Source organism: Phodopus roborovskii, unplaced genomic scaffold (genome assembly GCF_943737965.1).
Source record: "Phodopus roborovskii unplaced genomic scaffold, PHOROB, whole genome shotgun sequence".
Lineage (NCBI taxonomy): Eukaryota > Metazoa > Chordata > Mammalia > Rodentia > Cricetidae > Phodopus > Phodopus roborovskii.
The window spans coordinates 12,514,163-12,575,110 of NW_026126567.1; the positions used below are offsets into that span (position 1 = coordinate 12,514,163).

Sequence of the window (60,948 nt, forward strand, 5' to 3'; positions counted from 1 at the left end):
TTGTGTTGCCCTGCCAGCTGCATAGTGTTCCGGTCTCAGAGCCATGCTCTCTGGAGATGAAGCAGGGACAGCTCTGTGGAAGGCTTTGAGGAGGTTGCCTTAGTCATGTGAACTGGTAGTGTTCATCCGTCCCTTGGGACATAGTGTCTCGGGTGGGAGCCGGCTCCATGTGTGCTAGCCCCGTTCTGCACTGTGCCTTCGGTGGCGATGACAAGCGATGGTGCCTTGGTAGATATTTACGAAGCTGCACACGTAAGCTATGGGACCTTTCCTACGTATGTTGTGCCTCAGTAAGACCTTTAAGATAAGGGGACATGCCATCCTCCTACAAAGGGCTGCATGCAAATATTAAGAGGAGTGATATCACGTAACCAGGACAACCCACGTGATAGTGACAGTTGAGTGCTTACCAGGTAAACTAACTCCCCTTTAATTTCCAGAACAGCCTTATAGGGTAATACTATCGGGCTTCTGAAGACAAAGATACAAAAACAAAGGAATACACTGGATCGGGCTTTGAACCCAGGCTCTCAGAACCTGTGCTTTTAACACTACAGACATGGGAGACGGGCAATTTCACTTCTTGTCCCCAGGTCACTGTACGCCTACACAACACAAACTCCCCTACTTGAATTCCTCTTTGTGCCACGCCCCCACCCACTGTGTCCCCTGAGCAGCTGACACTATTTATCCTTGAGTGGGCCTGAACCACATATCACCGGTATTTAGCATTCCTGGCCCCTGGCCATTCATGCCAGTAAGTGACCCAGTGATTGTTACAGCTTAATACAATACCCCAGACTGGGAAAATAACTCAGTGATGGAGCATTCGCCTAGCCTGACAGGCCTGAGTTTGATCTTCATAGTCACGAAAAGGAATTTATTTTTCAGGTCGTCTATTATCAGTACCGCACTGCTCCAAATGTATGGATGGTCCTTATCCCGGGCATTGGAATAATCTCTGTCACCATCACAGAGACACATACTAATCAGCTGTTTGGGGAACACTTCCTCTTCTTCCTGATGTATTCTATGCTACATTCCCCGGCCTCTCTCAGCTCTCACCCTGCAACTGAACTGTGACCAAGTATATGAGGGAAGTGATGCTCCTTCGCTGCCTGGTCTGCCCTGGTTGGTTTCTCACAGAAGGGAGCATGTGGCAGGTGGCTGTGGGCTGCACAGTAGCATTAATGAATTAGCAGGACCCGCTCAGAGTGAAGCTGTGTGTTTCCCTTCTGTGCCAGGATGTGCTTCAGTGCCGGACTCAGTTCTTACACCACTGGGTGGGTTACATCTTCCTGTTCCGGTTTCCCTGACAAAGAACGCCCAGTTCACATGACTAAGGCAACCTCCTCAAAGCCTTCCACGGAGCTGTCCCTGCTTCATCTCCAGAGAGCATGGCTCTGAGACCGGAACACTATGCGGCTGGCAGGGCAACTCTCCTGGTGTGGTTGCCACACACAATGTGAAGACTCAAGATGGATGACTTGGGTTGAACTCAATGATCTGTAGTAAGCCGAGAAGAACTCTGCTTCTGGGATATGAGTGTGATGGAATCCGACAGTATGAACAGCTCATTGGCTTGACCTGAGCTGTGCTATGTCAGATGAACAATACAGCACTTGAGGGTAGAAGAAACATCCGAGCAGAAGTTCTACATTCATGAAGTTGTGGTGGTGCAGCCATTTCAGGCCATGACCATCTTGAGAGTTGTGACCTACAGAATGTCCTGATTCATAGTTTTGGCGGAAGAATAAGCAGACAATAGGGGCAGCTCCATCTGTAGTAGCCAGGCTGTATGGAGTGGGGAGGTTATCAGAACCTCACCTGGGATATGCAATCTCTCATCACCCGGAAACTGCATGTTACCCTGTCCTAGCTGACTTGCAAGGAGGACACAGAAGATTGACTAGGATTCGGACTTTTCAAGGACTCTGCTGCCCATAGGTCACTGGTGCCTCTCTTAGTAAGCCCTCCCACCTGTCACCATAGGCAACCCCAGTACACTCACTGGCTCACCAACCTAGACTTGGACAGAATCCTTTTTTTGACCTGTAGGTACTCTGTGGAATGAATGAAGATTTCTTTACTCATCCCCAGGTAAAATCATATGACAAAAATCCTTATATGCTGGGCTTTCATAAGATGGGAGGACTATTCATTGCCTCCCACAGTCAGGAGGAAGTAAATATTCCTAAGAAGAAAAACACAAAGAGGGTTAGAAACTTGGGGTCTCTTCAGGTTCCCTTAGATCCTTAGCACATCCTGGTGATAGGCAGATATGGAAGTCAAAGCTCAGAGAGGTGACAGAACCGATCCAAGCCGCACTGCATGGAAACACCTGCGTGAATATACTGGAGAGATATTGAGGTTGCTTAATTCCTTTTTTGGTGACACTGGAGAATTTATTTTGCCTATTTGAGCTTCAGTTTTCCAATCTAATACATGTTTTATCACTTAGGGTGATTTTAGATGCATGTGCTGAAGGGTGCAGTAAAAATTGCTTAAGCAATAAGCAGACATTATTATCTCATAAAGTAAGTCTGTTGAGTCACGAGTCTTCAGGCTTATTGAGCTGAATGGGTCAAGGGCATTGCCAGCGATGGGGCCATTCCGAGTTTTCTGCTGTACCGTTCTCAGAACTCCAACTTTGTCTAGGAGGGAGGGCTTAGCCCCTACTCCAAATGACTTGACAGATTTTGTTGACCTCTCCTGGAAGGTATCACCCTCCCTGTGGAGTGGGGGGGGGGGATGGAAAGGGAGGGGGTTGAGGGACGTAGGAGGGAGGGAGAGGGAACTGGGATCGATATGTAAAATAAGAAAAAAATTAAAAAAAATCCATCTGCCCTAATAGTCCCAAGATAACAGCGACAGCAACAGGAAGAAACTATGGAGTGGAAAAGGAAGGGAAGAAGGTGTCAAGTGCAAAGCAAACTCCGCTGCCCTACATTCCGGCGTTAGACATTCCTCAGGGACCTATGAGGCTGGCTCTCCTCTACCAAAGGCGCTACTTCCCTTATCACTGACAGAACGGGACAAATCTGTGGTGCCTATTAGACATGCTGGCCCCCAGGGACCCTCAGTTTCACATTTCAGAATCCATGCTGGCCTCCTGAGCCTCTCAGCTCTTCTCTCTCACCCAAGCCCCCTACCCTAACCTCTCTAGCTCAGGGGCTCCCTGCTGCCGGCTACTCACCTGTCCTTACAATCCTGCATTCCCCCCTCTCTCATATCTATAATAATAAAAAAATCCTCCACTAAATCACACCTTAGAGTGGTTATGTCATTGGTTTATACATCTGGTGGCAAACCCTCAGTTTATACAGAGGGAATTATGGAGTAAAGGAGGGATGGATGGAGAAAGAATAGAAAGAAGGAAGGAAGAAAGAAGCAGGGAAGGGAAGGAGAGGGAGGTAGGAAGGAAGGAAGAAAAGAAAGAGCGTAGGATTGTTCATGCCTGTAACCCCACCACTCACAGAGTCAAGAGCATCACCACTCATGTCCAGCATGGCCTACATGATCAACCCTGGGTGTGAGCCCAAAGAAACCCAAGTTATCGTAAAGTGCATGGAGCTGCATGCTGTGTCAAGCCAGGAACAGACAGACAACTATTAGACATTTCCCTCACATGCAGAGGCTAGACCTCCGTTCCCAAGGGAAGAATGCTTCTGTGATGGGAAGGTCATTAGTGAGAGACCAGAAAGTAAAGTCACCCAAACTGTGAACAGCAGGATGCTGGAACCTGATCCTACAGAACTGCAGTGACACTGGGTGACCAAAGAGTCACGGCATTTCTCCAAAGGTTCTTAAAGGTAGTTCATTGGGGATTTTATACGAAGTAATTATAAAAAAAAAATCTCTTTAATGCATAATCATTAAAGTGCTTCTGTTTGGGATAAAGTGAGCAAGCAACACAGTAAGTAGAGATCAGATGTGCTCGTGAGTCAACGTCTTACTCAACTGAACACTGCTAACTGCCATATGGTTTTGATCATAATACTTTTAATTTGTTTTTCTTCTTAGTCATAGATTGTGTCATTTATGCTCTTGTGGACTGATGATTACAAGCACAAAGAATGAGGAACGCTCATTTTAGCACACTCGAGGGTTAATGAGGAGCATAAAATAATCAGAGTTTTGAGCATTGGCTGTGAAAATGATCCGTGTGCATCTTGTAACACACAATCTGCTCATTAGAATGCTTGTTTTCTAAATGGAACAGTCTCTAGGACCACAAGAGGCAGCTATTTAAAAAACAAACTCTTTTGTAGAGTGCTCAACATACAGAAGACCCTGGGTTCCATTCCTAGCTAGGATAAAGGCAGATGAACAGATGGATAAAGATAGATAGGTATATGGATAGATAGAAAGATGATAGATAGATAGATAGATAGATAGATAGATAGATACATAGATACATAGATACATAGATACATAGATACATAGATACATAGATAGATAGATCTACACTTCACATATACCATGCAGAGAATTGTAATCATTTTAAAATTCATAAAAGGTAGCTCTTGACTTTACATATAACTGTGAAAACAGTTTAAGCCAGAAAAGGTAAGGAAATACCATACTGAACAGAAAATGCCACTGTGTTAACTCCGTGTTATAAAGACAACTCCAAACTTTAGATAGTCTTAACCAAAAACCCCAGTTTTCAACCCCCATCGCTGAAAGACCCCCCCTACGCCCCAGGAGCCTTGGAAAAGCACCTGACCTGAGTCCAGAGAGCCTCGATTTGGTTCCTCTGGTGTGGGGCCTGGGAAGAATATTATTGTCTCATCCAAGGTGATACCAAGGTGATAGCTAAGCAACCGTTCCTTCCTTTTGACAATAGAAGTACATAACAGTAAACAACAACAAATACATTTGAATCCAAGCTTATCCTAGGAGTGTTTAGGAGAAAAAAAATGTGGGCTCAAAGAGCTGAAGCCCCAGATGTGCTTTCTGGATGCTGGTGTTCCAACATCAGCAACTCCCTGTCTTTAACACCAGTGCTGAGCTGTCTCCTGTGACACCTCTCACGTCCACTCAGTTCATTAGTAGATATTACCACCGGCCTTTTGCCCAGAGCTTCCGATAGTGCAGCTGTCAGAAAAACAGCATAAGACAGTAATAAAAGCAAATAAGCAAGGAAGGGTGCATGGAGAGCAGAATTGAGCCTAATTATTTTTTAAATATGTTTATGTGTACATGGGTAGGCAGGCCAGAGTAGACATCAGGTGTCTCTCTCTATTGCTCCCACCTTATTTTTGGGTTCTCTCTGTGAACCTAGAGATCACTTAATCGACATGACTAGCTCAATTCAGACCAGGCCTATGGCAAGTGCCCAATAAATAACACCCATGCTTTTTATTAGCACAGCTGCTTCCTGGAGACTCTTTAGAGTCTGTGAATTAGATAATTTCAGACAGTTTGCATCTTCTCTCATTTCTGCCTCCTCAGCACCTACTATGGTCCTGGGCTGGCATCCAGTGCCATTCAACCTAGATAATTATGTGTTCATCGTGTGCCAAATGCCAGCATGAGTCCTGGGATGAATGAACCCTTAATTCTTGGTGAAGATCTTAGAGTGCAGTAGAGGCTCCCTGAAGAGCAGTGGAAAGGAAAGTGGATGGGAGGAATAGAAGGGGGGAAGGGCAGACTTGAAGTTTAATCCTAACTGCGGAGGCTCTCACAGGCATCGCCTTAGTTACGGTTTCTATTTCTGTGATAAAACACCATTGATGAAAATCAACTTGGGTAGGAAAAGATTTACTTCGGCTTACAAGTCTCGGGTCAAACTCCCATCACTGAAGGAAGCCAGGGCAGAAACTAAATAAAACAAGGCAGGAAACTGTAGGCAGGAGGTGATGCAGAGGCCATGGAGGGGCGCTGCTTACTGGCTTGCTCATCCTAGCTTCCCCAGTTTATTTTCTTATACATGCCAAGATGACCTACACACAGTGGGGTGGGCTCGCCCACACCAATCATCAATCTAGAAAAGGGCCTGGATGACTCAGTCATCATCAGAAGAGATTCCTCCTGTAACAGATGGGAGCAAATTCACAGACCCACAGCCAGACAATATGCAGAGGGTGAGGAGCCTTGCAACACTCATCCTTAAAAGAGAGGTCTCCTTCAGATCTCCTCAGGACTCAGAGAACTCTGCAGGAAGAGGAGGCAGGAAAGCGTAAGAGCCAGAGGGGATGGAAGACACCAAGGAACCGAGGCCTTCTAGACTCAACAGGATTGGTCCACATGAATTTGCAGAGACTGTGGCAGCATGCAGGGACCTGAATGTGTTTGCACCAGATGGGGTCCTAGGGCTGGAAGGAGAAGCCCCATCCCTAACCTAGGAGCTTTCTCCAATTGAGAGTCCCACTGGGGAACAAAGCTCTCTTAAGGACAGGCCCCATGCCCAGCAGTAGACGGCCGACAGGAAGCGAACGCAATGGCATCTTTGGATGTTCTTTGTCTCATAATGCATCTTTTTCTTTTCCACCTTACAAGTCATCTTTTGTGTATATATACTATGGCTTCTGGCTTGGGGTTTTTATGGGATTCCTGAGTGTGTGACCATGTTGTCCTGCATTTCTTGTGCATTTAATTTGTCTCTTTTTCTTGTTTGGTTGCTTTCTCATATTTTGATATGTTTGTTTTTTATTTACCTTATTTATTTACCTTATCTTATTCCTTGGACATGTGTTTGTTTTCTCCTGAGAGACAGAAGGAGTATGGACCAGGATGGAAGGGCAGGTGGGAAGGAACTAGGAGGAATGGGGAGGAAAACAATCAATCGGTATATATGGTATGGGAAAATATCTATTATCCATAAGAGAAAAAATATTCTTTCTTCACAGATGATCCTACTTTGTGTCAAACTGACATAAAAAACTAGCCTGCACAGGACTTGAGTAAAAGGAAGGACTCTGTAAATGGAAAAATAAAGGTGTATGATTGTTCCAGGTAATATTAGATGCAACTCTCAGAGATGCCGGCTTGGGCTCGCCGTTCAGTCCTGCAATCTTGGCTGCAATCTGCTGAACACTTTCCCCTGGGAGCTCAGGTGGTGTCAGCTGAAGCAGAAGCACCAGCATAAAGACTGGATGGACGCAAAGCAGCCAGCACCCTGCAGCGCGCCTTTGCCAAATGCTAGTGTATTGTTCTAAGAGCATGTCTACAGCCCTCTGGTGTCATCAAAATGAAGCCAAAGTCAAAAGAATATAAATATGCATAGTTCTATAGCAGTAGTGAAAAAAATCAAAGACCTAAAACTCAGTGAGAGCAACAGAAAGTAGGTTGTGTGGGGATGTATGCTGAATAGGATAGGCAACTACTGTGATAATTTTAAAATCAGGGTCATGGTCACAGCCCAAGGCAAGGATGCCCTTGGTTTTCAGTTATTTGAGTGCTCCATCTGTCTCTCTGGTCCCTCACATCTTTAAGCTCTTAACAGTTGGTAGTCAGGAAAGGGAAAAGGGTTTGGAGAAGTCTTTCTTGCCCTTAGCTTTTTAAGCTAGAGCTGAATACCTTTCCTATTCACATTTCATAGCAACAGGACAGTATCCGGATACAAGAGGCTTGGACAACTAGCTCATCAATTGTTTTGAAGCAGTGGGTTTGGGAAGCATTTAATGATCTCCTGCCAAAGAGGGTTTGAACTGTTTTTAGTGTAGCCAAAATAAAATGAGCTCAGGGACCTGTAAAAAAAAAAGGGGGGGGGGTAAGTAAAGGTGCTGTGAGTAGAAATAGCTTTGGGTTCCCTAGAACAGGAGCTGTATGAGAGAAAAACCCTAGTGAGTAGAGCTCGTTCATGCATAGAACCACACTGAGCACCTCCTATGTGCTATACTATCTTTGTGGAGACAATTCTATAGCTAAGACTACAGAGAAACACATGCGCAGTTGGAACCCACTGTGATAGGTTTTGGTGTTGTGGAGGGTCTTTTGTCTACCACGTCCCACTGCTGGTTCAGCCCCAAATAAACACACAAAAACTTGTACCAATTATAAAACTGTTGTCCGATGACTAAGGTTTCTTATTGGCTAGCTCTGTCTTCGTTATTAACTCATTTCTATAAGTCTATGTATTTCCACCTAGTCTTATCTTACCAGAGAAGGGTCTGCTACTCCTTTGTGGTCTACATGGGTTTGTCGTCTACATGGTCATCCTTTGCCTACCTTTCCCAGAATTCTCCTCATCTCCTCATCCGGTCTATCTTCCTGCCTCACTGAACAGACAGTGTTTTATTCATCAAGCATTAAGATAAACATATATCCAGAAGGACATTCCCCCATCACTTGGGTGTGAATACAGATCATTTAGGTCAAGAAGCAGAGCTGTCTGGCTCAGCCTGGTGATTAAGGGAGGTATATAAACACTTGTCCACCTGGTCCAGCCCCACAGTGCTCTTACCTGATATGTTTATGATGGGCATGGTAACATTAATGCAACACTGAGGTGATACAATACCCTTCCCTGAGAATACACAAAGTAGGATGGAGTCCAAGTTCCCCCAGGGTGGCTGAGCCTGCAATGTGTAAACACTGGAATGGTTGAAGGCCAGGTTTTCCACATTCCAGACCGGAGAAGTAAAAGAACCAAGCCTGAGAAGATGGAAGTACAATGCAGACTTGCTAAAAGTGGGGCTGGAGAGTCCCGATGTTCAGTGTTGCCTCTGAAGCTAATCCAATCTCTTCCTCTAACTCCATTAACATTATGGGACCCTTTATAGTCAATGACTCAAAAAAAAAAAACCTTGATTTACATATTGGTTATTTTACACAATGCTTCAGTAAAATATCTCATAAAAGCAGCTTGAGGAAGGAATGGTTTAGTTTTGGCTCACAGTTTTATGGTACAATTCAAAAGGTAGGAAAGCCATCAGGGCAGAGGCTCAAAACAATCAGGAAACAGATTTTCATTCATTCTGGACCCCCAGCCCATGGGATGGCTCCTCCCATGAGTAGGTCTGCCTCACCTCAACTAATCTAATCTAGAAACTCCATGACATTCCAAGAGGTTTGTTCCCATAGTGATTCTCGTGTTGACAATGGGGTTAACCTTCACAAATTAGCTGTTTCTCTTGCCTCCAAGCAACAAGACTCTTATAATAATGGATGTTGTCAGCCAGCATCTTCCCCCAGACAGAGTGGGAGGATAGGCAGGAAAGGAAAGGCAGTTACAGGGGACATGAGGCCAAAGCGTGTGGCTATATGGAAAGATATTTGAGATGTGCCTTTAAGAGGAAAAGAAGCTAGGTGCATACAGAGACAATATTTGTAAAATAAACACGCCCATTTTAAGTGTTCAGGAAATGTTTGAGGGGACCCACAGGACTGCCTACAATGTGCGTTTAGGGAATGCAGCTGAGAAATTTGTGATTTCCAGCTCATATTTTATAGTCTTCTGTTTTCTTCTTGCTAAGCATGCGTATTACTTTGAGGGACATGGAGGGAAGAAGATAATACCAGCAGAAGGAGTAGCGTAAAGTCCAGACTGAGTAGAGATGGGCCTTTAATCTCAGCACTCGGGAGGCAGAGGCAGGTGGATCTCTGTGAGTTCAAGGCCAGCCTGATCTACAGAGTGAGTTCTAGGACAGGTTCCAAAGCTACACAGAGAAGCCCTGTCTCAGAAAAATGAAACAACAAAGTAAAAAACAAACAAACAAACAAAAACAGTGGAGTGGATTTGAGCAAGTGGGAGCCTCCTTTTCAGTCAGGAGCCCCAGCACCTCCTCCGTAAACCCTACATTACCAGCAGCAGCCCAGAATGTGGCTGTAGCCTATCGCCTTTCCTTCCACCCATCCTCACGGGCAATGGAAGGCGACAATTCCTCTTAAATGCTGCGGGCTATTTTTGCTGTGAATTTTGCTTCAAGGCTCAAAGTCAAGTTCTGAGGTACAGAAGACACCAGAGAGCAGCAGAACGGGGCAGGAGAGAGGATGGAGTGTAAACTGTGGTTATATGTCTATGCAGGGGTGGTGGTGCACACACCGGAACGGAAGGAAACTGCTCAAGGTAACCAGGGTGGCAGGGTAGGATGCCATCTGGAGGTCCGAAGTCACCCACTGTCACCCAAGCAATCAATCAAGTCTGCCCACCAGCTCCTCCCCTCCTTTTGTCCCCATGGCCATCGCTGTGGTCCATAACTTCAACACCTCACATTACTCTGCTATGTCCTCCAGCTCTCTCTCTTCTGGCCTTCAAGTCCCCCCCCCCCCCACATACCCCGAAACCACTCAGCTGTTCTCCATCTCTATAGGCCAATCATTTCAAAACCCACTGGCATACGTGAGACTGTAGTAGTCCATTTCATGGATGAACCAGAGTTTGCTTAACCCTTGAGTCCCTGAAGGTCATTTGGGGTGTTTGTCATTTAGTGCTGTTACAAATAAAGCTTCTGTGTTAGTCAGGGACAGAATGAATATATACTAAAAAGGGATTCGTTAGATTGACTTATGTGATATGATTGGGGTCATATGACAATGACTGTCTTCTCACCGAGAGGTAGACAACCTGCAGTTGCTCAGCCCAAAAACCTGGTACCTTGGTAGTGCCAACACAGTACCAAAAGCCTAGAGGATTCCTGGAGTGCCTCAGTACTTCAGCATATGTTGGAAGCCTGAAGAAGTTGCTTCTAATGAGTGAAAAATAAGCAAAGCAACCTGACAGATAGATGAACCCACAGCCAAAGCAAAGGCCAAGTGCTGAGGGGGAACCTGTCTTCCTTCCATGTCCTATTACGTGGGCTACTGCCAGGAAGTGCCCTCCACCTTTAGAGAGGGTCTTCCCATATCAATGAAGAAAAACAAGACCTCTCTCTCACACACACACCTTATTCTAGCTTGCTTAGCTTGCTTTCTGTTGTTGTGATGAAATATAGATCAAAACCAAGTTTAGAAAGAAAAGGTTTACTGGACTAACAAGCTCCAGTCCATTGTTGAAGGAAGCCAGAGCAAGAACTCAAGGCAGGAACTGAAACAGAAGCCACAAAATGCCTCTGCTTACTGGCTTGCTTCCAGGCTGAAGACCGGCTACCTTCCTTACACCTTCCTGTCTAAGGATTGTACCACCCACAGTGCTGGGCCTCCCCCATCAATTACCAGTCAAGAAAATTCCCCATAGACATGCCCACCGACCAAGCCAATGAAAGCAATTCCTTAGTGAAGTTCCCTGTTCCCAGGTGTGTCAACTTGACAACGGAATCTAACTACGACTCCCATAGCCCAACATGACGTATACAATCCCTCACTAGAGCTCTCTTACCAGGTGATTCTAGGTCACGTCCAAATCACAATTAAAATAAGCCATCACGGCGGACAATTGTGTTGCAGTTTTGTGTGAGTGTAACCTCTCATTCCTCCAGAATAAATGTCCAGGAGTGCCAGTGCTCAGTCACATGTTAAATGTGCCTTTAGTTATGGAAAGCTCTCCTTTCCAAAGCGGCTGTCCCACATTTCCACAAGTAACATGGGGGTGGCTGTTTTTCATCCTTCCCAGCATTCCGTCCTGCCTCTAATTTTCGTGTGAGCGTTCTAAAAGGTATGCAGTGCCATTTCCTAGTGAGTTTAATCCGTGCTTCCTTAATGGCCAGTTACGTTGGATGTGTTCCCACGCAGGTGCTCTGTAAGGATTTGACAGAGAACTGCTGGTTTGGACCTGAGCTATGTGAGCATTCACCAAGCTCTGCCAGGCTTTCCGAGCTTCGAGACTGATGATGGGGGTTAGAGAACAGATGAATGCATAGAGGCTGCCACACACTGGAGGCCGAATTGTCGCTCTCCTGTCATCGTTAGTCCTCCCCACTTTGAAAACAATGTCTACTACTAAAGACTGCTCGGCAATCTGATGGGATGGGCCGATTGGTGCCCGAGGTTGTTAATTCTAGATAGAAAGTGGCTGTAATTTTAGCTTCAGAACATTCTGATTTACATATCTAAAAAGGAAGTCTCTCCCCCCCCTTTGTTTTCTTTCTAAGCTTCATTTATATAAGGAAGCAGCAGACGGGTGTTACATTATCAAGCAAACTACTGTTTACTAAAAAACCTGCAAGACATTGGGCAGGACAGTTTTCCAAGATGATTTCATGCATTCGACTGCTGTGAGAACTAAAGATGGAGTCATTTTTCGATGGCACCAAAGGGCGAGCTTCTTGTGGCTGAGAGCTCAGAGCAGCCACATTCCATGTCATTGCTGTCTTTTCTGGGAAAGTTCTTCGTATCCAGCTGATTAACGGCTTCTGCAAAGCTTTTGTTGAAGGGAGAAGACTGCAGGCCTTGTAGGACTGCTGTCGGGGCAAGAGGCCACAGTGAGGCTCAGGGGTCCTCTAGGGCCTGCTGCCAACAACAGACGCATGACTTCATTAACACGCAATGACGGGCTCTGGGTTCTGACTTAGAGGGGATTTCTCTTGGCAGCTTTATGCTTCTGTGTCTTTCATGTTATCTGCAAATGCTTTCATAGTCACAAAAGATATTTGGGGTTGTTTTTAAATCACGCTCACTTTGCCTAACTAACCAGGACGTGATGTGGGCTAATAAAACCTTCTGCTCTTCCTGATGTCTAGAGGTTGGGGCACAAGCATCCAAATACTCCTGGCATTTGGGAACGGGAAACACAGAACTCTGCTAAAAAGAAAGGAATCCACTTTTCTAATGGAATGCCTTTGCATTTCCTCTCAAAACGACAATCCCCAGGCATTTTCTGAGAAGTGAATTGTTTTAAGTTTTCTGGGTTGTTTGTTTGCTTGTTTTTAATGGTAAAACCTGAGAGTATCAGTTTCCTTTTTTTGTTTGTTTGGTTTTAGTTTTTTCCATACATAGTTTCTCTGTGTAGCTTTGGAGCCTGTCCCAGAACTATTTCTTGTAGACCAGGCTGGTCTTGAACTCACAGAGATCTGCCTGCCTCTGCCTCCCGAGTGCTGGGATTAAAGGTGAGTGCCACCACTGCCTGGTGAGTATCAGTTTCTTATCCCGTTGTTGTGATAAAACATCCAGACAAAAGTAACCAGAGAAAAGCATTTGGACTCTGTTGCTGCTGCTCTGCTGCTGCTGCTGCTTTAGCCCACAGTTCAAGGGTACAGACTGTCCTGGCAGGGAAGTCATGGCAGCAGGAACTTGGGGGAGCTGCTCACATGGCACCCACCGCAGCCAGGAAGCAGAGCGAGAGGAACGCCAGCGCTCACCTCACATTCTCATTTTTGTGCAGTCCAGGACCTGGCCCAGGACCTGGCACCACCCACGGTTAGGTTGGGCCTCCGCACCTCAATAAACCTAGTCAAGAGGCCCCCACACGCTCCTTTCCTACATAACTGTGGGTCCTGTCAAGCTGACACCCAGGGTAAACCATCACACCGAGCAGTTCAGGGTGCCTGAGGAATGTCCGCCTCCAGCAGGGCGGATGTTCACCCGGTGAGCAGGGGCAGGCCTACTCCCCACGAGCAATGGTGTCTTAAACAGAGCTCTACTCAAGCATCAAACAAAAGCCCCTCAACGGTGACGAGAAGGGTTAGATTTTGTCTTGCAAAGAGTTGACCCTGTTCACAACAGCCAAATGCTAGAAAAGCCAACAGATGATGAATGGAACAAATGGTGTATGTACATTTATAACAGAATGACCTGATATGCCATCACAGTGACATCATGGCTGAACCTACACTCAGGAAAAGCTAAAGAAGCCATACGTGCACATGCAGTCACATGCTGTATGACTCTATTGATTTGAGATGCCCAGAATAGATGAATTTACTGAGAGAGAAACAGACTCACTGTGGCAGGGGGGGAGGAAATATTTTAGAACTAGAGAGATGGTGCTTACACAACCTTGTGCGTGTCCTCAAGGCCACTGAGAAGGGTTATGTTGATGTTGACAAAAAGCACATTCATTTTGTCTTGCATTAAACAAAATATGGATTGCATGCAGCTATCCTGACATGAAAAAGCAACAGACAAGACGTTCCCCGTCGGTTGGGTCTTTTTTGTTTTTGTTTTTGTCTCTGTTTCTGAAAGAAAGAGCTGCATGGCAAAGCGCCCAGTAAAGGAAAAATCTCTTGGTTAGTGTCTGACTTTGATGCTACAGGCCCAGGTCCTTTGTCTTTTCCCACTGTGCAGAAATACGTAATAAAGGTGGCTATGGTCTGAATTGTATAGCACAGCTCTTACGGAGATAGTTGGTGTTAGACTAAAGTGATAAGGTTATATCCTTTAGGACTGGTATCCTTAGGAGAGGGAAAAGCAGATTCTCATCTGTCTGTCTGTCTGTCTGTCTATCTATGACCCATCTATAGATCATCTAGCTATAACCTATCTATCATCATCTATCACCTGTCATCTATCTATAGATCACCTATCTATCCATCATCTATCTAATCTATCTATCACTAATCATCTATCTATAATGTATCTATCATCTAGCTATCCATTATCTGTCATCTATATATGTCTATCTCAAAAGTCCTGTGCAGATTCAGTAGTAACGTAGGAGAACCTGTACCATCATCATGCGGGTTGAGCTATGAAATCGGGCTCTTTTGTGATGATGGTCCTAGCAGATTAACACAAATACTGCACTCACTACCCTCACCCCATCCCCACAGCTATTTAAAATCTTCTAGAATTCAAATCCTATTCATGCACTGTCTCATTTTGTCACTGGCTTTTCTTCTCTTGGTAATTGTCCTCACGCCACCAAGTCCTCATAGGTCAGCTGCTCTCTGTGGTCACAGGTTCAATAGCAGTCCTCATCTACTTCCTGAATCCATCCACTCAGTCACCTGTGTGGTAGGCAGCTACAATGTGCCAGGCAGGGTTTGCATTTACATTCCATAACAGCTTTTCGTTGAATCGGTGGTTTTGTGACATAAGCCAATGCTGCACCCCAACTCTGGCTCACTTCCTGCCAGCGCTTTCCATCTGTCTGCCCCCTCCTCCTCCAAACAGTCCCTTCTGCTCCCACCTGGGGCCTGCATCAGCTCTCTGCTTTGCACCCTCAAGCAGTGTCCATGTCCCTTCTTCATGGAGAAGTCTCTGGGAGTTTGGAAGTTAACACAGTTTTTTTTTTTAACTTTGTTATTATGTGACATACTCAATGTTTTGTCTCATTATGACGTTCCTAAAACAGGTGGACATAAAATCCTCGTGCTGACAATTTTTCAAGTTTTTCAGTCAACACATTAAGAAATTGATACCGGCAGGTCTGTAAAACTGTAAAATCCAATGCAGCAGCTTTCCAGTGACAGACAGCACTACCCTGTGCGAATGCACCGATGCTCATTCTAGGGGTGTTGGGTGGGGCTGCCAGCCTTTGGAGTCATTCAGCTTTGTAGACAGCTGCCTTCCCCACCATTTACCACAAGTAGATTCCACAGGATCTTTCTGCACAGCCTGGAGCCAGGACAACCTGCTGCTGCCCGGATGCATCCTTCTGAGTTCGCTTGGCTTCTGCCCTCTGCCCAGCTGCACTCTCATTAAAGGAGCTGTAGTTGGTATCAGTGGACTTACCACTGAAGTTAAGTTCCTATTGACAGTCATAAAAACAAAGGCAGCAGGATGTAGATTTTAGGTTGACACCGAAGCAAAAACAAAAGCAGCATCAATTCTCGTTTTTCATGAACCTCAACACTGTGCCTACATCCCCATGGAGACAGTAGCTCTCACACTGAAAGACTGTGTTCGCCATCCCAAGCCCCAAGTCTTCATCCTGCTTTCCCGACAAAGGCTTTCACAGGGTGGCATTGTGTGCTAGCTTGCTGCTTGGACAGGACAAGCAGGGACCCCTTGATCCAGCCGCATAAGGGGTGGTGAAGACACAGGTGGTACCAAACCCAGCAGGGAGCCGGGCAGGGGTCCCGCAGCAGAGCCCGTGGAGACGGCAAGCCAGCCGAAGTCTGAGAGGACTAGAGCTTACTTCAGAATGAGCCCTTGACCATGTGGCCTTCAAGCCTGGCTCTTATTTCCTCAGTGTCCTGTCTCGGTGACATTGGCAATGCTTTGGAGATTTTTGCTTTCCTCATTCCCCCCCCCCCACCCCTTGGGTTAGCCAGGTTCGGCATCTGCTCCTTGTAGATTTAAAAAGCCAGATAGATTAGCATCAACCCAAATAAGTCTCCATAGCAACAGGAGCAGGCAGCTTCTCGGTGTGTCAGCTGAACTGGATGACTTGACCATTGGCATGCACAGGTGGTCAGGGGCTCACCAACTGGGCCTTGGGTTCGTGAGGTTCGGTACCATCCTCTTGGCATATCCACCTCACCAACCAGCTGTCCAAGAAAGAGATGGACAGTGAGCAGACTCCCTTCCACATTCTGGTCGTTGTCAATCATGGCTCAGGCTGGGGATACACAATGTATAACACAAGCACCTTCCCTGCTGTATGGAAAGATGCTTTTGTACACAGAAATGGCCTCTTTCTACCTTTGCACACTGTGGTTTGAGTAGAAATGCCCCCATGGGCTCATGTTAGAAGGTTTGGCCTTGTTGGAGTGGGCGTGGCCTTGTTGGAGGAAGGGTGACACTGGGGGTGGCCTTCGGGGGTTTCAAAGGCTCAAGCCAGCCCTGTGTCTCACTTCCTTCCTGCTGCCTTTGGATGATCTGGGTGTAGAACTCTCGGCTCTTTCTCCAGCATCATGCCTGCCTGCATGCCACCATGACACTAATGGACTAAGCCTCTGAACTGTAGGCCGGCCCCAGTTAAATGGTTTCCTTTATAGGACCTGCAGTGGTCATGGTGTCTCTTCACAGCAATGAAACCCTAAGCCACACAATAAGCGGCAACAGTTAACATTTGTAGTGCGCTTGCTCCATGCCAGACATGCTACGCCATTCTGAAAGTTCATTGCCCAAGGTCACAGGATGAGTCAGTCGGGGTAGGCTATGGAATACACTGGAAGCAAATATCACCGAAGTCAGTAGCTAAGAGAACACAGGGTCCTCCCACATGCCACCTCCCATCAACCCACCACAGGCTGGCATGGGCTGCGCCCACAGAGGCTTCACCGGGGTCACAGGCCGACAGTTATGACGTCTGTGAGTGACGGAGGTGAGGCAGTGAGCAAACTGTGCCCCGGAATGAGCTCCTCGCCGTTACCTGTGTCCCATGGGACAAAGCAAATCATGTGGCCAGGACAGCGAAGCGAGCATCAGAAACAGGGACAGTATTGGGAAGCCTAGGGGCAGTGGCAGAGGGTTGGGGTGGGAATCTCAAGAAGCACTGTTTGCATGTATGGAACTTTCAATGATGGAACAAGAAAAGGTGCTCTGTTTGAAAACAAAGAAAAGGAGAAATGGGGTATTGATGATTGCTCTGATGGTGCTGCCGCCACCAGGATGTGCTTACTAAAGCATGCGCACTCCCTCCCTCCCCTTCCCTCCCCTCCCCTTTCCCCTCCCTCCCCTCCCCCTCCCTCCCCTCCCCCTTCCCCTCCCTCCCCTCCCCTTCTCTTCCTCCCCCCACCCCCCCAGCTCCCTCCTATCTCTACACCTATCTCAGGCTCCACCCCCTTTCTCTGTGTCAGTTAACCCTTTGGTAGCCAAAGAGACAGAAAAAGGAAGAAAGCTCCATTCCCTGGTCCTCCGCTCCACACTGACATGCAAATCTGCACAACTAAATGACTTTCAAACTTGTCCTTGGACTGATGTGAGGGTCACTATTACACTGCTCAGAGTGCCAGCACAATCCAGTTTTCAAAACCGGCTGTCCAAGAGTCGGGCCACAAAGACGCCAGCCTGCAGCCTAGTCCAGCACACATGTCCCTTGGAGCACCGGCAAGGCCAGGACCATGAAGGCCACAGCATGCCTGTCCTCTATCAGACGCCTGCACCCCCAACACCTCCACATTCCATGGCCCACCCAAGAGCCGCCTGCAGCTGTATGTACCTGGGGCTCTGCCACACTGTCAGTCTGGATCTGGAAGGATGCTCAACCTACCAGCAGGACAGTAAAAGTGCCAGCATTAACGCTGGCTGGGGCAGCTCAGACACAAGGACAGGACAAAAGCAAGGGAGACACCTATAGCTTCCTAGTGGGGAATTTGGGGACCCTTTTCCTCATCCACTCTTAATACAGCATCTCTCCCCTCCATTTCCCCACGCAACCGTGCATCTTACAGACACCTCCACAACGAACTATGCGTGCCCAGTCCTTGGCATCTGGGTCTTTTGTGCAATACCGCCCGCCCCCCCCCACCACCACATCAAAGTTTATCTTCATATTGTAACTAAAACGTAAGACATCAAATTGAGATGGCAGCAGCATCCACTTCACCTCAGAAAATGAAGGAGCAACTCCCGACACGTGACCTGAGCTGAGGTCAAGAGGATGGAATCCTAGAGCACCTGTGGGAGGAAGGGGAGGCAGGCTTGCTAGGAAATCCAACAGTGCTACCCACCTCCATCACCGCCACCCAAACACATGCAAGCAGTCTTCTGAAAGGGTGTGTTGCCTTCCAAACCTTGGTTCCTGGAAATGTATTCAGGCTAGCCTAGGGAATGAAGTCCTAATAGTCTCAGTGTGGTTTTCCAATTGAACACAACAAAAGTTAACAAGAGTATGGGTGGGTGAATGAAAGAGAAACATGACCCAATCCTGCTTACTCTTTTAAAAAGAGAACAGGCTATTTCCTTAGAAACAAAGATAGAAAAGCAGCGAAACACTGCCACCTACCGGCAGAGAAGAGACTGCCTCGGAAGACACAGCCCGGAGAACTCCCCAAGCCTCCCTAGCTCACAGTAGCTAAGGGTATGGACTGCAGCGCGGGAGAGGTGGGCAGCCTAGCTATCAAAACACTGAGAGATGAAGTAAAAGAGAAGCGTCCCTGGATTGCCATGTCCTTCTGGCATCTGGTTTTACTGCGGTGATATACAAAGGACACAGCAAAAATTGCAAGAACAGACGCTGCTGTTTGGTGATTCTGCCTGGGGCTAAGGAGAAGCCTGTTTGGAAAGTGAAAAGCACTCATGGTTTCTGATGGGCAAAACAAACAAAAGCAACAAGACATGTAAAGGGACACCTAAAAATGTTATGGAGCTCGATATCTTTTCTCACACACCAAGAGAAAACCCGCAGGTGTCACAGCTCTTGCTGGTGAGGAATCCAAGCAGGCTCAACGGGATGCCAAGGCTTGCACTCTGTGGATAAGCTTCTAAGACAGCGCTGGCTGGTTTTAACTGCCAACTAAAATCACTTGAGAATTTCAATGCAATGTTGTCTAGATGGGGTTGGTCTGTGGGAGTATGCATGGGTGACTGTCTTGACTGAATTAACCGATATAAAAAGACCCAGTCCACTGAGGGTGGCCCATCCCTGGCTTTGGATCCTGCATTGTGTCATTCTTACATTCTAAAGTCTGAGGCAGGGGACAGCCTGGACCACATAACAAGACCCTTTCTCAGAAATAAATATTCAAACTACAGCTGATCACAATTTCATCTGGCGGCTTGGTGAACTTTATTCACCTGTGAACTTAATTTCCAAACAAGTAACTTTCATTTTATTCTGTTGCTAGTGGAGCGTCACTAAAGATTTATATTCTCCCAGGACTCACCAACTACCCAGACACATGACTGAATTCCTCCCTACTGATGTATAAAGTGCATTTCAGAGCACACATTAAATACATGAAAACATTTCTTAAATTTCTCAACTGCATTCTTTGATTCTGTGAAATGAAAAGTAGCACGAGCCCAAGCTGACCCAAACTACAGTTCTGAGTGCTGAGGAGTATCCACGTTTAAAAAGCGAGCGTGTGGCTGGAGAACGAGTAGAAAACCTACAAGGAAACCCCTTTATTCTATCTCTGGGCACTGAAATTAAATTTGCTTGACAGTTTCTGCCTTTTTTTTTTTCCCCCCTCCAGTCGTTTCCAGTTGTCTACACTGAATGTCAGGGGGGGAAACTATAATTCAAAACCATCTCCTAAAACAGAAACATTTTAAATGGCTATACAGGCCACAGCTGGTGGCACTTTTTAACCATGTGTCTCCTGGATCACAGAGACCCTTAGGAGGGCTGACTGTCAGTTCTCAAGCTCTGGGAGCTTTAAATACGCCCTGCTGGCAAGCAGCTGGGTGGAAAAAGTGCTTGCCGAGAGCACAAGCCTGACAACCTAGGCCCAGTCCCCAGGACCCACATCACATGGTGGAGAGAGCTGAACCTTCAAAGTTGTCCTCTGACCTCCACACATGCACACGCACATACACCATACACACACCACACACTCACACATACCACACATGCACATACACAACACACACAAATATCACACTCACACACACCACACATTCCACGCATGCACATGCACATACATACACAACACACACAAACATCACATCCACAACACACATAACACACACACACACCACACATACAACACACACAGAGAGACACACACACTGCACACACTGCCAAAAGAAAGTAAATGTCAACAGAGTGCTTATCCATAAATAGAACACCTGTCTGTCTCTGTCTCACACAACACACAGAGGCTCACAGGATGCTATGGAAGAAGGTGGTGGAAAGATTCTAAGAGCCAGAGGGAGAACAGGACCAAAACTGCTTTCAGGACATGATAGGACACTGCACTCCGAAACTCACAATGGCTGTAGCTGCCTGCTAAGATCGACACAGGATCAAGCCAGCTAACCCTCCAGCATGGGGAGAGGTGTTCACAGCCTCCACCTCACCCCTAGCTGAGTTAATGCCAGTTCAGGTTTGGCTGCTAAGGGAAGGGCAGTCCATTTCCTTTAGGGGTTCAGTCCCCTGAAGGCTGTCAGTCACGAGCCAGTGGATGGGCTCACACCCACTGAGTCTATGAGGGACACAAACTGACCCCAATGGGGTATTAAAAGGGGGGGATGTTAGGGGGTGGAACTTGGAGGAGTAGCGAGTAAATATGAACGAAATACATAGTATACATGTGTGTATACATGTATAAAATACTCAAAGAATTTTAAAAATGCCTTTAAAAACACCTCTGCACAGCCTCTCCCGCCAGCCAAATTTTTACAATGCTTAAGACTGATGTCATAGCAGTGAGTAATGTCCACAACTATCAAAACACTAGCTGCCAATCCATTAATATGCATGTCTTACATTTTTACGTGTCAAAAGCCTAGAATATAATTTAGAATTCTTTTCTCATTAGATTGATCATAAGACAAGCTGTAGGTTAGTCATCCCCAGTCTTATTTCTAATCTTGTTGCATTCGTCTTCGCATTTTCCTAGTACATAAACATCTGATAATTTAAATTTCTCCCATCGCTTTTAATGTGACGATCCCTTATTTGACGCCAGACCAATTTTTGCCAGCTTTTAATTCTGTTGTCAGCAGCGGTGGTTCGGTGGGTACATGTGTCATTCCTAGCTGTAGGAACTATGCTTCCAGTAATTCAGTAAATTACGGAATGGACTGCATGGCATCCAGGCTTTACCTTATCTGTTGGGAGGGGATCTAGGCGTGTGTGCTCATGCATATATAAATAATATATACGCTTTATCTACATGAACCAAGAGGGCTAAACACTGACCATGGTCAAAGTGGAATGAGCTTTCCACTTTGTGTGTGCACCTTAATAAAATACAAGACTGGAAGCCTTCTGATTGGAAAACAATGAATTTCTGTTCATGGCAAGGAGTCACTAAAACCACAGAGATAAGCAACAAATAATCCATGATAAAACTAAGAGGCGTGTAACCCAAACCACAGGACATGAAGATGAAACAGATTATCTGCAACTGGCAGATGGTTTCGCATAGCCAGGGCAGGGAGATGTCCAGCAGTGCAAAGGAGCTAATTTTAAGAAGTACTACCCCAAACCCAATCACTCCATCATTTAGCTGGGATACTGGGAGGAAACTGAACCAGAGGCTGGAGTAAGACAGGGAGCCTATGTTCTCTGTGAACTTTTTAATTTTAAACATTTGTATTAGTTGAGGACTTCGTGTGTGTTAATCATGCTCACTCCCCCCCCCCCCCTTCTCAGGTCCTTGGTATAGAAAGCAGGTTGAGCAAGCTTCAAGGACCAAGCCAGTAGGCAGCACTACCCTGTAACTCTGGATCCGTTCCCGCCTTGTAAGACTTCCTTCCCTGGCTTCCCCTATGTTGTCATAGCAGCCAGGGCCTCCAGGCCAGGGTGGCACCGCCCACGGCGAGCTGGGTCTACCTGCATCAGTCACCAATTAGGAAAATGCTCCCACACACTTGCCCACAGGCCAGTCTGGTAGGGGCACTTTCTCAGCTGAGGTTCCCCTTGCCCAAGTGACAGAGACACGAACATCCATGGCCTAGCCTAGCAATTTCTCTGCAAATCTGATATTGGGACAAAATTTAAGAGTTAGTTGAATAGGTACAGGAAAGTCAGGCTGATAAGCACAAGTGATTTTTAATATTAACAACAGAAGTCTCAGGAAATTAGACACTCTCCATGGCAACTTGATCAACACCACAGTTTATTTGTAAACATGTTATTTGTGTCAATAATCACATTGACAACACTTTATACAATTTCATTGTATAGTATTAACATCATGACAGAAAACAATGCACTGTACTGAGTTACAGTTTTGGTACTTTAACATCCTTGAATACCAAGTGTATTGAAACCCTGAACATAACAATGAATGTGAATGGCAGCGGAAACAGAACACGCTGTAAGAGAAATCACTTCCCTCAAACAAATACAAAACCATCTGGCTACACACTTTAAACAAAAGCTCTAGTGCAGTGTCCTCAGCCTCCCTAGCGGTGCGGTCCGATAACACAGTTCCTCATGCTGTGCTGACCCCCAACATAAAGTTATTTTTGTTGCTACTTCAGAACTGTAATTTTGCTGATATGAATTGTAAATATCTGATATGTGACCTCTGTGAAGGGGTCGTTTGGCCCCTCTGAGGGGTCATGACCCGCAGGTTGAGAACCACCGTTCTAAGAATCAACTGACCCTAACTTCTTGGTTGACAGAAGCTGCACTTCTGTAGCTATGAGGTGAGACTGGACCCCTGCTAACCTGTATGCCCTTTTTGATATTAATAGCTCTATTTTTATCTTGGTTTCTAAATATTTGCTTGCCATGGGTCAAGCTACAGTAAGGGCGAGGGAAAGAATGAAGATGCTGGAAAGCCAAATGGAATTAAACATTTGCAAAGTACCTAGATACAACATCTCTCAATTCTCTTTGGCAAAGAACAAAGTCTATGCTTATTTATTTTTAAGCAACTTAGCAGAAGCATTTCTGCATGAGCTAACATGAGTGGAACAGGCCGTATTCACAAAGCAAAGCACACTCACATCTCCTCTAAAGATGCAAAATGGTCCCTCCTAAGACGGGGCATCAGCTGAGAATCCGAAGGCCCCACCTTCCCCATTCAAACAAGAAACCAGATATGAAACGTGTCCTCTCAGTACTGTCCCTGAAGTTCATGATCGTGGTTAGGTTACATCTGTTCCTTCAGTGTTTTGCAAAGGAATTATAGCAGCAAATCACTCCCATATTTTAAGCTATAAACTCAGCAATAACCGGACTCACTATTGTAACTACAACTGTTCAATTCTTTATTAGTGTACATGTCATTAGAGTTGGCGATCAACTGCTAATACAAGGATAAATACCTACAGCTAACTCAAACAATGCAAAATAAAATGAGATTAAAGAGCCCTGATCAAATGAAATACAACTTTCAGTTGGAACTGTAAAAGTTACATACACACATAGCCAGTAGCACTAGGAATGTACAGTATCAGTTATTGGAAGAATTAATGAGTGCTTCACAGTTACAGAAATCATTTTAATATCACTATGTACTTTTCCTTTACAGACAAACGTGACATACACACAGTCCTCCTTACATGAGACAAAGTAGAAAACTAAACATTACTGCATTTGCCCAAACACAGCACTAACTGTGCTGCAGGGAACCTGGTCCAATACTCAACTCTACAGATAGGCCATGCTGGCCACTGGAACGGTTTCAAGAAAGGCATATACTTCCAGAAGTTTGTTAAATACATGAATATCAGTTGTATAAATAACAACAGCCATCAGCAAAACTGTTAGGCTCAACCACTATCAAACAGCCTAAAGCCTGACCTGTTAGCTAGGTCAGTTTCACACTAGCAAGCCATTGCCCTCTAAGGGGAGCTGAACTAACACCGCACACCCCCAAGGGAGGTGACCTGAAAAGTCAGCGTGGTTCCAAATACCCTGACATCTGAGATGCTGAGAGAACTAACTCCCCAAGAAGCCCATGACACCGCCAGTGCTTTCCCCGCTGTCCCCTCCCCCAGGGCTGTGTCTAGCCTTTGGGTCCGGGGGCTGTGCGTGCAGACTCTCCTTACCTTGGAGCTGAGTCCAAAGACAGCCCTAGCGCTGCTACTGTGCAGTTCCCAACCACTACCCTTGCTTTGAAATCAAAGTCAGTTGTCCTAACAGTTGACTGGTAAAGCTACAAGACAAAATGAGACATGCAACAGCCTCAACTACAAGTGGAAAATAAACTCTAGTTTTTCCATAAAGACTCTATGAAAATATAAAGCCCAAAGTTGAGTGGCAACAGAAGTCCACATACAAACATCATTTAAAAAATAGAATGTTTTCCAAAGCTTCTCATGAGATGTCAATGAGTAGTCAGTTAAGACCTTAATAAATCAAGGTTAAGTTTACATAACTATGGTGACTGACATTCCCCCAATCATGTTCACTTGGCATACATAATTTACAGACATCCACAGGAACCCTTAATGCCCTGGTAGAGACCTCTGACTGCTGGGTGCTGGCCATTTTCTAGCGTGACTACCTGTTGGAGGAAGAGTTCCATCACCTCCTATGATCCCCTTAGTGTAGATAACAAAATATAAAATTAAACCAGGTTTATGTCTGAGAAACTAACATATAAAAACTACCACTGCAATATTCATCGTGACTGCTTATAACCCTGACAGTCAGCTAAAGCCTATAAAGTGTACCCTTAGTTTTATAAAAGAAATGCAGATTGTCTCAAGGTAAAAACGCAGTGCTGGCTGCTGCGCTGCAGTGAGATGTGCAACACCACCACAGCTTTGGAAAACGGGGCACACTCTGAGCACTTCCTACAGTGACGCACAGACCGCGACGCAGCAGCAGGACGCTCTTGGTAGCTGGCACTGTAAAGCCAACGTCAAGAAAGAAAAAGGCAGAACGTGTGAGCAATAAACGGTGTAATCAAACTATTATTGCAAGTGGAGGTTAGCAACGAGAAGGGAGGAAGGCGAGCGTCCGCTCCACTCTGACAAGATGCCGTCTTTAAACAGTAGGTTTTTGGCAGGAAGTGGAACTCCCATATCCGTGCAGGACGACTGGGAAAGCACACTGGGAAAGCTGGGCTCTGCGTGAAGATCCAGGGTGGAAGCACCTTCCTAAAAGACCCAGGACAAGAGAACTCGTTCACACTTAGTTTCAGTGGAGACACAGCTGATGGAACTTACATGCACCCGATTACCAGAGAAAAGTTCATAGCATGTGAAGTCCTATGGGAGACATAGAGATATGTGCAAAAATGACAAGCAAAGTGCTTTGAAACCATCACAGATGGTCTACGGGATGATGGGACAAAAGACCAGCTCTCAGCAACTGGAGAAGCCAATAAAAACGCTGCCACCACTCCAAACCTAACGATGCCACACCCCCAGGCTTCTCAGATGAACCGGATCAGCCCTGCATCCCCACTCATCCTGGTTCCGGAGTGCCTTCCCAGCACTGCGCACTCACCACGCCCAACACCCCACCCCTTCTTCCCCAGCCTCCCACTCAACTCCTCGGGCTAAAGGAAGTGTGAGACTCTGTCTTGACTCCTTCCTACTACACCCTCATTGTTCCTATTGAGTCTATCCTCAGAGCATGCCTCGATGATTCCACACAGCCCAGGCGAGTGGATTCCACAGCGTGCACAGCACTGAGACTGCCAGGTCGATCCTTTACGCTACTTCTGGTACAGCTGTGATTTACGGACATGACGTGCACACGAGTCTCCACTAGAACGACATGCAAACTTCAGGTGTCTCTACTGGACAGAGCCCAGCCACAGCATGGCTTCCTCAGGCGGTTATAGGGCAGCTGACTGACCTGCCTCTAGTCTGTACCTCTCCAACGCTAACAAGTCTCTCCTTCACCAGCCTTCAGCCATGGCTCTTGGCATTTGCTACACACAAGCTCCTCCACAAGTGCAGGAAGGCCCTGCCCTCTTCACCCTCCTGCGGCCACACCCCCTTTAGGATGTTTCTACCACCCTGGTTGCCTTTTGTCCCCATGAGACCTCTGCACATTCTGCCTGTCGTAGCGTCTCTTCTGTCCTCCAGGCTCCAGTTTTGTACCAATCTTTAAGTCGGGACTTCCTTCAGATTGAGTCTGCACAACATCACACGCTCCACTAATGCCTTCCCCCATCAGCTTCCTTGACCCTTGATAAAGGGTCTGCCATAGGGCAGACTTAAGTACTGAATAAATGAATGAATGAATGAAAACTCCAAAACACTGACTTCATATGTTGAATCAGATATTCTAACTGAAATATTCTATTCTCCAAGTTTATTTATGAATCTATAAAGTCTAGACTACCCTTTTTTCTGCACACCATTGGCCTTTACCTCCACAACGCCCCTCCTGGCAGTGAGTCAGTACTGCAGGAGTAAGCACTCCAGCCTGGCCTCCACACTGGCATGCAGGACACACAACAAGGAACACAGTCAAGCCTATTTGGCTCAAGGAGCCCAGGCCTTCTCGAGGAAGGCCAGATCTGTGAAGTGCGCAGGTCAGTTAACACCTTGGGTCATGCTGATTACATATCTTGCTACTGGGAAAGAGTCAAAATAAAAAAAATAAACAAAAAAGAGCCTTTCACATATTATAAAGCCCTATGTATATAGAGCTTGTTTTTTGGGTTTGTTACCTGGAACGAGTGAACAAAGTTAAGGACCTGTAGAGACAGTTTTCTACTGGAATGTAAGAGGCTTTGAAGGCTGGAAAAAAAAAAAGGATAGAAAAGATATTTTAATTAAATATAATGGTGAAAAGTAATCTCTTACAAGTTAAATTTTATCATTTCAAATTATGTTTGAATATGCAACATAATAAAACAAAATTCTTTAATTAATTGCAATGCTTTTTACCTGTTTTAACAATAGGGGCTAATAGCATATAAAAAGGAGGCCACTCTGAAATAAAATATTATACTTTAAATCTATGTTAAAATGTAAGCTCATGTGGTGTTTTGAATAGGAATGGCTTCCACGGGCTCATATTGCTTAGTCACCAGGAGTGACATTATTTGAAAGGGTTGGAAGAATTAAGAGGCATGGCCTTGTGGAAGTGTATCAATGGGGGTGGGACAGCCTCTGTCTGTCTGTCTGTCTGTAGCTCTCTACTTTTCCAGCACTATGGCTTGCTACCATGTGATGATAATAAACTAAACCTCTGAAACTGTAAGCAAGCCCCCAATTAAATGCTTTCCTTTACAAGACATGCCATAGACATGGTGTCTCTTTATAGCAATAGAACGGTGACCAAAGACAGGAGCTGATAACAGGGAGCTTATCTGACCATGCTGTTTATTGGCAGAATGTGGACTTTGGAACTGTGGATGAGGAAAGCAATTGACAGCTTTAAGCATGACTTACTGGGCCATACTCGGAGCATGGAAGACACTGGTGCTAGGTACAATGTAAATTAAGACTTCCTACACAAAGGGCTTCAGAGGGGCAGTTCCTAGAGACCACTCTTGTGATATTTAAAAAAGAGGGGCAGTTCCTAGAGACCACTCTTGTGATATTAAAAAAAAGAGGGGCAGTTCCTAGAGACCATTCTTGTGATATTAAAAAAAAAAAATTGTAACTGCCTTTTGTGCGTGTCCTAATAATTTTCCTGAGACTAAATTGAAGTTTCAGATTAATGGTATTGAAAGAAGGGATTTCCTAGTCTTGGCTGTGTTGTGTGGTTATTAGTAACAACCCTAGATCTATAATGAAAGGGAACAAACTGGACAAAGAGAATTACAAAATGTACAGTTTGAGAAGAAAAAGGAGCACCAGGAAGTGTACTGGAGCCAAGCCCAGTGCTCAAGGAGACAAAAGGTTTAAAGAAAAGCCAGATGCTAAATGCAATAAAGCTAGTGGTGACCTCAGGGCAAGATCCCACCCAGTGAAGCTTCCTACTTGTGAAAAGGAATTAATGAAAGGTTAGGCAGTGAAGGAAACCATCAAAAACAGAAAGCTGATGCAAATGTAATTGAACAAGGAGGCCAACTTCTAGCTCACCAAACAGCAGAACTTGACACTTCAGCCATGGCTAAAGTCAAAAGAAATTGGCGGTCCAAAGAGTGCTTTGACATCAGACATGGCAATCTATGTAGAGCGTGGAGTTTGCCCTGGTGGTTTCTGGTCTTGCTTTGGCCCAGTATTTTCTCATTACTACCCTTTCCACCCATTTGGGGATGATAATGTATATTCTGTGCCATTGTATTATGGAAGTATATGATCTGCTTTTGTATTGTACAGGATTATGGGTAAGAAACTCCCATGAGTCTTAGAGACTGCTGAGACTGTGATAAACTATGGGAACTTCTGAAGATGACTGAACACATTTTTGCATTATGCTTTGGCTACAAGCCTATGGGGGCCAGGGAGTGGAGTGTGTGGTTTGAATAAGGATGACCCCATAGGTTCATATATTTGAATGCTTTGTCACCAGGGAGTGGCATTATTTTTGTCAGAACCAGGTCCAAGAATGAAGTCTCGGTCCAAGGAGTCATGCAAGCAGAATCCTGAGTGCTTATGAGAAAATTCCAAGAAAACAAACAAAAGTCTTATGACCTTTGTTTCTTCAAAAACACAGTACTATTCTTGGAATATGCCTTTGTGGCCCTCCCAGGTGTGGAAGATGGAAGTCATGCCTCTATGGAAAAACATGTTTTTCCACATGCAGCTTGTCTTTATGATTGTACACAGCTTAAACTTAAGAAAACTTTACCTGTGTGATTCTCCTTAACCCTCAGAGTACAAAGTGTCCACTGCTCTGAATAGGGTTGACTATTGCATGAGACTTTCGTCCACCTCATTTTTAGGCCCTGTCCTCCCACATTCATACTACCAATTAGAGTGGTAAGCAATTTGGAAGGATTAGAACTTGTGGTCTTCTTGGAGAAAGTTTGTCACTGGGGTAACGCAGCTCCAAATGCTTCTCCAGCACTATGGCTGTGATCATGCTCCCTGCCATAGGGACAATGAACTAGGCCTCTGAAACTCAAATAAGCCCCTACTTAAATGCTTTCCTTTATAAGAGATGCCATGGTCATGGTGTATCTTCACAGCAAATACAACAGTGACCAAGACAGAAGTTGGTACCAGGGAGCAGCGTATATTTAACCAAAATTGAAGTTATTTTTTTCTAATACACACACACACACACACACACACACACACACACACACACACACACTGCATTCTGATTACTTTCTATCTACACCTCACTCATTTCCTTCCAATTTTTATCAATCCTCTCATCCCTACCTGTTCCTTTCCCAATTTCATGACTTTGGTGACCCATTCAGTTTACCTAAGGCCATCTGTGTAAACACTGAATTGTAACCACACAATGGAGCCTAGGGGGGCCCCCCATTGGAACACAACTGAAGGCAATGCTTTTCCTCTCCCTGACTGCACCTGCAGAAAACAGTCCAACAGTGAAGTGAAGGGTGGGGCCCGTCTGCTGGTCCTCCATCTATACTTGATTGCTGATGAGCCCATCCTTCTAGAGAAACAGTTCAGGCATTCACAATGATCTGCCATCATTTATGATTACAATGGTTGTGTCTTGTCCAGGAGATGATATTTCATATCATCTTCTTCAATTTACCTTGAACCTTCAGAGCATCCCTGTTGCTATAAATCTGGTCAAAAACCATGGCAGAAGAAAGCATAAGCCTTAGAGAGGAGTGGATACTGTTTAGCAAACTGATAGTGTCAAGATGCTCTTAATATTTATGAATGTACCCACAGACATATGTTGCATCCAGCCTTAAAATCACAGAAGCTTCTCTTCCCAGGAACAACGATGCATGCCAAGATTATGGCTGCAGCAAGTGTGGAGAAAAGGTAATGGACAAATCTCAGTCCCAAGCTAGTCCTTATACTTTTATTCTTACATGCTATCTCAGAGAATGTTTGTTGACATTATCACTTGAACACTATTTTCTAGCTAAACTTTATTAAGTCAGAGGATTTAAGCTTATCTGCTGCCAACTTTGTTTTCCTAAGCTTATACAAAAGGGACTCTGTGGATATCTCTCTTCCAAACCACCCTTTGTAACAAATGGGCTCAGTAACTCTTTCCTGCATTGCCTCTGAGCAGCCACTCCCTAAGGATTATAGCTGCCATGAAGTCAAACCTGCTTGTCATCTATGAAAAGCAAAACATAAATTTCCAGAAGTACACAAGATGGAAAAAATTTTGTAAGTCACCAGAATTCTAACATAACTTAGTTGGACTAAATGTGGCCTTGCTGGAGTAGGTGTGGCCTTGTTGGAGGAAGTGTGTCACTATGCAGGCAGGCTTTGAGGCCTTCCATTCTCAAGCTCCATCCAGTGAGACAGACTAGTTCCTGTTAACTGCATAGAAAGATGTAGAACTCCCAACTCCTTCTCCAGCATCATGCCTGCCTGCACACCCTCATGGCCCACCATGATGATAATGGACTAAGCCAACCCCAATTACTTGTTTTCCTCTGTATGAGTTACCATAGTCATGGTGTCTCTTCCCAGAAATAGGAACCCTAAGATAATGTGTGAATTTACAAAGACGTATATAAAGCAACATTGATGACAAGTTAAAAAATGAGATGATGAACATAGCCCTTACCTCTCTCTTCTGCAAAGGCCATGTGTAGCTATTTTCTGACATACTTTCCGGTTTAATTCAGAACTGAACAAAGGAATTCCAAAACACAGCTCAAGAGGAACCCAATCTGCTTCTGCTGTGGCCCCTGAAAAGAACACACACAGCTTGAAATTATATACTTACATATCCTATACTAGCAGCAAGGTCTTCCAAACTGAACCCCTAGAGCCCTCCCACCCTTGTGGAACTCACTAGTGAGTTCAACCAGGGAAAGACTCAAACAGGTTCAAAATATCTCAAAGTGGAAGGGCATGTCTTTTGATTATGGACATAAGTCTGGAGAAAAACACATAGCTTTTCATTAAATGCTCCAGGTAATCATTTGCTCAAAAAAGGGTATCATCTGCAAGATGATAAAATGAATCAAGTATTTATCATTCAAATAATGAAACTGAGGTCATTACTCTCGGCTATAACTTCTTATGGTAATTATTCTAAGTTCATGAACATGCTTCTTAGAAGAATCATATTAACACAAAATTCCACTATAAACAATAAGACAACGTGCAAATAGCTTAACAGAAAAGTTAAGCCCCAGAAAGGAATCTAATAAAATTGCAAAAGATTTTTAACATCTTACCGGAGTTTTGTTTTATTGCTGAATCTGTGGTTGCTTCCTCAATGACCATTTCAAATGACTCTGTACTCCCATTTACGTCTGAACCAGAAGCCAAATCAGGCTCGCCTAATAATTTAAAGGTTATAAGACACTAAGAGGATTCTAGTACCCAGCAGAAGTCATCAATAAGTCTTAGCACAAAGAGGACTTTGAGAAACAATGATAACAGAAAAATCAATTATCAATAAAAAAGTAAAATGAAAAGATCTGTTAAGGGCAGTCCAAAATACAACAGCTCTCCACAGTCAGCCACACAACTATGGAAAGCTGTGGCCAAATGTTATTAGGCTGCACATCTATGCCATTTACTCTTCCTCCCTTCTCATTAAATAATTTAAAAACTAGTAAGCAGGTTAACAGATGTCTTTGGCTTAAAGTAGTAGACATGTGACAAATATCCAGAGGTTAAGTTTGTGAATGTGAAAAGGATGCAACTGATACCCAGCAATGCTCCTGAAACTCATCAATACTAAGTATCTTACCATGTGTATAAAATTTCCAAGGTCAAAGTCAACCATGACCAAAAAAAACATCTAAAGCCATGAAGCAGAACACAAGTTCAGACTTCACTTCCGTCATTCCTAAAGCCATTCCCACGTCCATGGAAATATGCATTGCAGTCTTAGTAGTCTTCAAAATTCTTTCCTGAACCTTCTATCTCCCAGCAACATGAGACCCCACCCCCACCCCCAGCCACCTTCTGTGCTCGCCTGTTCACCAACAACTACTTTCTTTTGGCTAAAATGAGCCACACTATTTTCTGCTTTCTAATTCCAATCAGCCAACTCCTTGACTAACTAACCTCTCACTTCCAAAGCTCGGTTCACACTGTGCCTTCTTTCAGATGCATTCCCCATGGCTCTCAGGTTAGGACAGCCTCATCTGTCTCCCATGCATACTCCAAGGAGTCCCCACCCCTCTCAGCCTTTAACTCCTCAGTCCAGGCAGACTTTTATCTTCTCTACTGAGGTTTTACTCTTTGGACTAAAACTGAACTTGAAAAATTAAATGTTTCCAGGACTTAAAACGTTAGTTGCTGTTTAAACATCTGTGGAATAAATGACTTAAAGAAGTGTACTACTCCCAAAAGTCAAAGGAGCCAAACCAATCCACTGGCTGACTACTGACCAAAGTTTCTTAGGTTTCAAGCTGAAAGGATCATGAGCTACAGTCAACCAGTGACAGTCACTTGACACTCTCAGAGTTGGTGGATCAGAGCTGGCACCATGGCAAGCAAAGCTACACACACCACCATGTAGACAGAATCAAATGCTAAACAAGAGCTGTTCTTCTATGGACGCCAGGACAATCTAGAGGAAGGGAGGTGACACTGGAAATGGTTGTCCATGTGCTTTAAGGTATCGAGATCCAAACTAAAGTAAGAACTAAAAAAGAGGGGCTGGAGAGAGAGGTAGATGAACTCGTACATATTCACAAGAAAAATGCCAACTATCAGGATCTGACCAGGGTTAGAGTCCAAACACCTACACAGACTCACAATTGCCTCTAACTCCAATTCCACAGGAACCAACACCCTCTTCTGGCTTCCCCAGGCACCCAACTATAGTGTACAGTATGGCAAGGGTTAGAGGATTAGAAAAACACCAAAAGGCTTGAGAACGACAGGAATCCTGGTACCAAAATTGGTTCTCTACATCTCCCTGGTTGAGTACTTTGCACCCTTCCCTGCTTGGGCCTCTTATAGGACTCCTGCTTTTGGTCTCCTTTGGCCCATGGGCCTTTCATAAATTAGTAGCCTTTATCAAACAGCAAGTAGAGTCTGCCACATGGCCTATACAGGTTCACTACCATAAACTGGCCTCAGAGGAGAATGACCCAAATCCCACACTAGCCAATAGGCTTGGGCTGTTCCCCCGAAACAGAACTAGCCCTATACCCCTTCTCCAGCTTCAGAGGTGCAGACCTGGATGGTGCTGCAGGAAGGCCTTGCCTTCTGAGGAACATGCCTACATGCATCGAGGTTGACGTTCTATACCCTCGTCCCCCGCAAAAAGAACATCGGACGGCCCCACTCTTGAGGCAGCCCCAAGAGGTTGCTAAAAGGGGTTCCGGTAAAAAGTCCCTATCGCTTGTCTAGGCCAATAAGGGGCCAGGCCACTGTCCCACTCTGATGTAAAATTTTAGCTGCATACTAATAAGAAAGGGGGAATATGTTGGAAACTGAGGCTGGATCTATGATGTTATGGAACGGCCCTTGGCTGAACTCTGGCTTTCTCTTGGCTGCACATTTAGAGCCTTGAGTTATTTACACAAAGGTTTGATGATTCAGTAACCAGCCCTCTTTAGCAAGATCAGTCTAGCATATACCACTAGCCCCATCACCATGGTAACCTTCCTTGTTCTCATAACTCCTGATCTTTCCACCCATGTCAACATCCATTCTTTGTGATTTTCTATATTCTGGTCCTCAACTATTCTTCTTTCCTTCATCCTTGCTCTGCTGACTACATAAGCTCCGGGTAGAAAAATAAAGTTTGCCGCTTCATCAGAACCCTGTCTTGTGGTCAATTTCCCCACGTCTCTTGACCCCCTCATCCCCTTCTTGGATTTTTGAGTTCTAGGTTGAAGTCTCGCAGGTCGAGGCAAACATATACATGCATACGTAAAATAAAAATAATTTGTTCTTAAAAAGAAAGGAGGGGGAATAAATGAATGTTAAGAGTCATTTCCAAAGTTTACTTCATGAAATCTGTAAATTAGTAAGCCTATTTTGGAAATGTTTTGAAGTCATCACTCCCTAAAGCTAATTTGATTCAAAGCCTATGAACATAAATGCAATGGCAAAAGGCTGAGCCAACAGCAGTTCTGGATCCCACCCAAGGTCTTACATCTCTTCATGAAAACCATTAAGTAACTCAACATTTCCACTGAGTTTTGCTGTGGTTTACACATAACGACTATGCTAGACTCAAACCCGGCTAGCTTAACCAGAGAGCACAAACTGTGACTCACCTCTCTCATCAGAAGCGTCACTGAGCTTTCTATTTGCTGGCTGGCTAGAAGCATTCAACATGGTGACATAGCCACAGAAATGCTGCAAGTCCACTTTGTCCCTCAGGGTCTGCAATGCTGTGTGGACGCCCATGCTGGCACGGGTAAATGCTAGGGACAGGACAGTAACTACACATTAATCAAGTTTCAATGTAGAACACAGCAACAAAAACTGATGTGTATTTTACGGTTTTTGAACTACTTTTGCATACTAAGTGAGACTAACTCCAATGAACAAATGGAAGAAGACAGACCTTCTTTATAAATAACCCACACACTCCCATTAATCAGGTCTTGTAAAGAGAGAGATCCTGCTCTCAGGGTCTGGCATCTTCAAAACTTAGAATTCGGAAAGAACCAGAGGTTAGGGAGCAATGTCATCTGCGCATGCACACACACACATGCACACGCACGCACGCACGCACGCACGCACGCACACACACACACACACACGGAACCAAGTGCACACACATCACAAACTGTGCTTTGAGTACTCTGAAGAAGAATGTGTTACACTCTCTCAGCATGGATCATTCCAGGTGACTGTCCTCTCCCAGCAATAAGGAAACTAAAATGCTCCACAGGTAGAAGTCTTCCATCTAGAATACAAGCTTACTCCCATCATCTCTAAGGCCCATGACACTGTTTCAAAGGTTCTAACAGGCTCTAACAGTTCATTGGCAGAGAGTCACACAACCGAAAACTACCTTCTGCCGCCTCTTTCAACAGCAAAGTGGTAAAAACACAGAAAATTTTAAGAACTCACTTCCTGTCATTTTCCACCAATTATTCACAGGACTAATGATAAAGTCAAATGGATAGAATTCAAAAGGTACCTCCTTGTAGCTCTGCTTCATCAAATGGAAATGGTATATGGACAATTTCTCCTACCCCATGCAAACCATGTCCCTACAAACAGAAAGAAATGCAAGGTGTATGAGAAACCAACATTCCCATGACACGTTCTACAATATTATCATCAAAATGTCTTTGACAATTCTGTATTTTTTTTTCCAGCAAGGAAACCTACACATTTATTAACTTCTTGGACAACATTTTTCAAATTGAACATATGAAAAGAAAAAGAAATAAGAAGGCTGACTAATAAGCAAAACACACAGGCCTGAGCCAAGTGAGGACTGAAGTAGTTCTGAGGAAAAAAGGAAGGCAATGAATCTAACTGGGACACAATACTCAAACTCATACAGGTAAAGCGTATGCTTTCAAAGACACCTGCTAATAATTAACCAGAAGCCACCAAAATGCCTCACGACAGAGGACTAGTTAATAAATTACAGTATATATTTTCATCTCAGCTGCAAAACAGAACTCTATAATGTCATTTGAATGTCCAATCAACAAAGAAGCACAGGGCCATCTAGCTTGCATCTGCAGAGAGGCCACAGCTGAAGCTAGAACGGACCACCTTATTTGAAAGATAAGGATTAGCACCTAGGTAGAGAGGATTAAAAGGAAAGCGACTTAGCCCTGTGCGCCTTTGTCTCTGAACTGTGTAGACTGACTTCGGAAACTCACTTCCTCTGTTGGGGATGAGTGACTTCTTTCTCAGTTGTTGGCTAATGAAGTCCCACACACCCCAAGCATAACCAGTTACTGCCAACACTCTTGGTTACTCTCCAGAGACTGACAGCGAGACCCTAGAGCCGAGGACACCACTTGCTCGCATCACAGACAGCGCTGAGAAAGCAAGTGGGTGCAGACAAGGAGCCTCAGCTCTCCCCTTCAAGGTGCTGAAGAGTGCTCTGCACCAAACACCGTCACCAGATGCGAGTCCTGTGGGCTACAGCAATGGCCTGCCTGGCACGACTGTGTCACAAGTGTTAGGAGTAACCAACCATTTTCTGATTAGGTTTAAGGCTGCTTCATGAAATGGAACCTATACTTGGCACTGTTAATGTGGCCAAGAGGCCAGGAAGGTCACAGACCCTAGGAGAGAACTATTGCTCTGTTAAATGATTATTAGTATTAAAACAACTCCTAATGACTTAATGCCATGCCCATACAGATCAATGCATCTCCCAGCCCTCATCAGAGAAACATTCTTGAAGGGGACGGCAACTAACACGGAGACTCTTGACAGGCCAGTGTGAGAGAATAAAGACTTTGGATTGCTCAGCCCTAAATGGGACATAACATTATACCCCTCCCTTCAAGATTCAGGAATGCATGATAAAAAGAGGTTGGTAAGAGCTAGAGGTGGTGGACGACTTCAAGGAAAGTTTTCCTTGCACAGCAGGGCAGCTGCACATATGATGCCACAGCGATGGTGACCACATGCAGAGACCCAATCAAACTAGAGGAAGGGAGGCAAATGGGCTGAAGCCCCACCCCTAGGTGAAGGGCTACTGGCATTTACTAGCTGCTGAGGGAGAGAGTGTTCGCTTATGGCACTGTATGGAGCAGGCCCCATCCATACCTGGGAGTAGTTGGGCACCACAAGCTGAACTCAAGACTTTGACAGAAAGAGAAAGCATAAGAGAATGAGAAAGAGAGAAAATACATATGAAGTTGGGTGGGTAGGGAGGTGGAACGGATCTAAGAGAAGATTCAAGTGATGAATATGTTCAGAAACATTGTATGAGATTCTCAAAGAATAAAAATATTATTATTTTAAAAACCTCATTCCCTCACATTACACACTATTCATCTATCATATTCATTAATCTTCACTTAAATTTGTTTCAAAATTTTTTCTTTAGTTCCTAGAGTTTACAGGAGTATAAGAACAATGAATAATTCAATTTTATGTTCACATATATCCAGTATTATTATAATGGAGGATTTAAGTATTTAAGATATATACATTTTTTTACCCTTAAAGGAGACCTGTTAACTTAAACTGAAGAAATACTCGTGTAGTTGGGAGTGGTGTTGTGTTCATTAGTTTTTATTATCAACTTGACAGAACACAAAAGTCACGTAGGAAAAAGGAATGTCAAATGAGGACAGCCTCCAGCAGACTTGGGCATTCACCATCTTGACTGCTAACTGGGTAGGCAGGTCCAGCCCACTGTGGGTGTCTGGGCTGCGTGAGAAGGCCTACAGAGCATAGGACAGTGAGTGACAGGTCAGTACTCAGTGTTGCTCTACGGTTCCTGATTTGTTTCTGTCCTGACTGTCCTCAATAATGAACCCTGACCTAGGAGTGTAACCCAAGACACCCTTATCTCCCCCAGGGGCTTCTGGTCAGTGTGTCTTCTCACAGCAATAGGAAAGTAACCTAGATCAGGTGCATATACCTGTAACCCCAGCATTTGGAAGGCAGAGAAAAGAGGCTCCCATCAAGTTCAAGGCCACCTGGGCTATGTAAGACCTCCCCTCAAAAAATTAACCCACAAAGGGAGAGAGTGAGGAAACAAGGCACTGAGTGGGCAGAGAAGAGGGGGAAGGGCTGAGAAATCCAAGAAATCACACTCAATGTGTAATCACTAAGCATGAAATCATACTCATTTAGACAGTTCATAATGTATTTCTGACAGATGTCTCGAATGTTCCACAGACATTAGTGATTCAGCCCCTAACTATAAAGTTGTAAATAAAATTGTAGCTTTGTGACAGTTTCTATAACCAGCCTGGCAGGACCTAGGGCATCACCTTGTGAGCGTGCCAGTGAGGACTCACATGACGGAGGTTAACAGAGGTGGGGAGCCACATCCCATGACAACAAGCACTCACCTCCTACTACATGCAATGTGGTCAGCCTCCCCCTCCTGTTTCTACATCTCCCCCTCTGTGATGGATTTCCTTAGACTGTGAGCCCAAACAAACCTTTTAAGGTTGCTTTGGCCAGGTACTTTGTTACAGTAAAGAGGAAAGTAACTAATAAACCTATCCTTTCCTATTCATATTGTATGATACTAAAACAAAAACAACACAATACCCATTATTTGCCCTGACTTATTAACTATTACATGTAGACGGGACCTTGGCAATCATCCTCACTTTACAGGTAAAGTGAGTGGTAACTCACAACAGTAACAAAAGAGGAAGCAATGCCCACAGCTGCCTCACCTCATCACCACACATGACATCCTCACAGACTGCCCTGTGTCAGGCACAGTGCAAAGCACCTTATGCCAATTATCCATCTCAGCCAATGTCTTCAACAACCTGAGAAAGACAGGGGTTTCTATTATCTCCAACAGACAGCTGAGACACTGGAATTCAAAGAGCATTTACCTTGTCTGAGATGGCCATCAGGAGTGGAACCAAGATGTGGATTTGGACAGTCTCACTTAAGTCCATGTCCAGCACAGCTCAGCGTTTGTCACCTCCCATCACTATCCCTACCACACGTTTTCCCTGACTAATATCATTTTCTCAAGGATCCAACTACCACCCACATGCTGAGGCTGACACGTCAGTCATTGCTCTCCTGCAGCCTCTCATTTGAATTTCAGAATATTTTCAACTGTCTGATCTCCAACATGTCCAAAATCCAGGACATTGTGGGCCATATATATATATAGTCCAGAACAAGCTATGCAAATGTAGAGACAGTGATGTTATATAAGTCTAGGAAGGATAGGAAGAGGGAAAGACAGATGAACAGAATAGGGCTCATTTCTGAGCAAATAAAAACATCCTAAAGTTGAGTTGTTGAGAGCTACACAAATCTGTACCTAAACTAAAATCCACTGAATTGTACAATTTAAACTGATTAATTATACCACATGAATTACAGATCAGAATGCTATTTTTAAAAAAACAAAAAACTGTTGCATAAGACTCTAACTAAAGAATGGGTCCAAATTCCCCGTCCACTTTTCTCTGCTACTCCCACAAAAATGGTGCTGCCACCCGAGTCCTTACAACTCAGCTGTGAAGTGAGTCATCTGACTCCAGGTCAGCTCACGAGGTCAGTGCTAAAAGGACAAGTGATAGAAACCTAAACTCACTGTGCTGAGAATGAGACGAAACATACCTGAATTAGCACTGCAGAGTGTGTTAAAGCATCATTCAGCATCGTGAGCACATTTGACGTAGGAACTACCCCTGGATCATGGCCCCAAGAGGTTATAAGTAGCCGATCATAGCCCTAATGGAAAGATGAATAACACAGGAAATGGCACTTTGAAAGAGGGGGAAATTAAGAAAATGATGTAATACTGCCCAGCAATTTATATTTTCCCTTAAATAGCTCACATGCATGCTTGCCCAACATGCATGAGGCCATGGGTTCAATCCTCAGCAGAACAGAATGGAACATGAGAGGAAAAAAACCTCACACACATACCTGGAATATATCTGGAAGTTTCCGAAGTCTTGTACCTTTGGACAATAAGAGAGATGGTGGTCCTTGCCCAGTGACATGGTAAATATACAATTTAAACCAGACAGAACTCACTTCTGGGATAGCTGGTCCAATATGCTATAACCATAAAATAGGTAAGATAAAGCTGTAATACTTATCTAAAGAGTCAAGTTTCACAAGTGACCAAGTATAATCTTCTAAGTAGCAAATGCTTCATACACATTTTAATTGCTATTATCCTTATGAAGATAACGGTAATTAATGCAGTAAAATAGTTTTATCTTCACACTGTGTATCACTGCAGTGTTAAGAAACTTCCTTGGTCTGAGCCTAGGCTTCACCTCCCAGCCCCATCACCTTACAAGTTCCTGAGGCTCCTCTGGGCCTCATGTGCTCCATCACAAAAGCACAAGAAAGTGGCTACCACATGAAGATGTTGTACGGATGCTTAAACTAAGGTCTGGCAAATAAGCTCCACATTACAGTAGCAGTTTCATCATCATCAATCACGAGCTATTTTTCAAAAGAAGGATGATGTCCCTGTCCCCTCCATCCATTTTCCCTTCTGTGCAGACAGTTCACAGATTCCTGCTCTGAGAATACACTGAGTTAAATAGAGCACACAGGTAGCAAAAACAAATTTGGTACCACAACACCTTTCCTCCGTTCTCTATCACGGAGCCCTGCACACTCAGGAATCCAGGCAGGATGGACCACTGCACAGCAACATAACCTGCACTCCCTGGAAATGTTACCTGGTACACCGTCCTTGCTGAGTACACAGACATGTATCTCATTATTCCTCAAAAGAAAAGACCAGTAGTCATCCTCACGAGCTCTACAGTTAACTACAAAGTTCTAGGCTGTAAAGCCCGTCTTTTCTTCTCAGCTAAATCAGCAACATGACTCTACTTTTCAGAAAGAGCTATATTTTCCTACTTAAATTCATCCAAGCTTTCTTCCTGGAGCACTGAAAATGGTCTCCTAAAACACTTCACATACATTTATAATCGAATGTGTCACCAGTCACTTAAAGATAGACAAGCCAAATACACCAATTACACTTCACAACTTGAATGCAACACCACCTCCATAGAAAACCAACCTGTTTCCTTAATGAAGTAATCACACTCCCACCCGGAGCCTGCAAGCGAGTCCTTACCTGAGGGGTACAGCTGCTAACTGGCCGGATTTCATTAGTGAGCGGTGCCATGGAAACAAGCAGTGTGTAATTTTTGTTGAGAACTCTGCTGCAAGTCGCTGGGTCCAAACCAAGAAGGCTTTCGCAGCGTAAGAGATCCAGGGGAAAACCTACGTTACAATTAAGCACACGGGGAGTAAGGGCTTGACCATGTGAAAAATAATGTTGAAGACAAACTGGTAATCACTGCCTTAAGACTTACTTTTTCCTTTTATTGAAAACAGATTCTTTTCTCATATAATAGTTTCCACTCCTTCTACTCCTCCCACCTAGATCCACTCCTTCCTGTCTCTCATTAGAAAAGAATGGCCTTCTAACAGATATTAATAATAAAAAATATAACAAAACAGGACAAAAACTATCTCATTAGAACTAAACTCGATGAAAAGAGCCCAAGAAAAGGCACAAGAATCAAAGAACCACTCATTTGCACATTCAGGAATCCCATAAAAACCCTAAACTATAACACACACACACACACACACACACACACACACACACACACACACACACACCACACGAATGAACTAATGAACGAAAGAACCTGGAGCAGACTTATATAGGCCCTGAGCATGCTGTACCAAGACTTTTTTAAAGGTACAGTAACTACTACAAAGTATCAAATCCAACAAGACCACCAGAACATTTTAAGATTTGTAGCCAAAGTTTTTGATCTAGAAAGACAGCTGTCCTCTAGTGGGACACTGTTTATCCCAGTCCCACCCCAAGTACTCTGCAGCATATTCTGAGCAAACGTGTCAAGGAAAAGGCTGTGTCTTTCTTTCTCTCCCTGAGATTGCAGTGGTTCTCAATCTGTGGGCCTTGACCCCTTGGGGATTGAAGGACCCTTTCACAGGGGTCCCCCAAGACCATCAGAAAACACAGACATTTACATTACAATTCATAACAGCAGCAAAACTACAGCTATGAAGTATCAATAAGAATGATTTTATGGTTGGGGGGTGTCACACAACAAGAGAATGTATTAAAGGGTCAAAGCATTAGGAAGGTTGAAAACCAATGTTATAGAGAAAATCACTGCCCCGATCTGATTCTAGCATAGAGTTTAGCATTTCTCAGTAAGGAATTTGTGCCCTAAATTGCTGATACACAAAACAAGGACTCAGCATTCATCTTAAGCAACCGTTGCCTTCAGTCCTCTGGAAAACATCACCTCCTATTACCCTCTGGGGCTGGAGAGGAAGCTATGCAGATAATGAAGTACCTGTTGTGAAAGCCTGACTACCTGAGTCTGAGCCCACAGGAGGACAGAACTGACCCCTGAAAAGCTGTCCTCAGACCTCTATGTGTACAGTCAACACACTCAGGTCCACACAGTGGCGCACTCTCCTCCCCCCCCCCCCCATACACACACACACACACTTTAAAAACTCTATCGCTCTCTAAAGGGCATACTTAAGACTAAAAAGAACTTCAGAGGGTTAGTGAGCCACTTCCCCCTTCAAATGAAGGTGCATCTAAACAAGTGTACAGCCTACTGAAAGCACCAAGGTGCTCCAAGCATAGGTAGCACCAGGACCCCTCTCTCACACACTGCCCAGAAAAAAAAGCCAGCTCCTAGGAGACTGCATAGAGTAAGATCAGGGTTACTGTTTCGCTATAAAGTAAGGTTTTATTGGGGGGGGGGGGGGGAAATGGAGTCATGTCACAAGGAGACAGAAACCAGTTTAAAAGTGATATGAGAACTAAAGCACAGAAATAATTGAGTCAGTAATGACTACAAATCACTGAAAAACTTGTTAAATACGGAAGTAATGCTGGAGTAGGGAACATGACCAATCTGCAGCCACTACAGTTGAGAAAGAACCATGGCTGATGCTAAATCTCAGGCAAACAGAAGTAGTAAGCTTGCAAGGTCTTGAAGCATCTCCCAGATTTCCTCTTAGCTGAGGAGAAAAGAAATAGCCACATCATGAAGAAATCAGGCGACACATTAACTGGGTAACCAAATTAATATCACCAGCAAGGGACAGAGGAACACACGGGTCAAACACCAAATCCTCAGGAAAAGCAAGCACCACTTCCTAGCCTGGATCTGTCCCTAAAGAGGAAAGAAAGCACTGTGAAAGCTATCAACATTATCAACCAGTCAGCAGGCTGGACACTGACATAGCAGAAGCTGCTGGACACAACAGCTGTATTTCCAGGAAGCCCTCAATAGCATGCCAAGGCCATGATAAACAACTTATTCCCAAACTCTGTGCCAAAAGATCATTCTCGTTCTTGCCACACTTCAGTGGAACCCGTTCTAAAGAGCCTAAGGTCTGTGATCTAGTGTCGGGGACAGTACCTGGTCTGTCCAGGCAGATAGGAAGGCTGGAGTGCAGCGTCAGTAAAAACACCCTCTACCAAGAGACACCACCACAGTCAGCAGGTGGCTTAAGAAAGAGCCAACAGAGAAGATCCTGTTATAATGGCCAAAGAGAAACCGTACAAAAGACACGACCGAGAAAATTCCAACAGAAACTTCAGGCTTCGTATTTAGAACGATTTTGCTGAAAAGGATTGGGGGCACGGAGCAGAGTTGCAATAGAGAGATCAGGGCAGCAGTGACCTACGGTCTTTACAGAGTGGACATATAGGGCAGAAACAAACCAGGCAAGAAGTGGCGTGGAGAGACAGGGTACAGAACAGGCGACTAGAGAATGCTGCACTGTAAGGTGGGGTCAGTGTGAACTTTGGGAGACTGGGATTAGCAAAGAAGCCTATCACATCTGATTAACAAACATCCCATTCTGACTGATCAGATGGGAGGCAAATCAGCCTATCATTTATGAGGCAAAGAAAGAACTCAGGGGATCTATTTCGGACTTGTCAGACACGAACAGGGGTGAAACAGAAATCTCATGTAAGCTGAGTGGGAAAAATATGGTCCTTAAAGTAAGCCATTTTCCAAAGCAAAAATGGATGAGGAGCTTCCCAACCTTCAGGCAAAGGTCAACGTTATCAATGTCAACCACAAAATGCACTTAATGCACATTAGGGCAGGGACTATAAACCTAGATCACAGCGGCTGGAGTACTTTCTAGGATTTTTATAACTATGATTGTTCATCTATTAATGTAGTTTCCAAATCTTTCCAAAGTGCTAGGCTACCGAGTTACACAGTGAGTTTGATGTCTAACTTATACTGACCACACTGGAAAAATGTCTCTTTTTTGAAATAGATTTTTTTTTTTCATACAATATGTTCTGATTATAGTTTGCCCTCTAACTCTGTACCCACCTAAATCGACACCCTTTCTCTCTCTCTCTCTCTCTCTCTTATTAGTATGTAAACAGGCCTCTTAAAACAGAAGATAAAAAAAACAAACAACCTGGAATAGGATGGAACAAACTAAAAGAAGAAAAAGCACAAGAAACATATAGACACAGAGAAACCCTTGCTGATTTCCCACCGTAACTGGGCTGGTCTGGCTGAGAAGTCTGAGCAACCAGGTCTTTATTATGCCGCAGAAAAAGGATCGTGTTCCTCAGAGTAAGCGCGTGATCGAAGTATCTCTGTGCTTCTCCCTCACCAGTGCTCTGAACCTAAGCCAGGAGAAAACAGAATTTTTACAAAACACCACTCTCCTGCCATCCAATAATCATGTAACACAATGTGTAAAGACACTATAAAAACCAAACCAAACAAAAACCCCAGACAACAAAACAGCAACTCAAAAACTTGCCCAGGAAATACTGCAATGAATTACCTTAGCCAGTTTTGAACAAGCTGCTATGGTAGTCTGAATGTAACTGGCCCCCATAATCTCACAGGGAGGGGCACTATTAGGAGGTGTGACTTTGCTGGGGTGGGTATGGCCTTGTTGGAGGAAGCGTGGAGACGGGCTTAGCGTGGAGACGGGCTTTGAGATTTCTATGCCCGGGACACCATCTAGTGTGTCAGTCAACTGCCTACTGCCTACAAGACTCTTAGCTACTCCTCCTGCACCACGTCTTCCTGCATGCTGCCATGCTCCCCGCCACGATTAATAATGGACTGAACCTCCCAACTGTACAGGAGGCCCCTCAATTAACTTATAAGAGTTGCCGTGGTCATGGTGTCTCTTCACAGCAATAGAAACCCTAACTAAGACAGTTCCTAATGTAGTGCATCCACGAAGAAGATGGGAAGGACACCATGTATAACAATGTTAACACTGCTAAACAGGACATTTTATAAGCTCTATGTCCCCTGTATGATTCAAAGGGGGAAAAGTTCTAAAGTCACTTCTACTTTATCCAAAAACGTTCAAGAATAATCAGAGGTCAGAATGAATGTAAATGTAGAGTAAAACAATAAAACCGTAACTAGCAACACATCTGGAAGAATACAGATGAAAACCAAAAACGTGAAACCAATTGGTAAGTATTATTTCATATTTTTTACAGTAATGAATGCAAAATCCTACAGAAGAGTAAAAAAAAAAAAAAAACTATGACATAAAGAAATTATAAAATTACTACAAATTCTCTAAATAGTACATTTAATATACAAAACGCATAACTAAATCACAAAAGCATACAAAACTGTTAGGCCAGGAACAGACCTGATAACACAGCACACAGAGGGCAGACTAAACCAGTGGAAAGGAGTACCAACAAAGAGCTCACTGGATCAGGCTTAATCACAGGGAAAGGGGCTAAAGCAAACACAGCTAATGTCCTCAAGATGCGAACAGGGACAGTGACAGCAGACATGAATGTGGTACTCAGGGACACTGCTCCAGACTGGAAAGAACAGGAACAAAAACTTAAATACAACTGCCTCAGGGTGGATTTCTGTGAGTTCGAGGCCAGCCTGGTCTACAGAGCGAGTTCTAGGACAGGCTCCAAATCAATACAGAGGAAACTGTGTCTTGAAAAACAAACAAACAAAACAAAAAAAAAAAAAACCTGCCTCAGCGCTTTCCTCGGGCATACCAAATTAAAAAACAGAAACAAAACAAAGGTTAGAAAAATTGCTCTATAGCAAATCACACTAGGAGTTAGTTATGTCACTTTACAACCCCAGGACGCATTTCCCTCCTTCACCGTGTTGAAGTCTAGTCAGCACACGGAGAATCAGATGGGGTAGAGACAGGCAGAGCAGGGACAGATGAGCACGGCTCACGGCAGGAGAGCTGTGGCCCTGCCGCCCGGTGCACTGACCTTCTCCAGTTCTACCAGGAAGCTGTCCAGGGACTCATCCGAGAGTTTGCCGACTTCAAACATGGTGACCGCGTGACTTTTCAGGTTCTGCAAAAAGAAGCACAATACTAAAATTCTCTTTCCCCTTGTAAGCTAATAACACTTATGCTTTCTAATATATTTAAACTGAAGATGGACACATGAGCAACTAGATCTTCCAACTGTAAGAGCAGCCCTCACTGGGAACCCTCACAGTGGCTGCTTTCAGAAATAGCTCCGAACTCGAAGACATTTGTATAAAGCACCAAACTGTTTTATATCTCATCTCTACTTTAAACATCTTTACACTGAAACAACATTTGACTTACCGGTGAAAGATTTCCCATCATTAAAAATGCAGTAAGAGTAGAGTCAAATAAGAATGCAATGCGCTTTGTATACCCAGTGGACAGACTCAAACTGCTTACACTGGCTGTGTCAGCTGAAAAGAAAATAGAATACAAAATCAAGTCAATAAAAGTCTTTCTTGTCATCACCTGAAATAAGTGTTTTATCTGACAGCCTAACAAACGTAATTAAATATAAGCAATATTGCAGTCTTCAGACTCAAGTCCTTTGAGTCAGGTCCTCACTGGGTAGCACAAACTGGCCTTGAATTCTGACCCTCCTGCATCCAGCTTCCCAGGAAAGGGTACAGGTGTGTACTAACAACATATGAGGGGAAATTTATTTTTAAAGTTTAAAAGTCATTTAAATTTGTGTTGATGTCCTAGTGAGTTAGTCAACTCAACACAAACCAGGGACATTGGGGAAGGGGAAACCTCAACTGAGAAAGTGTCTCCATTAGACTGACAAGTCTGAGGGCATTCCTTGATTAATTGTTGATTGATTGTTGTGGGAGGGTTCACCCTACTGTGGTGGGACCACCCTGGTCTGGGGAAGTATAAGAAAGGTAGCTGAACAGGAGCCTGGGGAGTAAAGTAGTAAGCAACATCCCTCCATGGTCTCCACTTGAATTCCTGCCTACAGATTCGTGTTGAAGTTTCTGCATTGGCTTGTTGTACAATATTAATTTAACACGTGTTAATTTGTTTATGCTGTTGAATATGCATAAACATTGTTTAAATGATGCAAAGATGTATTGCATTCTTTTATGTTGCATTTGTTTAACTCTGAAGTTGTGTTACTGTGCCTGTCTAAAATACCTGATTGGTCTAATAAAGAGCAGAACAGCCCATAGCAAGGCAGGAGGAAGGACAGGAGGGGCTGGTAGACAGAGAGAAAATATAAGGAGAAATCTGGGAAGAAAAAAGGAGGAGCAGGAGAAGGACTCAAGGGTCCAGCTACCCAGCAACCCACGGAGTAAGAAGTAAAGACAGACAAGCAGAAGAAGAGAAAAGTAAAAGCCCAGAGACAAAAGACAGATGGGACTTAAGAAAAGCCAAGCTAAGGCCGGGCATTTATAAGAAAGAATAAACCTCCGTGTGTATTTTTATTTTGGAGCCACCAAAATAGTAAGCCCCCAAAAGAGTAAGAGTAAAAATCAACCAACTACACTGGACTGTAAGTTGTACGTAGAAATAAACCCTTTCCTCCTCAAATTGCTTTTGATCATGGTATTTTATCAGTGCAACAGAAAAGCAAAGAAGCACAGTCAATTTCCTTGACAACCAGAAATAAAAATTCTTGATGATTGCCAGATCAATAAGAACAGTAGAAAGGCCACTCCAGGTTCCTATTACCCTCAACTTTAAACCCTGTGTGTCTCCCTTTGGACTTAGCCTTCACCTTCTCTTGGGCTGAAATGCCCTTGCCTCATTGGCCAGTGAACTCACAGACATTCTAATCTTCCTGAAGTGAAAGAAGTTTTGGTTTTCCAGTCCAAACACCACAATTGCTTGTTTTGGGAGCTATGCGCTCCCCCCTTTCCCCCCTCAGCTTAGTTTCTAGAAGGCAAGCGCCATATTCTTATTTATCGCACACCTTCAAGACTTAGCATAGTGTTCACAATGCTGGTAAGGACTCAGACTGCATAGGAAATAAGAAATCTAACACGAGCTGCACAAGGGATGGAGGAGTGTCTGGACGGACGGCGGACCTACAGACAAACTGAAGGGAACACAGCAGCCAGCCGCTAACCTGGGTCTTCTTGACTATTTGTATCAGTGTCAGTAGCTGAAGAAGCTTCTTGCACAGGGCTCCTACTCTCCCCACCATCCCATGACAAAAGCATCTTCTGTGGGTCTAGAGTGCTCCTATTAATGAAAAACACATTCACTTTTTTAAAAATCACATAAAAGATCTCACGACAACCCACCAGAACATGGGCCAATACACACGCATGAAAGTGAGATTACCACTCACACAGTGCTGGACACATACAGACAATCACGGTTATAGCTCAAGCACAGTCTTGGGGAATCCAGTTCTTCTAACTTACACAGTTTATAAGATACCGTATGCGCTTTTTCCCTAAATGAAGCGTTCTCAGTTTGCATCAAGTTATACAGGTCTACCCTGCCAGATGACTGAAACACTACATACAGGAGTCAACTCAAAAGCATATTGCACACACAGACTTTCTGCACGTAAAAATTTTTCTCAAAAAGAAACTGTATCATACTGAATAAATGAATTACTTTAATCTGTTCACAGAGGGAACATTCTTCCATGATGAATGAAGTTGATCCAAGTTTATTACTTGTCCCTTCTTATGGGCAAAACCCAATCGGCAATACATTGAAACAGCATTCTGAAAGGAATGTAAGGGAATTAGTATTACAACAGACATCAGAATATTTGTAGAGAAAAACAGACCGCAAAAGACTAAGCCTCTGGTGATGTGCAAGGTTTCCATACCTTTCCTATGGAGCAACCTGCCCAGGACTACCCTGCCCTAAATCCTCTTCTAATGAGGCTAGAGATGCAGCTTCAACAGCCACAGACCAGGCCAACTCTGCTGCGACATTAACTGAGTGCAAAGAGACCCAGGGCTCATCTCCCCTTTTCTCTCTGCAACCATCCCTTTACCATGCAGACTTCCTCAAGCAGCCATTAAAGATCAGCAATGAATCAAGATAAAAGTCAAATAGCAAAATCCACCTAGTACTCACACCACAAATAAAAGGTAAGGAATAACATACCTTCACCAGTGACAAGTCTATCTCAAGGACATTTGCCAGCTAGGAAACAAAACTGAGAATTACGGTCTAGTTCAGAATTACCAGCACAGCCTTTCAAAAATGCTTTTGCCACACTTACCTCCGCGACATTAGTGTGCTCATCTATTGACACAAATATCTTATAGAGCAGAGTTTCAAAATAATCTCCTTGTACCCGATTCATTACGAACCCTTCCAGAGGAGGAACTGAAACACACAAAACAGACTTTTCTCAGCACTAGCTTCAATAAAACAACAAAGTATAGCTCAGAGGCCGATGCAAAGAGTGAAATCGTTCAGAGACAGAACACAGCTTTTACACATTTCATCCACTCCTGAGCAACCTTTCCAAAGGTCCTAGTCAAGGCCACGTACACCATCTATCTACACAGGGCCATCTAAAGGGTTCATGTGGGACTCGGAGTTACTAAGGCTGAGGGAACACTAAACAATACAGGGCTGGCGAAACACACAGGAGCAGAGCTGAGCCTGCAAAAGGTTTGTGATATGGGCTTTCAAGCCTCACAGGCCAAAAAAGTGAGCAACAGAAGACTGTTGTGGTTTTACTCCTTGGAAACAGTGCAATCTGCACAAGCCACTAAAAACTCCACAGCATGTAGATGCAGCACATGCTCTCAAACACACAAAATACAAAAAAATAAAATCTCATGGGAAAGTGGGATACATAGGCTACAAAATTTAAAGCTTAAAAAACAGTGATTTCATCTGGGATTGTAGGAAATTTATCATGAAGTTCTACTATTTTAATATAGTGTATAATATATATTTACATATTAAATTGTTTATAAAATATATAATAAAAATAACATAAAAATGAAATAAGTTTTAGTAAAACTACAATGGGTTAAATGTAAAAATAATATTCTTTTAAAAAAATCTGAATATCTAAGATTACAGAATGATTTGTTTTAAATTTACTAGGTGATACACACCATGTAGCTTTAAGTAGTCATTCAAAATACTGTGCAAAATGTCAGCCCAGACTTACCAGCTATACAACTGTCATCTGATATGGGTACATCCAGATAAATAAAGCCTTTGTTATACAAACCTACAAAAACAAAGCACCTTATTTTAGACAGAACACTATACAACAGCATTTTTTTCTACAAGCCTGACTGCTGGCTTTCTGTGATGTCTTAAGCTGAATGCTACATGAAGAAAAAGAAAATAGTGTAAGAGAAAACTAACTACATTTTCTAAATCTTGATTTGTTACATATTTTTGAACTACAAATCTCTTGCCATTCCCTTGTGTAGGTCGATAATTACATCCACACCAGAAAATAAAGACTAAGATCACATTTCAAGCAATGTGACTCAGGTGATACTCTTTTGGGGCTAGCAAAGCAAGTTTTTGGACTTACTGTGTACCACGTTGTAATCTAGTGACCCAGAGAGTTGTGGGCCAGAGTCGATGATCTTATCAATAGCGCCTTTCTCAGGGAAAGTACATATCTAAGAAAAAGGAAGTATTTTCAATTAACTTCTGTCCTAATTAATTAATCTGCCAGATGTATTCACATTGGAGCACATGACTGATTACATGAGCCTTATCATTGCCATCTATCACCTTAGAATTAGCTAACAATAACCATAAATACCAACATCTGCTGGTTAGTGGTAAATGCTCACTGATAAACACATTGTTTATTCCTTTTCTCTAAAATGGAATCAGACACATGAATCTAAATCCTTATCACACATCCACTGAGAAAAACTCCACATGAACAATGGTGAAGCCATGACAGGCCGACAACTCCGCTGGTAAGGGCTTACAGCAAAGCAAAATATGTACAGCTTGCAACTTTAAAATGCCCTCTAGAAGTACACAGACAAATAAATAATGAAGAGGCCACATACATTCTTTCAACCACACAAGATATCTCTCGGGCTCTTCCCTTTCTTCAAGCACAGTCCTCTTCAAGACATGTACAGCCTGAATCAACTCTGGGACATCACTGCTCTTGGCCTCCATACCCTTGCCCTATCAGGACACCTGCCCGATTTCAGTGTAATTCAACAGTGACTGGATTAGCGATCCCAAAGAAACCACTTGAGTATCGATCAGTCTTGGACCCTTCCTATCATTCTAACTTGGGTCATTGAGTTAACTGCTGTGTTCTCTTTCCACATCTGTGCACTGGGCACAAAGAATACTTTCTCCTGGGATTGTCATGAGACTTAGAGGAGACAAGAACATAGCCACATTAGTGTGTAGCACATGTGACAAAGTCAGTGTTCAGAAGTTGCCATCACCCCTTTACACAAGGCCTGTAATTAAGACCCCAAGGTTATTGTGCATGAACCCAAACATGCCTCCTGAACCATTAAAGAGGGTTTGCACACTCCATCTAACCTACTAAATCATTTTGAATTAGCTTGAATTGATTTTCTACAAGAAAATCAAATGTTACTTTTTAAAACATTATGTAATGTAATTTAAAATTATAAAATAAGTTAAAAAAATAAATATTCTGGTTTTAGTCTTCTTTTTCTTCTGGTTTTAGTCTATAAGGAACTCTACCTTGATGTCATCTTCTGTGATATATCCAGCCTGTACCACCCACCATGCCTCGATGGCAATTTCCACTGGCTTTACCGGTAGAAGATCACGGGCAGTTTTCCTTCTGAAGAATTTCTGCAATAAATAGGACAACATTTAAGGGTCTGCAACCAATCCAAATTGCCACTCTCTTCTATCATCATATAAGTCATTACACCAGGTTAAATCCTTTCAAACTTTCATGTTTAAAATACTAAGTAGTCTACATACTGTAGAATGAAACTTAACTTATTTTAAGATAAATTACTTAAACCTTCTATCCAGAAATGAAAGGAATGAAACCCCAGAGGTTAGAAACTGCATTTGAAAATGTGAACATATTTCACCCATTACGTGAATTCTGGGGCTAAGCAAAGAAACGTTAACATGTTGTCACTCACACTGAAGGTCTGACCTGTGCACTGCTCCTATGACACGCATGTTAACTCACGCTTCTACCACTCTAAACCAAGCTCTGGTTGTAATCGAGCTCTGACACGCAGGCTGCAGAGCAAAGGGGATGACTCACCTTTGAAGACCTACACTGATTCATCAGGTCGATGTACTGGTTTCTTCCTATGCCAAGAAGCCGCAGACCTGAAAGGAAGTCTTCCCGTTAGTACATTTTGAAATGGGAGTGAGTGCACACTCGATGGCATGAGGCAACAGTCCCTTAAAAGTCACTGACATGGGCCATCAATATCAAAAGAACTGGTCACACACACGAAGAAACCTCAACCCTGACCCTGGAGAGGTGAACTCGAGTCACCACTCTTGTCAGTGCTGGTGAGGACACGGAGAAAAAGCAGAACCACATCACGTGTTCAGTGTGAGTCTCACTGAGATCAGCACAGTGGAACAGCAGTCCATGTTATGAAACTCCACCCGCTACTGTAAGATGAGCTGCCTGGGTGCAGACTGTCCCCCTTCCATCAGCAGACACACAGCCTATAGAATAGCAAGAATTTCACTCTCTAGAATAATGGTTAGTCCTAACTTTCTGACTCCAAAACAGCCTCCCACTGACAGCAAGCTAACTCTCACATCTGATTTGTATTATGCAACAAAGTTCTCATTAGTAATGAGACCTATTCTTATTATTTCAATTTTTGCTACTTCAGGGCAGAAACAGACAATCCTAATAGACAAGGTGCATACACAAAGACACAATCTAAATGTTACTCTTGATACTCACAGTCAGCAGCAGTAAAATTAGGCAATGAATCATAACTTTTCTCACTGTTCATGATGTCCTTTAAAGAAAAAAAAATAAAAAATATGAAACATAACTTCCCTTAGATAAAACACACACACAGAGAACAATTATTATTACACAAACAGTGGGTCACAGTGGCTATGGTACTAAGACCAGGGCCTCAACACCGTAATGAAAGCTGGGCTTTTGGGTGTGGGTTTCTCAGAGCATTCTCTGAGTCCCAGACAGCTGCCCTGTATCTCTACTAGAACTCAGGGTTCTAGTTTCTCCATACTTCATATTGGATCCTTCATTCCTTTGCTGAGAGAAGGCCAATAAAGTGTCAACTCCAGCAACACTTTTCCAACGAAGATTCTAACTGCCTCCAAGTCTTTGCCCCCATCTCAACTAGTATCAGGGTTTCAACTCACTCTTCTCCAACAATTCCCAACTGGTTCCTGTTGGATAAGACCCATTTTCAGCCCAGACTTGACAATCATTGAAGAAGAAAACCCAGACAACAGTGAGCATGTGAATATAACTGAGAGGTAAGCTGGTAAAGGTTCAAAACTCTTCTGTTCTACCCCAAACTGGTAGAGACCAGAAAAACAGTCAGAGACAACAGGAAGGAAGGGCCAGTTACCGCTTCGTTACACCGCCACGCTTCTCCACCAGGGACTATCAGAGCCCAAGAGGAGAACTTCAGAAACACACGACTGGACAAGCGCCACAGAAGAGTGGCTTCCAGAGCCAATGGCAGGAGCTGAACCTCAGGACACTCACTAGCCTGCCTGCTCCTGCAGGTGCTTAGCTTTCCTGAGATGCCTTCCTCTGCTCTTTAAGTGTCGAGAGAGCCCAAAGCAGCAGGACTCAAGTATAAACAGTGAGTAAATACTGGATATATATGTCAATCTTTATAGAAAGCTCGCTTTAAAAACGTATAGAACCACTATAACATTATTCAACAAGAAATAAGTACAAACCAGTAAAATCAACAACCACAGAGACTAACAGCCAGGACAATGAATACAACTCTCCTTCCTGACATGCATTATATACATAAAATGCTGGGTCTACACCATCATGTTTTATACGCGGTGAATAGTTAAATAATTAAGTTTCCCTGATCTTACTGTTCAAGTTTGCAACCCATATTTTTTAATCTTATATATTATAAGCAGTAACTGTACCAGCTGTTGGTATAAATAATTGATTAGTACCATGACAGCACAAAGGGTAAACACCTTCAAAGCCACAGCATACAGGCAGCTACCTTTCCAACATAAAAACATCAATAACGGCAACCCTGTGTGCATGTTTGCCTCAGCTACCGTGTGACCAGCCGTCCTTGATACACACCAACTGGATAGTCAACATGCATGAGAGCTGAAAGCGGGGAAGCTGGCGGTCCCCTGAGGGTGCCCTGACTCAGAGTCCCACCCCACTGTTACCTGTCACTCACAGTAGATACTGACCTCCATGATCCCAGTGTAGTATGAAAACGGTGTTATCCTTAGGCCCTTCACCATAATGTCAGATAAGTGGTAAGGGTACAGCATGAGATGGTCACGACTGTATTTCAGCAGCTCCTCATAGTATTTGCGCTCGTCTTTCTTGACATGTTTAACTGCAAGAAAAGGAAAACGTACGCTCTTCTCGGGTTTCTTACTGCTTCACTATAACACAGGGTAAAACACATACTTTTCAACTTTTGGAACATTATACAAACTAGACAAGAACAAATAAATTACTGTAACAAAGCAACAATTGTACCACACAAAAAAAAATTAGACAGTTCCTGTAATATGTGTAAGTAAAATGTAGTAAGACACGTAAGTAGAGAAAAGAATTCTTAACAAACCAAGAAGCAAGCACAGAATCAACAGACATAAGCTGTCAGTCTCACACCCTTGAGAACATCACTTCACAGCATAGCACAGCATAGCCCGTTTTTAAAACCCTTTTTGGTTTCCATTTGTTTTGTGTGTTAGGGATTGAAACCGGGGCACATATCCACCACTACTCAGCTGTAACAACCTAGCTTTGAATTCACTCTATAGGCCAGGCAGCGTGTGTGTGAGTGCATGCGTGCATTTGTGCGTGTGTGTATGCATGTGTGTGTAGGCCAGAGGTCAACCCCATGTATTATTCCTTGGTATTATTCACCATGTTCATTTTTAAAATCCATTTATGTGTGTACACAAATGCAGTCAAAGGGTAACTTGGGGGAGCTAGCTCTCTCTTTCCACCATGTAGGTCCTAAGGATGGAATTCAGATGATTCAAATGGTTTGGTTTGGCAACAACTGTCTTTATCCACAAAGCTAATCTACCCTGTAGGCCCTCTGACAGGATTTCTCACTGGGACCTAGGGCTCAGCACTCAGGCTAGGCAATCTGCCCAGGGAGTCACCACAATAGTTCAGTCTCTACCTCTTGGGGCAAAAATTAGAAGCATGCCACCACCTCTAATGGAATTCAGGTCCCCATATGGTAAGCATGGTCCTAAACTGAACTATCTTCCTTGTCCCTACTCTGTTTCTCGAATGCAGAAAGCCTTCTGACGTCAATAAAGTATGTCTGCACAGAAACTCTCTGGAGTATTAAGCTTAAAATAGAAGTAACACATACCATCACGACACAGATAACCAAACTAATTTGGCAAAAAAATAAATAAGCACTTAAGAAAGAAAACGCTATGATATGAACAGTTACTACGTGGAGTGAATCAGTACGAATGTTCTTAAAGTCCACACATGGAGAGACCCAGGCACAACAGTGAAAGAACGAGGGATCTGTAAACGTGAAACCCAGCGACAGTCACCCCAACCCAGCGTAAGGACACCCCGCTTACCTAGGTTATTTCTGTAGCGCAACTGGTTGCGGATACTGTACAGGACAACCTGCTTTTCATATTCTCGCTGTGAGTTTCCAAGACTCTAAAAGAAATTACACATGACCATTAAACAGTTTCCAGATGAACAACAGTACTTTGTCTACCATAAAATTAAAGACAACAACAACCAAAAAAAAAAAAAAAAAAAAACCATGACCCCAATTTCACCTGGGCATCTCTCATGCCTGGAACTAAATAAGGAGTAAGTTTTTTTATGCTAACTTTACTACTATGTTATTAAAACGAAATCTCACATGTTCTTTGTAGTGTGCCTTTCTAGAATGATTTACTTAAATTACTCAAAATAGTTACACAAAATAAAAAAGCAATATAAGAAGATAAGTACTTGTTAGCAAGGCTGTTAACAAAGATTTCATTCCAGGATATCCCAAACTTAAGTGGGATGGACAGATGGATAGCTGGATGGAAGAACTGACGGACGGACGGACAGACAGCTGAGAGGATGGTAGGTGGTTTTGCAAACCCACACCTATGTGAACTCAAGAATACAACCAAGGAAGGCCAGACTGACAACTCCATCATTGAAATGAGCCCTGATTCCTGGAGATTAAGATCTCAGAATGTGCATTTCAAATGTGCTAAAACTGCTCCTGTAAATGTCACTGCCCTCCTCCACCTTGGCAAACATTTGGACAGTTGTGCCATAAGGACACCAAAACCCAGACACGCTCCAACCCTTTACATAAAATAGCATCACATGTACACATAATCTGCACACACCATACACCTGCCTGCATGTTTTTAGTTGTCTTGAGATTAAATCTAACACCCACTAACAAGTTGATAGACTGTATTATCTATGGAACAATGATAAGAAACAAGTCTGTACACATTCTGGATAAAGCATGCTTTTGTAGTATTTTCAGTCAGTGACCATTGAATCAGCAATACACATACTACAGGCAGAAATACAGAATTACACATAATAAACAAAATACTCTCTAGCTGTGCACATAGTGTTTTAAATTCAAAGTTGGAACTATGAAAGCAAAGAATATGCTTATAAAGTTTATTTAGTATCTGAATGCTCTCTCATTTCTAATTACTAGGTATAGGTTTTTTTGTTTTTTTTTGGTTTTGGTTTTTTGTTTTTTTTCCTGGCACAATATAAAGCTACACTAGACATCTTAAATGACAAAATGATTAGAGGATTCAGTTGGTTGTAATTTTTTACAGGTTCATAAAAGCAGAAACTAAATGTGCACACACCTATGTTTTGCAGTTGTCAGGCTGCAGTGGCATGATGTGAACCCTGAGAGTCTTTCCTCCTGCATCACATTCGTCTACCACGGCTGGGGGAGTCCAGCTATTTCCACCTGTAACCCCACACGCTGGAGGGGAGTGCACTGTGCAGAGACTCCCTCACCCTCTACACACGGCAACAGGCTCATCCCACGGCAGCAGCTCACTTAGGGGCTCAGAACACAGCTCCGCTGCCCGGTCAAAGCCTCTTTTTCAGGAAACACCACACACACTCACTGTACACAAGTGTGTCATCCCGCTACAACCACAGCAAGTTCCAGACCCGAGGTTTTCATCTTCTGGTTCAAAGTAAGGCTTAAGTTATCATTACTTATCAGTTAATTATCAGTGGAGAATGGGAACTCTATCACCATGTGAGGTCTAGGACCACGTGTGGAGCATCTGATTGGTCTCCATCAGTCAGTATGTGTTATGCACATAAATCCCTAACCACAGTGAACGCTTTATTTTTCCCTCAAGAAATACATAAATATCTGTCCAGCAACCCTGACTCTGCCCCTCTCCAAATCTCCACCATTTTAAAATGCTGTTGCCACTACAGACCTTGATGACAGAACAGGGAAACGGCCATTTCACTAGGACAGTTTTGGCTGCACATGGGAAGGCCGAGCAGACAAAGATGGGCTTCAGAGAAGAGGGACTACAGCAGATGAAGCAGTGATGTAGAAATGAGCACCAGCTACAGAGCACACTCACTCCCTGTGCAGCAGATACGCCTGAAAACAGGCTTTCTACGCCCAAGGCTCCCACAAACCAAAGTGTGCATCCTAACGTGTATTCCTCTACCGTTTGGATGGGTGGGTGGGTGGGTAATAGAAAGATAGATAGAAAGATAAACAAATAGATGATTGACAGACAGACGGACGAACCACATTTTAAAACTGATCCATCACATGACTTACCTTGAATAAAAGAACTACACGTGTCAGACAAAGAATGCCTGATATTAGCTAAATGCAGAAAATCCTGAAAACAGTAGCCCGACTTACATTTCTTTCCTGCCCTAGGAAGGAACCCTAGGCTCTCTGTACATGCTCGGCCACCATCTACAACTGTTTAATGTGCCTTCTAAAGTCTGGTGTGACCCACAGAATAAAACCCATCCAAACTGGAGGGAAAACAAAAACTGGCTTCTAAGACTTTTTTTATCTGAGTCTCCTTCCTACAGCTTTCAGGACTGGGAAATGAGTCATTTCTAAACAAAGCCCACCAAAACTTACTGGAAATCAAAATACACAGTCTTTCCACACAAAATAAAGAAAACTCCCTAATACAGTTGAGGTTTTTATAGCTACTTAGAAAGCATCTCAAACTGAAGCCTCATAACATCTGACAAACAGCTACTAACAACCAACTATGCTCATAGATGCTGAGGGTACAAAGCCTAACGAAGAATCTAACCAGAAAATGCACCATGGTGGGTGACCACTGTGATGGATGAGAAGTAACAGCACCACGGCAGCATGGCTGAGGGAAACCATCTCAGAATCAGGGGGCCAGGAAACCTCCCAGGAAATGCCCAAGTGACTGTCAAGAAGACGCTGGGACAGAGGGCGGACAGGCACCGAGAGGACTGGGCTTTCCTGAGTCGCCGCAGACCAGTGTGCGTGAAGCGGGGATGGCAAGGCCCTGTAAGACACCAGACAGAAAGCTGGTGTGATCGGAAGTGGACCTTGACTCCAGGAAGCCATGGCAAGCCTGGAGAAGGTCTGCAGAAACAAGCTATAGAAACAGAGACCACAGTCAGCCTAAACGACAGCAGCGAGGGTTTTCAGTGATTTCACACACAAAAACTAACCGTTTATTTGGACTTAAGTTTTAGCACTGTCCTATAATTACACTTAATAATCATACTTAAGTTGGAGGAGGCTTTGCCAATGCTAACTAGAATCAATTATTTAAATTGGGTATGATCTATTTAAAAATGGAATTAAAAATCTACTACTTCTAGTTGTCTTCAGATATGTCTCAGAACATATTTGTCTAAAGAACAAAACTGTCTGCCAAACCCTCATTCAAACTTAGGAGGAGCATGTTCCTAAAGGTTTAGACTTGTCTTTCCAAGTTTCAGAAACTGACTCTGACATCCTAGAGACTTTTGTCCCTGAAACACGCCTTGCCATTATCTAGGGCTCTGGTGTCTTCAAAGCATGTTCTTTCTCACGTGATGCTCACCAGAACCTCTTAACTCATTCCCTAGAACTGGAACTCAAAATACACCACAGCAATGATGCGACCATTACCACCATTCTCCAAAAGTACACCTGCTGCCCATCACCATGGGAAAACAGATCAAGGGGACCGCGGCCAAGCGCAGAGCCTTACACGTACCACACGCACTGACATCTTCTTGGGAAGTCAAAGCACCTGCCGTGTGTGGCACCCATTCATAAGTCCGTTTGCTGTGTGGCTTTGCTATAAAATACACACTCTGGGGAGGCAGAGTCTGGCCGATGCAAACTACCTGCACCCAAAACCAGGCGTAACATCCGGCAGGAGCCCAACACATACCTGTTAAAACACCTGAGTGAATCTGCCCTTCAGGTAAGCACTAGATTGGAACATCTCAGGTCACGCTCCTGTTGACACATCCCTTCTGAAGTCGGTCTGTCTAAAGGACAAAGTCCGACGACACCAAGCACATGTACCCTTCCAAATCAGGTCCTGACCGCCCTGTCGGCCACATCGGCCACCCCCCCCCCACACACACACACACAGACACAGTCACGGGACGCTTCAAAGCACACACACATCCAAATCAGGTCCTGACCGCCCTGTCGGCCACATCGGCCACCACCACCCCCCTCACACAGAAGCAGTCACGGGACGCTTCCAGATGCATCGAAACACACACATCTCCAAACTTTGGTGACTGTTCGCGACTGTGTGGAGACCTGTTCTCCGCTCTCCCCGGGAGAGGAGGGTCCCTGTCTTCCTCGGTCCAGTGTAAATGCCTGCCGTCGGCTACACAGCCAGCTGTAAGTGTGACCCCCTCGCCCCCCTGTTCGGCATGCACTGTTCCCATCTTCCTTTCTCCCGCCACCCTTAAATTTAGGAGCGCAGGGGCTTGGTTTCCGATCTCGGCAGCGCAGCCCCCAGGCTTGGGCGAGCCCGGGGGACATCTCTCCAGCTCGGTCTCGGGCGACCGAGCGCTCCGCAGCCCGGTTTCCGCGGGGCGGGGCGGGGCCGTACCTGCTTCACGTTAGCTGGCAACTTGCTCCAGGGGTAGTTGTGTCGGATGTGGAACTCAACGTCGATGTTCATGATGCCGCCGGAGCCCAGGCCGGCGGTGGCCGCGGCTCCCGCTCGCCCGCGCCCCGCCCGTCCGCGGAGCCCGCACGCCTAGGCCGCGCGAGCCCGGCGCCGCCCCATGGCCAGGCCTCCACAGCTCCGCGCGGCGCCGGCCACGGGGCACGGTGGCGGCGACTCCGACCCGGACCTCGGCAGCTCCAAGTTTCTTCCTAGTTTCGGCCTGCCGGAAATGGCTCTGCGCCGACGTCACTTCCGCTCGCAGGCGCCCGGCCGGGGGCGGAGCGCGCGGGTGGATCTACCCCGCGCCCCGCACGTGCTGGAGCGGCGCGAGCCGGGCGAGGCGGGGCCCGGAGACCCCGGGAAACCCGGCCAGCGAGCGGCTCCTGCTCCCGGGCTGTGCCCGCGGTCCCCGGAGGAAGAGTCGCGCCGATCGCTGAGCTTCTGTGG

At 44.3% G+C, this 60,948-nt stretch overlaps 1 protein-coding gene across 1 annotated transcript; it reads right to left on the reverse strand.

Moving 5' to 3' along the window:
* Window positions 1–22,411: 22,411 nt before the first annotated feature.
* Window positions 22,412–60,727, reverse strand: Fam91a1 (family with sequence similarity 91 member A1). Its single transcript, XM_051202629.1, has 24 exons — window positions 60,442–60,727; window positions 55,924–56,008; window positions 54,547–54,698; window positions 53,072–53,129; window positions 52,406–52,473; window positions 51,859–51,972; window positions 50,699–50,789; window positions 50,321–50,383; window positions 49,412–49,518; window positions 49,294–49,332; window positions 48,790–48,902; window positions 48,290–48,405; window positions 46,519–46,631; window positions 46,172–46,258; window positions 44,437–44,569; window positions 40,979–41,127; window positions 39,799–39,933; window positions 39,487–39,600; window positions 35,378–35,450; window positions 34,503–34,652; window positions 31,491–31,595; window positions 30,872–30,995; window positions 26,910–26,979; window positions 22,412–25,380 (listed from the first exon to the last, which is right to left on the reverse strand). Exons 1-24 carry the CDS (start codon window positions 60,511–60,513, stop codon window positions 25,195–25,197), a joined length of 2,517 nt encoding a protein of 838 aa, XP_051058586.1. The 5' UTR covers window positions 60,514–60,727; the 3' UTR covers window positions 22,412–25,194.
* Window positions 60,728–60,948: the final 221 nt, after the last annotated feature.

Coding starts and splice junctions, on each gene's coding strand:
- Fam91a1 (XM_051202629.1), bottom strand. CDS start 60,513: ATGAACATCGACGTTGAGTTCCACATCCGACACAACTACCCCTGGAGC. Junction 39,601..39,798: donor AACTTCCAGATATATTCCAG/GTATGTGTGTGA, acceptor TCTTTCCATTAG/GGCTATGATCGGCTACTTAT. Junction 31,596..34,502: donor TGACGCTTCTGATGAGAGAG/GTGAGTCACAGT, acceptor TTAAATTATTAG/GCGAGCCTGATTTGGCTTCT.